The sequence below is a fragment of the Mytilus californianus genome, unplaced genomic scaffold (assembly GCF_021869535.1).
Source record: "Mytilus californianus isolate M0D057914Y unplaced genomic scaffold, xbMytCali1.0.p SCAF_10, whole genome shotgun sequence".
Taxonomy (NCBI): domain Eukaryota; kingdom Metazoa; phylum Mollusca; class Bivalvia; order Mytilida; family Mytilidae; genus Mytilus; species Mytilus californianus.
In genome coordinates, this window is record NW_026262582.1 from 60,512,581 (window position 1) to 60,584,669 (window position 72,089).

The 72,089-nt window shown below is 32.2% G+C and overlaps 2 protein-coding genes and 1 long non-coding RNA gene across 3 annotated transcripts in view; 2 read left to right on the forward strand and 1 right to left on the reverse strand.

Moving 5' to 3' along the window:
• Positions 1–4,063: 4,063 nt before the first annotated feature.
• LOC127719115 (uncharacterized) lies at positions 4,064–60,649 on the reverse strand. Its single transcript, XM_052225139.1, has 5 exons — positions 60,517–60,649; positions 38,765–38,817; positions 5,925–6,036; positions 5,102–5,145; positions 4,064–4,170 (listed from the first exon to the last, which is right to left on the reverse strand). Exons 1-5 carry the CDS (start codon positions 60,609–60,611, stop codon positions 4,064–4,066), a joined length of 411 nt encoding a protein of 136 aa, XP_052081099.1. The 5' UTR covers positions 60,612–60,649.
• On the forward strand, positions 33,248–37,052 carry LOC127718321 (uncharacterized). Its single transcript, XR_007989737.1, has 3 exons — positions 33,248–33,304; positions 35,608–35,689; positions 36,960–37,052. It is a non-coding gene; the product is annotated as an uncharacterized LOC127718321 (long non-coding RNA).
• A 7,965-nt stretch (positions 60,650–68,614) lies between the features above and the next one.
• The window catches only part of LOC127719117 (uncharacterized), a 6,938-nt gene continuing 3,463 nt past the window's right edge, over positions 68,615–72,089 (forward strand). Inside the window, exon 1 of the mRNA XM_052225140.1 lies at positions 68,615–68,633. Coding sequence (XP_052081100.1) covers positions 68,615–68,633 — 19 coding nt within the window. The remainder of the gene's footprint in view (positions 68,634–72,089) is intronic.

Here is a 72,089-nt window from a genome sequence, read left to right on the forward strand (position 1 = left end):
GGAATGCCCAAAGTCAAACAGTAAAACATATGATGTTTGGATGCACAAATACCAAGTCACGTCAAAAGCCATACGCCTTACAGAAATCTAGTAGCGCGAAGACAAATAACAGGGAAACTATAGTAAAATATTAAGATACAAAACTTCAGCAGCACCTATAATCTATCACTCAAGACTATCTTGTAATATTTGTGAAGTATACCCTGCATATTTATCTATTAGCTCTTGCTACTTTCCGATGAAATTTTTTAAAAAAGGAATGGTAGGTTCTTTGACAAAGCCCTGGCTCATTAATTATTAAGCTTCTCTAAACGTATGTTGCTGTTGCCTCTTGGCTGAGCATGATGTTTCCACAAAGAAAAAATATGGACTTGTTTAAACGCATATTTTGATGTCATTGTGACTTCATAGCATTATACATTTCTTGTCATTTATTAATATATCTTTCACTGCAAAATTAGAAATTCTAGTTCTCGAAAACTTATTTTCCTTTGCCAAAAAAAGAGCCATAATGTCCTTTCATCGTTTTTGATATTAGAAAAGAGGTATCGATGTAGAACAAAAAAATATTAGTCGATGAGAATCGAAAAGAAAAAAATGACTGAAAAGGAAATAGACAATATGTATTCACAGTCTTGCTACCCTATTGACATCTATCTTGGTGCTCATGATAATTATCATTTCGTTGATACGCTGCGTTCGGTAATGTTACAGTCAGGAAAAAGCTAAAATATATGGTCAATTGTGGCACAGATATCCCGTAGAAATTCACCAAATAATAATGGGGTCCATAAAACTTTAGAAAAGACGACTTCAACTGTACTACGAGAAACCTTGTGTTCATAGTTTTTTAAATCAATTAACCTCTATAACGTAAATCATGCAACGACACGCAAACTCTGGAATATCATATTCAGATTGGATATATGTGTTCTATGTGTAGGCAGTCCTAGAATGTTTTTACATAAACATATGAAAAAATATATATAGGAAAACTGAAATAATGTTTTTGTCGTAAAGTTTAAAACAACCTTTAATATTAATTTTAAAATGTAAGATGTCAAAAAATGAGAAAAAGAGGAGCGCATTTCACATTATAACTACTTTATGGTTTACTTGTAATTAGATAAGACATACAATATTTGTAAACAATTAGAAATCACAGAATACTTTATTTATAATTTATCTTTTTTTTCAAATACAAAAAGGTACCCTCTCCAGTCTTCACATACATTCAGACCTTCCAAACATTTGCCTTCGTGGATAATACAGACTATAAGCAAAACAAAGTTAACTGACATTTTTTGTTTCGATACTGGCAACGTTCATTATCACTCTTTAAAAAAGTAAAACAACAAAAATACAAACAAATCAAACGAATAAAAAACAACTGTCATATTCCTGACTTGAAATGAACGGAAATCAGGAAACATTTTGAAGTATATTGAAAACTGTCGGATGCCTAAGGATTGAATGAATAAAACCAACTTCCTACTTCGTGATGGACTCGTCCATAAATTGTAAAATGAAAAAAACCCGAAAAAGGGGAATGGTACAGCAAAAATAATAATTTCTATTCAGTTTCAATCTATCTACAGAAACAAGCTCAACTGAAACGATTTACAGAGTATATAGCTTAGATAGAATACTGTATATGGGTCACAATTTAGAATTATTGTATGAATATGTTTCATTAAAAAAATAAAGAAAATGTGGTTAAATTGCCAATGTAAACTCAAAATTATCATATATCTGTCGTAATTTCATACAACATTCAATCTTATTCACTCTTAGTATTCTCTTATTGAAAATCTGTTAATTTCATTCTTAGCGGAATATGATTCTTATCCAGTCTTTTCATCTAGATTGATTGTTTCTTTGTGTTTTATATTCGGTTTCTAGTATCTCAACCCAACGACGTATCACTGAGTTGTATGTCTGTGATGTATGTTTACACAGTTTTGGTTACTGGATTCAATTATTGTCACATTTACACATTTAAAAATATGGAGATGTGGTATGATTGCCAATGATACAACTATTTACCAACGTTCAAATGAAATGGATGTAAGCAATTATAGGCAATCCTACGGCCTTCAACAATGAGAAAAACCTATACCATATAACCAGCTATAAAAGACCCAGACATGAAAAATATAAAACAATTCAACTGAAAAAAAATAACGGGTTATGTCTGTGTCGGGTACTCACTTACTATAATGGCACTATAAACAAATGTCATACTAGTGGGTGGTAAAGCTATAAACCATGTTTAACCTACATTTTTTACTACTTTAGAAACATGACAGTTATTGTCTATTGGTTTCGTTGGAAAATAAAGTCTAACGTTTGATTTTGTCACTTTTTATGGACTTCGTCTTTGAATTTACTCTGTAGTTCGGTTTTTTGATAACACCTTTTTGGGAACTCATTTTTTTAATGCCCAGGAAAATATTCAAGATAAAATTTCAAAAATCACAACATCACTATGAACGCGCATCTGAACATTTTATACTTAGTCATGCATCTTTTTTTTAAATTTACGACATGGTTTTACTTTAACTGACCATTTAATTGTCATTCATAACCTTCAATAATTTAAAAAAAAAAAAATCATGAACGCGCATCTGAACATTTTATACTTAGTCATGAATCTTTTTTTTAAATTTACGACATGGTTTTACTTTAACTGACCATTTAATTGTCATTCATAACCTTCAATAATTTAAAAAAAAAAAATCATGCACATATTCTGAAATGCACTTATTATGCCAAAAAATATATTTTCAACAAACGGATAAAACATTGTACCATTGATCTGTTACTTTTTGTCCGAAAAGTTTATGTTTTACTAGGAACCTGATTAAACATTGATTTTTGTATCAAGATGGTGCACTTTCTCCCTTATATCTTTTGAAAATGAAAATAAAAGACAAAAATGAAAAAAATCTTCCTATGCTGTTTGACGAGTAATAAAATATTTGACTATCTTAAGAAATTCTCAATTGTAGTATTATTTAGTTTCTTTTATTCATTTCTAATATATTTGTACATGAATAAAGACAGGAAGGATAATGTATCCTGGTGTTGTTGTTTCTTCTATTCATAGTACATGTAGTAATGTGTATCGCTGGTTTTAGGAACCAAGCTAACGTACGGGTTGAGATGCCTGCAGCGATCTTCATTTCCATTGCTACCAATGATAGTGCCATACGATCCATTTATAACTTGTAAATATGAGCTACTAGCTACATGTGTGTCTTCGATCAGCTGGAATTCATCATGACCTGCATTTACCAAAACGTTTGGAAATCCGTCTTCCCCAATGATCATATTTGCATTTGTCTTGTTTCGTTTATTAAAACAGCAGGTTAAGCCCAAGCAGCCATTATACCCGCTATTGCTGCCCAGAAGATAAGCACATTCAATTCAAAGACTGAAAAAAAAACCAAAGATATCATACATGTATAATGATGAACTTGTTTGTTAATGTACATATATATATATATATATATATATATATATATATATATATATAAACAAGTCTAAATTGAAAACAACGTTCAAACCTATGATTGCATTGGATAAAAACCGCAATTTTTATACGTGTGCATGCAAAACAAATTTCTTGTTAGAGGGGTCTAAATACAGCACAAACAACATATGTATATATGATCAAAACCTACACATTTCAGAACTAAACCGATTTTAAGTTAGTACTGTTTGCTCATTTTTGCCAAACTTTTCAATCGATATTAATTAATAGGTGCCTCAAGTTTTCTATATGGAGTTACATCATTTCGATATACAACGAAGCTAAAAACGGGAATACAGTTTTAACAATTGAAACTGTCAAACTTGAATAAAATAGAACAAGTCATTTCCTGAAGGACAAAATAAAATAAGTGCGGACGGAAAGGTGTCTGAATTGATTGGTGACCTCGTTAGAATTTGGACCCGGAAAGCGCGATATATGTTTGACCTATGTGATTTTTTGCAAATAACTAATCTTAATAAAGATATATTGTACCAGAAAAAGGATAATTGGAACTTGTTTAAAATGTCATATCATGTTAGATGTACTTAAAAATGCCCAACCAACAAATAAGTAAGCGAAGTTGTTACCCGTCATTGTTTCCACCTCTGATCTCGTTGTATAATTGACATCTCCTTCAAAGATAATTCAACATTAGTAATATAATAACATAAACGGTACCAAGTTTACTGCTACAGATGCACATTTCCACATTGATTGCCTATTTGGTGATGCTCTTGTTTAAATATTTGAAAATACAAAGCATATTCAAAAATTGATGAAATATGATTAAATGAATAAAAACCAATTAGTTACTAATGAGAGTGATTAAATACCATTAATGAATATATAAAAAAAAATCCAAAAACTTTTAAACAAATGCTGAAATCAAAATAAACACAAAATACTTTCGTTGTGTTGATTGATCACGTTATGCATCTGATTACACGAGATTATCACGTTTGGTGGCGGATTGGAAAACTCCATACAAATGTAAGCTGTAACTACAAACTTCATTTTACAAATGTATGCATACAACATTGACATCGAAAAGGAAAAATATATGAACGACATAGATAGACGCCAGTTACAGTAATTACGACAATGTGCTGAAATATCCATTGTGCAGCCTGGTTTAGTAAAATACCCGCTTATAGTTCTAAACGCCAGAGGCTCGTTTCGTCTACATAAGACTCATCAGTACCACTCGAATAAAAAAGTTAGAAAGCCAAATAAAGTACGAAGTTTAAGTGCATAAATATAGCATGTTGATGAATCAAAATTACAGTTGTATATCTGATAAAATAAAAAAACAAATCACACAGCTTTTAAAGATCTTTTATAAAAATAAGTGATGACCAAGACAATTGAACTAAATTTTCTATTGCAAAAAAAAAGGCGAAACATAAAAATTCACCAGTCTAGATATATTGAAAATGTCCTGGCAAAAAAAACAAAAAACAAAAAACAAAAACGAAAGACGAAAAAGAGACAATCAGGACTGAGGAATACAAAGTATGAAACCTGGTACGTGCCATTTGTAAATGTTAGTCTGAAAATACCTACCGCTAACTTCAAACTTTGGAACGCACCCTTTCACATGATCACACCTGCGGAAAATAAAAAAAATTGAAATGTCAATATACACGGAGCATAATATGATAGCAAGTTCACATTCATTATATATATGAAAGCTTAGTATCAAATAAATATTGCAATTGCTATCTTACCTAAAGAGATAAACGAATTCAGGACCTTTTATAGCTGACTATGCGGTATGGGTTTTGTTCATTGTTGAAGGCTGTACGATGACCCATAGTTGAGTTTTCTCATTGGCAATTATACCACATCATCTTATTTTTAGATCAACAGGATGTGGATCAGAAACTGCTTACCCTTTCAAACCACCTGATTTCACCTCCGTTTTTTTTTGTTGCTTATTGCTTAGTTTTTTATGTAGTGCTTGTTAATTTACTCTATCGGATAGTTTTTATTGTTTTCTTCAACTTATACATTTTGAATGTTCCCTTGGTATGTTTCGCCTTTTTTTTTAACAAAGACTGATCTGAACTTTCAAAAACTTATTCGTAAATCAATTTAACACAGTAGTAAAATATTTAAATATTGTATATGCGCTATCGCCTTTGAACTAGAATCATATTTAATTCGACTGCTATGGTTTAAATTGGGTATTTTGATATGAAGATTTAAACACAATACTGAGTTTCTCCAAGTTCATTCACTAGTCACATGATAACGTTTTAAAGAAAACCATGGTTTGGGTCATCATCAAAACGTCGTCTTACAGAAAAATCATGAAATTACAAAAGATATCGGTTTATATATGAAAGAAAAAAATTCATTCATCAATTTTCTTTTTTCTTTTTACCGTTCTTCAATCTCAGTACAGTTGCAACGGGCCAAACACCTGTTTCCAAATCTGTTGTTCGGACAATGGAAACACGGTTTTCCACTAATTGATATAAAACCAATTTTGCACTCTGCAAAACACATAAACAAATATGGTTAAATGAAATTTTATTTTTTATCCCAGATTTAATGAAATTTTAAACCATTTCGAAAGGTATGTTGTAACGTTCAAGCATGGAATGTGGAAGATTGTACGTAAGTTCAAAGTTAGAATGCTCAGATCTAGTAAAATTGTGTGAGTTGAGAGTTCCATTGAATATTTCAGCAGGATAAGTTCTTTCTTAAAAATAAAATTGCTAAATTTGTGCTCTTAAGTTGAAAACAAATAGCTTTTATTCCTGATTGACCAATATATTTATTTACAGGACAACAATGAAAAGAACGAGTTGTATAAGGCAAAAAACCATCGTATATTACTTGGTTCGGAATAAATTGATTACTATGATAAAGGTCAGTCATTGAAATCGTTCATGTTTAGATATTCTCAATTGGAAGCTAAGAATCGAGTGTGAAACTTCACAGATATCTGAAATACTTCATAACTCGTAATACGATACTGCAAGGAGAAAGTACTGCCGTGTGTAATTGATGATATGCCTCTACGTTCAAAAGGTAGTTCGATGTACCCTGAAAATAGCTTTGCATATCCATCAATCCCTATGATTCTCATCAATAACTGTTCATTATTAATTACATTATTTCATTAGATAACAATGAATCTTATTAAAATAACTTAAATAAGTAGGAAACCTATTATATGTAAAGGATGTCCTCAATAATAGTTATAGTCTTTTCAATTAGTGTTGTTCGATTAAATACAATTATATGCCATGTATGCTATGAAATTTTATTTTTATAAGTTGTTGAAAACAAGAGAACCCTTAATAAGTATGAAAAAAAATCATAGTAATACATTGTAACATGGTATAATTCTAGCCTGCAATAGGTTTTGGTGATTGGCTACAATAATTGTCAAGAATTTGAGATAAGACAACGGGTAATTTATTGTTAACATACCTGTACATGTACCATTTATGTCTTCATAGTCCGAACAGCAATACTCTATGTTCCTATAGTAATAAAAATATATGCATAAACATAATTCAGTTTAAAAAAAAGGAGAGTATCGTGTTCGTTTTTATGCTGTACTTTTTGGTTAATCATGTTAAAACTCCTTTTACACTGTGAAGATACATTAGACCAACTTTACCATGTATGTATTATAACGGTCATAATGTTGATTTGTATCCAAATCTTGAATGATATATTGAATTCAATGAGCTGCTTAAAAATATTGTAGTATCTTTAAATTTACCCTATTCTGTCCATACATAATGTACTGGGAAGACCTTCTAAACTATTCCCTTTGTCACTAAAACAAAGTATGAGAATTATGTAAATAACTGACATTGTTTTACAGTCGACAGGTATAAAGTGATCCAAAAGCCGGATGTATTGCTATATTAATTCCTTAAATATATGTTATTATACATGATATAGTCAATGAAAAAAAGTACAGATCGGATGCGTCTAAGTTGAATGGAACCAACTTCCTTATACTGATTGAGTACTCATCAGCCTTAATTTGAAAAATAAGAGGCAGATTAAGGGGCAATGTTATAATTATTTTTCAAAACTTTATCGTCATTTCAATTTATCGTTGATTTGTTAAAAAAACGTACATTTTTATCTTTTCTTTCTTTCTTTTTCGTCTGAAAGTTGCAAACCTTACTATATACAAATTAGAAATTGTGTTTCTAACATTAACTACACCTATTGATATGTTCTATCCTAAGTAACCAGCTTGTTGACATGCTGGTATGTATTTCTGAACACATTCACGGACAGGGGATCAACAATTTTAGATATCAGAGGGGTTTTGAGGTGACGGTATATATTACGGAAGGAAAAACTCGTTCGGCCAGTAAAGTAATAGAATATTAACTAGTGAGAAAGTAATAAAGCATGAATGTCAAAATCCACAAAATATTTCAAAGGTGTCTTATCACACTGGGCAGTTGTTCCAGATATGTTTTTAATTTTGAACATAAGGTAAACTGCTGAATATTTTTTTCTTTACTACAGAGCTTTTACAAATTAAACAATATCAATACCGACTTGAGTCTGAGAGAGAAAAAAAATGAATGGAAATAGATGTGAGGTTTACCTAAATGACACATCAACACACCTACACAAACAAAGATAATGATACATAGACATGATAGAGGTCAACAATAAACAAGTGTCTTGTTACTAAATCAAGCTCTAAATTATCTTTTTACTATATAAAGCTCTCTATTGTCTTTTTACGATATCAAGCTCTAAAGAATCCCGAGTCTGGTAAAATTGTGATACTTATTGTTGTTCCGGTTTTTGTTCTCATAAAATGTTTTCACACTTCTTTTTATAATTATTTCCTTTTACCCACTTTTTCTATTATTTGTGTTGGCCTTTCCATCATAATCTTTTCCATTTTTTGTTAAATTAGGTAGCCTGCAAATGTTTCCAAATTGAATATCTACATTTTAAGTCCTTGTGATGATGCATTTGGTCATACTTTCTCACCTTATTTGACACATACAGACAGACATACATTTTGCTGAGATTCATTGATTTTATTTTTTGCTTTTTGATTTTTGCTCCATAGGAACGGAACCCCTCTCCTTTCGTAGGTTTGAGACGTGTTAAATCAGGAAGATCAATTCCAAGTGTTTCATAAATGTTGTTTTCATTCAATTGGGAGAAATTGTTTCTTATATTTCTTTCTCATGTGCCCTATTACCAACTTAACATGATGTGGTAAAAAGAGGTAACACATTACATAGTGGAGATTTCAAAAACAACGTTCGGTACGTTAATAGTATAATTCTAATCTGCAAAAACAAAGTTCGACGTCTTTGAAAGCGGATAATTTAAATCGACAACAAAGGCAGAAAAAATCCATTTGACACGGTAATATACGGTATAATCAGCTGCATTTAGCTAAACCTTTCGAAATGTTGGGTCTTCAATGCTCTTCAACTTCGTATTTATTTGGCCTTTATAACTTGTTTTATCCTGCAATCAGCTAACTATTGTACAAATAACTGGTACAAATAAAGTCTCCTGTTACCCCGCTTCCATGTTGAGCAAGCGGTAATGTGGATATTTCTTTTTGCGTACCAGTTCATTTTGGGGTCCTCTTCGCGGTCCGCGTTTAAATAATGTCGATTTCTTTGAATAATTAGAGACAATGATTTAGATTTTAACAACTAAAATTTCAAGTTTTGGGTGTAAATTTCGAAAAAAAAAACAATATATGTACATTGTCGGAAAATATAAAATGTATTTGTACTCGCTACGAAACAGGAGAAAAGCTCGCCGAGCCTCGCTTTTCGTCCTGTTCAAAGCTCATACAAATAAATTTTATATTTTCTGACAATTTACATATATTGTACATTTATTTGAGCGTCACTGATGAGTCTTTTATAGACGAAACGCGTGTTTGGCGAGTATACAATGTTAATCCTGGAAACTATGATGAGTTTATTTATAAAATGTGTGCGTACGAAAGGTTTTTTTTCTGGATGTAGCACAATAAGGAATCCTCAAACCTTTACAGTCCAAAGCCAGTGAAGAAGGAATACGTATAAACATTCGGGCTTTATTTCATAATGGACCTACATTTAGTCAAGTTCATCTAAGGTCAGCTTTATTTGCATGAGACAGAGGGTAAATCATTTAAATGGCGATGGACTGAATACTACCTAATGATTACTTCTGCACGTAACAGTTCACTAGCAGTATAGTACTAGCTGGTTGTATATGGAGAAAAAAAAACCAATTAGTTTATTTCGTACATCTGATCCGTTTTGCTGGATTAACCATTATCAAGAATGCTCAAAACTAAAAAGGTGAGAGCCAAGGATTTGAAAAATAAGTAGGACATTTTGGAGCTTTATGACCAAAAGGAACATAGAAAGAAAAGCTAACTTAAATTTCAGATCAACTTTGCTTGAGAGAATTGGAAAATTAGTGTTTGTTACAATTTCTACATTTATCAAAACATATTTTGAAGTTGTTGTTATATAAATAATGTATATGCCGATGGATGCACTGGCTGCTACCTGATGACACCCTGTGAGACAGTTCACAGCAGCGGTATCGACCTTGTATCAGCAAATGAAGATGAAAATAACACTATGTAAACTTAGTGCATCCGCAGCGCTTTTCAGGATAAACTTTCCTCAGGAATGTTAAAAAATTTGAACATTTTAAAAATTCATAGCAAAATAAATAGGTATATGACCAAACAGTATCTATAAAAATAGATAAATGTATCTAAGATCAATTTTGCCCGAAGAAGTTGGAGCATTAGTGTTTCCTTTAATTTCTAAATTGATCAAACACGTTTTTTAAATAATTGTTACAATTCCCGAGGCACTGACTTTTTACCGAATGGTACCCATTATAAGTTAATGAAAATAACACTGTCTAGATAGGTTGTGTTTGAACTTTAATCCACTTTGGAATTTTTATTTTATTATGAGCTGTCGTTACATATATGTAATATTTATGTAACGTATTTGATTCTAGCGTCACTGATTAGTCATCTGTTGTATGTGGGGTTTGGTGTGTGTGATTTTATATGAAACATACTTAAAAACAACAATTAAGTAACATTTGAATCGTACTATTTGACTGTGTACTTCTTAGAACAAAATGTAAAACGCAGTATGTATTCGTAATTTTCAATGTACATTGATCTATGTTCTCACTTACAAATGCTGTTTACTACGCAAAACAGCATCCCATAACAAATCCGAACACTTATCCCAATTTTTAAAAGTATGATACCTCGACAGGAACAAGGTTTTTTTTATTCATGTATTTCTCCTTAAACCGAAATAACCAAGCATTTCTGAATCAAACTAATAAAAGCTTATTTGCTGTACATACATTGGGCAATGAATAAAAAAAAAACAGTGACAAAAGATTTTTTTTTTTTATTTAGAGAGAAATTTGTTACAATCAGTACAACACATACAATATAGCATATATATATTTTAGCAACAAATTAATACTGAATGAAAAACCTATTAAATATATCAAAAAATAACTTGACAAATGAAGGGATCAAACAGACCAATAAAAGAAGTGTAAATGTAAATATATTATATGCAGCACAAAATGTCAGATTTTTACTATGTACAAGTCCAATTACAATACTTTTGATTCAATGTTTAATCCTTCTTAATATCAGTACTCTGCTGAATTTAGCGTTCCAATCCTATAACAAACAAGTGGACTGCATAGATTGTATTAAAACACATACATATATAATGTTATTCAAGATAGTGTGTAAAAAAGGCATTAAAGTGTATATTTCCCTGACATTTCTGATACTCTTTGTGTTTGTTTGATAATATTAATGCATTTCTTGAATCGTTATTGTTTTTATAAAAAAAAGTTTCACGTATTTTTTTTATGGTAACTGTAGTAAACATATCTGTGATAGTATTCTCTACTTATAATGATGCATCTCCAAAGTTGCAGGGACAGCTTTGGTATTGTTGATCATGTTGAGCGTAACTACCAGCAGCTTCCAATCCACACGTTTTGCTTTTCTGGCTGCTGGATTCAATCATTACCTCACAATACGCATAACAGTTTGTGTTTTGACCTGGTAATATGTTGTCATCAATGGTATGGTTTATATGCATACTTTTCTTTTGTTCAGATGCATTTTGATTTTCTTTGCCTGAAGCTCTTAGAATTTTGTTTTCATCATTGGTAATTGTTGTGTTTGGTGTCTGCCTTCTTCTCCTGAACTGTACACAAGCAAAACAGACCCAAACCAGCAGTATAACTCCTGCTATTCCTCCGCAGTAGACAATCCACTCCAACTTTAGCACTGTAAAAGAATAAATGCATATGTATTTATTTTCGATGTAGCGTTTGTTTGTGTGTGTAAGTGTGTAAAATAAAATATTATGCTCGGAAAGATATTCTATAAATGGAAACATAATGACACTCAATTGGGCGTTGTCTTATGTACCTTAAATCAATCACATTATTATCTTGGGAAAGATACCACACCAAATAGCTCTTTTACTACAAATACTTATTAGATTAACAATAATGTAATCAAACATGTAATTAATCCCTATTGAATATAGATTATAAAAAAAGATCAAACAACAGCAACATTTTTTATTGTAAGGAAAACGAATTCACAATAAAAGATTCACGTGGTGAATAGCATGCAATGATATTTTTAGCCATTTACTCTTTTTTAAAATCACATTTGGCTTGATTGTGTATTAGGATTAATAAGTCTTTCCACTTATTCGTAAAAAGACCTATTGATTTTGTTCTGATTATTACTTTTTTTTCTTCTTCCGCCAAACCTTTTCTTGCGGTATAAAGTTGTTTCGCAAGATGTCGTTTAGATATTTTTGATATTATATCGAACAGTTATTGCCCTTTTGAAACTCACCCTGTTAAGCCGAAGGTTGTTTTATTGTAAGAGTTATCTCCCCAAACACTGTATTTCTTGTAAGTGTATCTCCTCCGTAACAAAAAAAAGATAACTACAAATTCTTTTTCATATATATTTATTACATCCTCCGGAAAATTTGACTGATTTGGATCGAAGCAGTCCGGTGAAATCTTATAGGATTGATCTGCTTTTACCAAATACATGTTTCGATATGTTTGTGTTACTCATAAACCGTTAGTCGTATCAACCTTTGATTCTTTTTATTTGAGGTCCTTTGGTCCTAACTTAGAGGTCAATGTCATGTTTTCAGTTTTGACATTTGCTTGTTTTTGCATTTCTCAGACACTTTCAAAGATATATATACAAAGAACTAGTCTAAATCGTTTGCTTTATTGTGATGAAGATATAATACATTTGGGCTCCAACAATCCAATGACATCTTATAGGAGATATTACCCCTGAAATGATTTCATTTAAGGTTAGTTGATTATTACTTCAACCTGGTTCAGGATAAAGCCTTAAGGTCTTTTACAAAATGTAGGGTGATAAATGACCGTCCAAATATCAACCAGAAGTGACCCGGAGTAAACCAGAAGTAGCCAATTCGAACTTATTTCATGGAAAAGTACCTAAAACCATATATATTTTGAATACGCATACATAAACCTATCATTTGTGTTCGGAAGTGACATTCAATAAACCAGAAGTAGCTAATTTCCTACCTTATTAAAAGCAAAATTATATAGAAACAATATATATTTTTGGAATCAGTGTAAATACAGCTATCATATGAGACCGGAAAGGACATTTTATTAACCGGAAGTTTCAAATTAACTCCAATTTAAGGGCAAAAGTATATAAAACCCACATATTTTTGGAATCTGTGCAAATAAAGCTTTCATATGAGACCGGTAGTGACAATTTCTAATCCGGAAGTATCGAATCTGCTCCCTTATTTCGGACAAAAGTTTATAAAAACCATATATGTATTTATTCAGTATTAAGAAACCTATCATGGGACGCCAATAAAAACTGGAAGTATCTTATTATCAATTACTTAGGAAATTGATGTGGAAATACGTTCAATTGTTCAGAGGAACAATTGGTTTTTAATTTGAACCAATTTTTCTGAACACATCGCCGATGATTTTTTTTTAAATTAGATAAATATGCAGCAACAAATGCCGGTTTTTCTAAAACAATGAATATCTAATAGAAATGAATAATTTTCAGACTTTTTACATAAATGAAGAGTATGCTTATGTGAAGACGATGTTTTACAAAAATCGTGTGTGTATATCTTTTGAAACAACAAAGAAATGGCAAAAAAAACGAAACTTTGAGTAAATGTCTAAAATTTCGACCCCATTTATCTATAACAGTATCGCATGAAGGTATGTTTTTATATAGCATATTTGAATTCACTAGGGGAAAAACAGCTTTTGATGTAAAAAAAAATCACCATGGAATCGAAACTGTATCGTATGATATCTGATAATGGGATCCACTGAGTGATACTCGAGTATTTGACTTCTAGCTGACATCACTAAAACTTACATGTATAACATTAACGGATTTTTTTTCTACACCAGATGCGCAGTTGGCCAATTAATGTCTCTCCGGTGTTGATAAATGCAAATATATTTGCAAATGCAAAACTTATTAAACAAAAAAGGCAAAAAGAATAGCCAAAGTTATAGTTATTTTCTTCAATTAATAGAAATCTTACATTTCATTAAAATGTATCAAATATTTCTCGATTGAGCACACATAAGTGAAGTGTTCCAGTCTGTGTTCAGCAAAACTCTCCCCTGTAGTTCTAGTGGAATACGCGGGTTTTTTTTTACAAAGGATATATAACTTATGTAAGATACTGATGTTATGTGATCGAACAAAAGAAATCAGCCAAACAAAATGAAGTCCTCAAAGACATTTATAAAGATAAACAAATAACTGACCACATGTACAACTATCTACGATCAGATGAAACTTGAACAATCGGTAGATTTTATTTACTTCCAAAACTCCATAAAGAATATTTCCTTGAAAAACCAATAGTATCTTATTAAGATGTATGAAATATATCTTGACTATCAACATGATCAAAACTTAAGCAAAAGTGTTACCCGTCTGTATATCGGGAAAGCCCTTCTCCTGCGTTCTTGTTGAATCATCTGTGTTTTCTACTAAGAACATTTTACATAAATTCTGTAATAAACTTATGTTGTATTGAGCAATAGCGTGAATATTTTTTTGATCTAAGTCAGTTTAATGGAAGTAATTTTCTAACAAGTAAAGAGTAGAGTAAAAGAAGTTGCTGGCGAGGTTTACATCTATTGCTAAAACTTAGATTCTGAATAGGAATTTTTTAATTTCCAATAAATAATGCAAGTCAACTATAAACCAGTCGAAATTTAATTTCAAAAGTGGTGCTTGGAGAATCCGACATGACCCTAAAAGGCATTTTATATGATAATATTCGTAAGCGTTTTGAATTGATACAAAATTAAAGGGAAAAGCCAAAAGTTGTACTAAGAGAAAAACATCACTGTTCTGCTGGCCTGACATGCATGTACATGTATTTGTACTTTGTTAGATTAACTGTCACCTTTTATTCGTATTGTATTCTATGATACAATATATATTGAATTTATAAAGCCCTATTTTATTGAGTATACTATCTATAAAAACCAAAAGGGAGTTGTCGGTTTATTTATACTTATGAGTTTGAATGTCCCTGTGGTATGTTCCACCTTTCTTCGGACAAAATAGAAATAACATTCATCTTTCATCTCATAATACCTTTATAATATAAAAAAATGTATTGTTTTGAGAAAACAAATAAATCATTTTTGAATCAAAAATTGCTTGCCTGATAAAGTGTAAGCAAAGTCATTATTCCTGGCTATCACAGAAAGGCTTTCATCCTTTGTTTTGGTGGTTGCAGCAACACTTTCTACAAGCGTAATATAAACAATTGAAGACTAAGATGCAGATCATTTGGAAATTGTGCGTGTGACAAAGTGAGAGAGAGAGAGAAGCCTCATATGTTGTGGTTGCATTACATATCTAGCATTACTTTTAAAAGATGTTGAATGGTTAACTCAAGGAAATACAGAGTAAGGCATAAACGAAAAGATAAAATATTTCACGGAGCAGGTAAAAATCTCAGTTTTTGTTATAACAGAAGAATAAATTTATTAAAATAAATCCATCATAACAATCGAACAGTTCTTATTGTACATGCATTTAATGATACTGCACAATATTAAAAATATGTCAGACTCTATATTGATACATTGCATTCAATGTCGAAGAACAAAACAGCAACGTGAAGGTCACTTGCCCTGAACCTCATGTGGAATTATCTCTATATAGTAACATTCATTAAACGTGTTGAGCATGTTGATAACAATCAGTTAATAGGTAGGTGAACAGTAGATTCCTTTAATGTGTGAACAGAACCTTTTATCCATTGTGTGTTCAAGTTGAAACATGCACATTGTAGCTGTGCCTGATTGTGAATAAAGGAGATATAATCTGATAATTTATTTTCATCTGATTGTTTCTTGTTATGAAAAAGAAGAAACTAAAACATTTACCCGTCAATGCTTCAGAAAGGCTGTTCTCATTAATTTGAGTAGACAAAGCAGCGTCTTCTACAACGATATCAGATAATTATGTGTTATTGAAGATAGTCCTACTGAAAGGAAAAGTATAAAGAAAAAAAGTATGTCTGGACAATAATAAAAGGTAGGAAAAGTATAAAGAAAAATGGTATGTCTGGACAAAAATAAAAGGTCGAAATAAGAGAATCGAAATTCTGACTTTGGACGCTAATAAACAAAAATTCAGATTATTCGTATAATATAATAACGCTGTAGGCAGTATTTGACAAATCGTAGGTCTTAAAATACTTTTTATGTAGTTATTGGATGGCTTATTACTAGCTACAAACCGCAATTACAAAACAAAAGAAGGCCCTGTCTATTCAGTACGATAATATGATATAAACAGTTTAACTCCTCCTTTAATTTGTATTTATGTTTGATTTCTTTAGTCACTTGTCTTGTACAAGTGAGAGGTTTAGCTAGCTATAACCAGTTTAATCCCATCATTTTTTTTTTCGGAAAATGCCTGTACCAAGTCAGGATTATGGCAGTTGTTTTTCACTTGTTCCGTTGATTGAGAGCTTTTGATGTTATCAGTTTAAATTGATTCCCCCTTGTTGAATTTGCCTTTGTGTTCAGTAATTTTGTTTTACCTTTTTCGTGGGGAGCTATACTCGAATGTAAAGTTACGTTCAAGGTACAAATGTACAGTTGATACGAGGACACATCGCTTGCACGAACATTATATATATCTTCAATTTCAACTATATTTGTTAGGAGGACGATATTTGACGTGTCTTTTGAGGTCAGCTCACTTCAATGCTACAGTTAAGTAATCAGTATATTTTTCAGAATTCCATATACAATTTACAATGCATGTATTCTAATTTTCATCATGACGAGGACATTCAAAACCAAGCATGATCAGATTCATTTAAGTTTTAATAAGCGTTTCGCTGAAAATACTTATCCATGACTTGCATAAAAAAAGACAAACAAGTTCACAAAACAATACATTTAAAACTAAGGACTAATCAAAATAAAGTCGAAAGAACTGGTAAGTAAATGCTGCTATAGTCTGAAAATACGTACCGCCAATTTCAAACTTTGAAACGCACACATTCACATGATCACACCTGCGTAAATAAAAAACAAAAACAAAAACAAAACTGACATTTCAGGGGGAATACTATATTAGCATATTCACGTTCATTTTGTTTGAAACTTAATTATCTGATAAACATTGCAATGGCTATCTTACCTTGAGGATCTTGCCTTGATGGATAAAGGAAATTAACACGACTGGTGCTATATAAAAGGACAGGAAATGCTCACTCTTTCGTTGAACATCAATACAGCTTTGTTTTTTTTTGTGGGGCTCTTATTGCTGAATCATTTTTTTTTTATGTAGTGTTTTGCGGACTTGTTCGTCTTTTTGTTGTTGTTATTTTTGTAGTTTGCGATGACATTGTCATTATTATGTTGTCTTAAAATCATTGCGTTTTTTTATATTTTAAGTTTCAATTGATTCGCTTGTTGAGAGTTTGAAATACTAGTTTTTTTTTTCTTATTTGTAAAGAATAAGTTTAAAATATGCATAGAGCTATTAGTTGATCCATTTGGCATACATTAATTATGTCACCTCCTTTATCACATTACTCTGATGATACTATGTGGTCCCTTTAGTAGCGTATTAAATGTGCGATATAGCCTTGAAAAAAAGCAAACATCTAAGTCCCTATTAAATGAGGTCTCAAATTGCCGTTTTAATAAAGATTTAAAAACAAAACGCATCTCCTTATATCTTTGTTTAGCTCATATTAATTAAAATAACATTGTGCCGAATTGAAATGAAAGTGTTCATAATCGAAAATTATCAAGGCGGGTTTTAACAATGAAAGAAAATAGTCACAAATCTAGAGGCCAGTAAAAGCTCACAAACTTTTTCAATTTATCGTAGTTATAATACAATATTAATGAAATTATTACTTTGTTTTAAAATCATAGTATTGTCAATATAATGGAATTTGATGCGACTGTCATACAAGTGAGAGGTTTAGCCAGCTATAAAACCAGGTTCAATCCACCATTTTCTACATAAGAAAATGACTGTAGCAAGTCAGGAATATGACAGTTGTTATCCATTCGTTTGATGAGTTTGAGCTTTTGATTTTTCCATTTGATTAGGGACTTTCCTTTTTGAATTTTCCTCGGAGTTTTTTTGTGATTTTACTTTTTGTTATGCTGTGGGTAGTAATTAATTTGCCTGTTGACTGTTTATCACGCGACTATTTATTATAATGCCCTTCTCTGTATTCAACTTGTTCACAATTTGCACACAGTTATTATTTGACCCACTAATCACTTAAGAATGATGTAAACTCCTTTACATTAATGAATATGATGATAGTGTGTGGTTCTTTAGTTGTAATTTCATGTGTGCCTTCGAACTAGGATCATATTTAACTCGATTGCTATAGTTTAAAATGGGTATTTTCACATGCAGATTGTGTCTTTCTATGTTGTGATTTTACACTATTGTTTCAGGTAAGGGTAAAGGTTGGTACCTATTAAAACGTTTAAACCCGCTGCATTTGTTTGCACCTGTCCTAAGTCAGGAATCTGATGTTCAGTAGTTGTCGTTTGTTGATATGGTTCATAAGTGTTTCTCGTTTCTCGTTTTTTATATAGATAAGACCGTTGGTTTTCCCGTTTAAATGGTTTTACACTAGTCATTGTTGGGGCCCTTTATAGCTTGCTGTTCGGTGTGAGCCAAGGCTCCGTGTTGAAGACCGTACTTTGACCTATAATGGTTTACTTTTACAAATTGTGACATGGATGGAGAGTTGTCTCTTTGGCACTCATACCACATCTTCTTATATCTATTAAACACAATACCGAATTTCTACAGGGTGCATATTTTTTTTCCTTTACTAGCCACATGATTACATTTTAAAGAAAACCATGATTTGGGTCACCAACAAAATGTCGTCACAGAAAAATCGTGAAATTACTATATGTTTAAATATGAAAGAAAAATCAATTATTCATTTTATTCATATTTTTCTTCTACCGTTCTTCAATCTCACTACATTTGCAACGGTCCAAACATCTTTCTCCAAATCTGTTTTTCGGACAATGGTAACATGGTTTTCCCATTGTTGATATAAAACCAATTTTGCACTCTGAAAAGCACATGAACAAATATGATTAAATGAAACTTTATGTTATGAACCAGATTTCAAGAAATAAACCAGTTCGAAAGGTATGTTGTACGTTCAAGCATGGAATGTGGAATATTGTACATTAGTTCAAAGCTAGAATGCTCAGATTAAAAAAAAAATATGTTGAGAGGTCCACTGACTATTTCAACCGGATAAGTTTATTCTTAAAAACAAATTACGAACTTCGTGCTCTAAAGTTGAAATTAAATAGCTTTTATTCCTGATTGGCCAATATATTTATTGACAGGACCAAAATGAAATGAACGAGTCATACAAGGGAAAATATCCATTGTATATCACTTGGTACGGCATACATCGATTACTAGGCTAAAGGCTAGTCTGACATTGAAATTGTACATAATTAGATATTCTCAATTGAAGGCGTAGTAACGAGTTTGAAATTTCATAGATATCTGAAATACAAATGTCACAAATCATTATACGGTATTGCATTGGGAAAATACTGCCGTGTGTGATTGATGGTATGCTTCTACGTTCAAAAAGTAGTTCGATGTACCCTGAAAAAAGCTTTGCATATCCATCATTCCCTATGATAAATGTTATTTTATAAGTTGCTGAAAACAATAGAATCCTTAATAAGTATGAACAGAATTCATATTTATACATTGTAACATGGTATACATGGTATAGTTCTAGCGTGCAATAGGTTCTGGTGATTGGCTACAATAATTGTCAATAAAACAGACTCATTCATGGAAATTTTCTTGTAATGCATTTTACGCAGAAATGAGATTCAGCGTTGTTTTCCAGCTCTATGTTTTGCAGACCAGACCCAAATCTTTCCGGTTTTATGTTGGGATCTTTTAATGTCAATGCCTCTCATTTGATTTGCAGAGAACTTATTTGTGTTTTTTTCAAATAAGCGATATATACAAGAAAAAAAGACAAATAACACATTCTTAATCTATGGTCAACTGGGAGCAAAATAAAAAAGGAAAAAACCAATTTTCCTCTTTTTTCCCTCTAATTTCTGACAAGTGCAATTAGGGGCTAAATTTGGACCAGAACGTAATAAATTTATTCTATAACCCATGTACTTGAGTAAAAAAGATGAAAAACGAAGACAATTCTGTTATATTAGTATTTATTTGTTACATTTCAAAATAAATTTATACTGAATTCTACACTTAGCTGTACATCTTCAGTCAACTCTCTGTAAAGGATGCAACATAGAATAAATTTATTCTAAATGCATGGTGCTTTTCTGTATTTATGATAATTTATAAAGTAAATTTATTTTATAGAGCCTTAATATTTATTATTAGTTCTAGAAAAAACAGAATAAGTTTATTCTACATTCAATGTGATGCATGACTATGAAAATTGAAAATGGAAATGGGGAATATGTCAAAGAGACAACAACCCGACCAAAGAGCAGACAACAGCCGAAGGCCACCAATGGGTCTGTATTGCAGCGAGAAAATCCCGCACCCGGAGGTGGTCCTCAGCTGGCCCTTTAATAAAATTGTGTGCTAGTTCAGTGAAAATGGACGTCATACTAAACTCCAAAAAATATAAATGAACTAAAATTAAAAAATCATACTGACTATCAAAGGCCAGAGGCTCCTGACTTGGGACAGGCGCAAAAATGCGGCGGGGTTAAACATGTTTTGTGAGATCTCAACCCTCCCCCTATACCTCTAGCCAATGTAGAATAAAGAAACATATACATAAATAAGGAGATGTAGTATGGTTGCCAACTAGACAACTATCCACAAGAGGCAAAAGAGTCCTAATGACGTATATTTAAGTAACAATAGACCACGTACATGTACGGCCAGAAAGGAGAAAAATCCATACCGTATAGTAAGCTATGAAAGGACCCGAGAAACTTTCAAACGAAAACAAACATGGCATTATTTATAACCCAAAAATAAATGGTTGAACTCTTAATTATCCGCAAATTGTGTCACCTTTTCATCATTTGAACTCTTCCAGATTTAAGAAACGATTTTTTTTCGTCTGAATGTTTACCTTCTCTAAAATAAACTGCGGGAGAGGACGTCACTAATGTTGTTAAAACTTGTGTCCAATCTTTTTTGCTACTTTTGCAAATAAAATATATTTGAACTAAACTAAAACCCCTCGAAAAAACAAGTATGAACATGATGAATTGGTACGTTCTAAGGGAGCTACCATTTGATTTTTAGGGGGGGGGGGGGGGGGGGGGAGGGGCTAGGATGGAAAATTTTGTCCTGCATTTTTTTTTAGTTGTAATCTCTGTCCTGCCTTTTTTTCTTAGTTCATCCTAGCCCCCATCCCCCATAAAAATCTAATGGTAGCTCCCTAAATTCCTACGACATTCATTCAGGATACTTTGTAACGAAATTTTCTTTATGCAAAAGCTGTTCTTCAGGTTTTGTGCAAAATTTATTATCCATACAATATTGCGATAATAGTTATTTGCCTCATATTAATATATATATATAATACATTATATTGTATGTTTCTGATATGAACTACTGTTATTCACTGTATCTAAACTACCCCGGCGAAAAATGTTTGGACTCAATAGTATCTAATGTCCGGTACGGTGACGGACAATCAACAGACAGAGAAATGTAGAAATTCTGTTTATTTATATGTTGTTTTAATAATATTGAAGAATATACATACACATATAACTATTTTCGATAGTGTGATGTAATATTTTCTACCACCGTTCTAGATTTATGGAGAAATAAGTAAAAAGGCACATCAAAATGGTGAATTGAGTGAACCCTGCCTCGAATTTGTTTAATTTCTCTTTAAATTGAGCACATTGTATGGAAAGAAAGGTACGGAAAGAAAGATATTAACACGGAGATGTCAAGACTTTTCACTATGATCGCCTGAATATTTACATGTCTGTGCATGGAATGAAAGAAGTGGGTCATGTCAAAATTGAAGCACCCGGTTTTGTCAATGTGTACGACCCGGTTTTGTCCATAAATTTCACAAAGCAGACCCGGTTTTGTCATAGAAAATAATGCATAATCGCATGACGAAAATTAAAATATGGCGTTCAACAGCAGTTTGAGGGATCGTTGAAAAACATTTTCTTTCAGAGGATAACTTATAACCTTTTTGAATCCGTAAACACTTGAATTCCTGCTATATTAGAACAAAGCAAATTTCAATTTTGTTTTGTATAAAAAAAAAAGGAAAAATTAAAAAGAAATGAAGGTTTTGAAACGGAATTAGATTTTTTTATATCATCTATGCAAATTTAAGTGTTCAAACTTAATTAGCGTACGGCTTTGGAAATTTAAGGACGCACATTTGATATGGGATTTTCTGGGACAACAAGATGGTTATCTTAGTGTCCGCTCTACTTAAAGGGAAGACAGTATAGTCGTTTGAAAATAAATATTCTGAAACTAAACGTTCATTATAATGCAAGAGAATAAGACAAATGTATGTGCATGCAGAATCGCCCAAAAAAAGGAATTTCCATGCGGCGCAAAGGATCACAATAATAGTGCGTTAAAAATCTGTTTACCCCTCCTTGTTACAATAATACTAAGTATAATTTAGTATAAAAGTCTTAGGCCATCCGGAAATCGCAATAATGATTATTTGATTAGTAATTTTTATAAATAAACGATGTTTTATCTCTCTTTTTTTCTTTTTTTTTTAACATTAACAAATTCTTTAATGCACTAGTATCAAGTTGTTAACAACTGCCCTATATAGTACAACTATTATATATAGGTTTATCTCTTCATTGTATAATGTTCATCGTACATTGACAAATGTTCTGCAATTTAAGCAATTTGGTCAAGTTTAAAATTGTCAATATGCAAGGGCGGACCGAGGCCATGATTTTTTAAAGGGGCGTATTCATAAACGGATTTTATACCGCCGAGCGTAGCAAGGGGAACTTTTTTTAACGATTTTATGCTAAATAAAAAATCATATATAAATCGTAAAAAACATGATAAAACAATTATTTCTAGCCACCAAAAAAAGGGGGGGGGGTTCTGCGTTTTCCCTCTACTCCCCTGGATCCGCCACTGATATAATGTAACTATATCGTATACCATCATAAAATTTAATAAAAGACGAAAAAACAGAGACAGCCGCCAATCGCATATTTACTACAGGGGCTCTGTAATCAAATGAGTTATTCCTTTTTCAACTCACTGAATTTTATAGTTTGTTCATATGTTGTGCTGTTATACCAGTTTTTTTTTTTTTTTTTTTTTTTTTTTGGAGGGGGAGCAGGGGGGCTTTCACGTTCACCCCGTCATTCTGTATGTGCCAGTACCGAATCTAGGAGCCTGTAAATCGGTTGTTGTCTTTTGTTGCTGTATTTCATACTTGTATTTGTTATTCGTTTTTTATTTTGTACATAAATCTAGGTCGTTAGTTTTCACATTAGTTTTTTTTTTTACAGTTTTCATTTCGGGGCCTTTTTTTAGCTTGCTATGCCGTATGGTCGTTTCTCATTGTTGGATGCCATACATTTACGGTGTTCTATATTTGTTAACTTTTACGTCATTTGGTCTCTGATGGAAAGCTGTCTCATTGTCATTTTTCACGGGCTAAATTGTCAATTAGGTTGTTCTACGAAGACGAAGACGAAGATATTAGACGTTATAATGTTGCAAACCAACTTTTATTTATAAAAAGAAATAATTCTTGCATGTCATGCTCAATGCTCATTTTAACATAGGAAGGCATTATATTTGTTAAAATTTTTAAACCAAGCGTTAGCCAGGTATAAAATATTGACAAATATAATACCTACCTATGTTAAAATGAGCGTAGAGCATGGCATGATAGAATTATTTTGTTTCTAATGGGGAAGTTTAGAAATTGTGTATTTCGAAGCGGACATAAAATACACGTTCGAAAGGCAACCATTTTGATTTGAGATATCCAAAACGTTCTAATAGATATAAGAAGATGTGGTATGAGTGCCAATGAGACAACTCTCCATCCAAGTCACAATTTGTAAAAGTAAACCATTATAGGTCAAAGTACGGCCTTCAAAACGGAGCTTTTTCTCTCACTGTCCGTCAATGGATGAACGAACGAGTAAATATATTGTAAACATAGCGTATAGTGTAGTAAAGCAAACTATCCTTACTCTTTTGATAAATTGATATGGTAACACACTCATTTCACATCTTCTTATTTTTACATCATTACAGTAGTATAGAAAACAAACAAACATTTTTGAGATTTATTTCTATTTGTATCCATCTGATGACTTAAGCCTTTTTCAAGTGATTTTTATAGTTCGTTCTTATGTTGTACTGTTACACCAATTTCCCAGGTTAGGGGGAGGGTTGGGATCCCGCTAAGATGTTTAACCCCGTCACATTCTGTATATATTTACCCGTCCCAAGCCAGGAGCCTGTATTTCAGTGGTTGTCGTTTGTTGCTGTGTTACATATTTGTTTTTCGTTCATTTTTTTTGTACATAAACTAGGCCGTTAGTTTCCTCGTTTGAATTGTTTTACACTTGTCATTTCGGGGCCTTTTATAGCTGTAAGTTGTATGAACTTTGTTCATTGTTGAAGGCCGTACGGCGACCTACAGTTGTTAATTTCTGTGTCATTTGATCTCTTGTGACGAGCTGTCTCATTGGCAATCACACCACATCTTCTTTTTTCTATCATAAGGAATTAATGTAAGTACATGATATAAAGTATTCATTTCCATTTAAACTTAGTTCAAAGATAAGATCAATAAGGTATACGTATAGCATTCAAAAATGTCTACTCCCTATTTCGAAAAGTTCCAGTTTGAAATATATTTTAACACATGTTTGTATTGCAATAACATCTGTATAACATCTTTTTGACTCAAATATTTTAATTTCTTCCGATGGGCAATGTCCAGATCCGTGCTAACGTAGCTTTTCATAAATTTGTGGTTTCAAAACAAAACAAAACCGGATCCTATACTGAGACAAAACAGGGTCCTTGTGTAATAAACAACATTGACGAAACAGGGTCCTTCCATTTTGACATGACCCATTTCTTCCGTTCCATGCACAGAAATGCAAATATTGAGGTGCTCATAGGGACTAGTCATGCAATCTCTGTGTTAAAATATCTTTCTTTCCGTACTTTTCTTTCCGTACAATGTGCACAATTTAAAAAGAAATTAAACAATTTCGTAGCATGGTTCACTCAATTCACCATTTTCATGTGCCTTTTTTACTTATTTCTCTATTAATCTAGAACGGTTGTAGAAAATATCACATCACACAATCGAAAATAGTTATATGTGTATGTTTATTCTTCAATGTCATTAAAAAACAAATAAATACATAGAAATTCTACCTTTTCTCTGTCTGTTGATTGTCCGTCACCGTACCGGACATTATAGATACTATCGAGTCCAAACATTTTTTGCCGGGGTAGTTTAGACACAGTGTTATTGTTACATCGTATCGACAAGATCAAGAACGCATTGGATAGGTAAAAATAAGTTTAAATATAAAGAAGTATTTACTAAATTAAATAAATACACAAACAAATATAAATAGAGAAAAATGAGGTCCATACCTCCTATCGCCTGTGGTCGGGTTTTCATTTTGTGTACCCTAACCAGGCGAAAGTTCTTGAGACCAATTCTATTCTTTCCGAATCGTTGTGATATAATGTTTTTGCATAATATAACATTTTATATTATATTTGTGAAAAATGCACTGTTAACATGGTTTAGTGTGAACATTTCCCCCGAGATAACATGCATACGATTTACCATTTAAAATTTCCTGCCGTTGGAATTAATACATTTTTTTTTTAGAATTATTCGAAAATGCCTGTCCATAAAAATTATCAATTTGATGTACATTAAGGCATACATTTGAGAAGAAAGATTCGAGGTGTGTCTTCTCAGGGAGGTTTTTTAAGTTCGAAAAGAACATCTGTGGTCTACTAAAACAGTGAATACAATTATATGAAAATTTGTCAACAGCAGACATGAAAGGCTTATATGATATCTATGTAAATATATAAATACATAAAATAGATACTTACAGACTTCTGTTATCTCTCCTGATCTGTTCATGTTCCTGGTGCCGTTACAACCACGACAAGAACAATAAACAAATGGAGTATTGAATCGTCGCTCCTAATCTTTGAATAACATTTGAAACGGACCTTTCCTCCATGTACTGAAAAATTTATTAAGATAGGGTCAAATGCACACGCTGTGGATCTATTATGTAACTTCCGTCGTTTGTTCGTCATTATCTATCGTGCGAAATTTTACAGTCGGATGTTTATTAGGTTTATATGATGGCCACGGTATGTGGTAATCAAAATATGATATGAGTAATTAGCATAGGATAACTAATCATTTTTGTAGAATATAAAAAGAATCATAAGATTTCATATTACACTTCTCTTTTTCGTTTAGTTCCTACAATTAAAAATCAAGTTTTGAGGTATCCATCTTCTTTCTCAAACATGTAGTTTTATACTACGTCAATCATCAGAATTTCATGAGGCAGCAAAAGTTTTGCGTCCTATTAGGAATGAATAAATATTACACTTTCAGTGTACCCTAAAATAGAGGACCACCATGTCTTAGTTTATGTTCTACTAGTAGTATCGAAGTTTTAAACATACCAATTCTTATATTATTTTTTTTAAAGCAACATCTCTTTTTTCATAGAAAAACAAAGGATATGGGGTATCAATCCATGACACAAAATCAGTATAAGAACAGCAATAAAAAACACACAAAAAGCAACGGAACAGCGCTTTAATTGCTGTATTTAATCTCAAAGTCACATTGAGACCATCAACACGGAGCAAAAAGGCTCTCACCTCACTGCAAGTGTAAGACGACCCCTAGCACCAGCAAGAGCGAAATATTTTGCAAAAAGAATTTGGATAGAATTCGTAAGATGTTACACCACCAAATTGGGCACAGTCAAAAAGGAAAGTAGCTAGTACATATTTAAAACAAAGTAGTTCTTACGTATAGGTGTAAACATCAAACTATGCAAAACAATTTTTGGTAAGTCATATAGATATCAAATGAAAGGTGAAGGACTGGTGATCCTTGTAGAATACATTTGACTGATGATTACAAATGATACAAATAGTTTTCTATAAAATTGAGGGCGTACATTGCCTATTACTCATATATAAAGTACCTGGTTTGGTTTATCCAAAGTTTCGGTATAACCAGTAAATAACGGTATACTGATCCCCATAAATATTTGCATGTTGATTTTTTTTATTGTCCGGAATACCGGAATACTAGTAGAATAAGCTTATTGTTCCCGCTTTCCGTAAAAAAGGCAATGTCTGTTCCACGATATTATGTCATTGTTCCGTCCAAACAAATAATGAAGGTTAAGAAAACATATTGGTTTATTGGTAATGAAAGCATTTGAAGACTGGTACGATTGAAGTTAGAAAAATGTGTCTAAGCAGAGTAACATGTCTTCCTGAAGAGTTTTTTTATCTTCTGAATAAACACGTCCACAGCCTGGCTCAGCTTGTCTAGTACAAAACGTGTTAATATCATAATAGATATAAGAAGATGTGGTATAAGTGCCAAAATGCAACTCTCCATCCAAGTCACAATATATAAAAGTAAACCATTATAGGTTGTCGTTCTGGATATGTATGTAATAGTTACCACTGGACATTAGACATCGTTCTCATCGTCATCCTAATCAATCTTCATATAAACAATTACGCGAGCACCTTACGGTAAAAAGGTACATAAAAAAGTGGTTTATTCCATCATGGTTATCAATCTAAATAAATATAATTTGCTAATTTCGTTATCCTGTTATAAAATACAAGCACTATCATGGGTCGGAAATTATTTATCCGGGTTATTGTTTTATATGTAATTTATAAACTAATAAATGGCGAATTAACGAAAAAATGATAAGTCAGTACCGAAGCGCTTACTAAAAAGTTGATTATACATGTCCCTGCGGGGACTTCAAAAGAGCTTTTTACACAAGACAATGAGGACATTTCACTACGAACCTATCTACTGGATGTATTGATAATTTTTTTCTATAGTCCTGGATATGCACGTAATTTTAGCCGCTACACGTTCAGCAAACTAAAAAATCGTCTTTCTTGTCTTAAAATGCTGAAAACTTTTTTAGTCGCGGTTTCGCTATTGAATTACCCCCCGTAGTATCCTTAGTCCTCTCTGATGCCGTGTCCTCTTTTGCCTCACTTAGAATACTATGTAAGAGTCAAGTTACGCCGGTCTGGAGATAAAGCATGTACAGATTTATCATTTACTTTGAAGAGAATGGGATACCAAAAAAACATATCCACAATTTTGTTTCGCCTATATGTTTTCTAGCCTCAAAATTCTTTTTAATTTTTTTTAAATTGTTAAAATTTCTATTACAATTAATGCACTTTTGATTAATTTGAAAAAATATAATTTTTATATATCTATATATAATATTTACTTAAAAATAGTATTTATAATGATTATATATACATAGTGAAAACTATTCTTTATTACGTTAAAGATTTTATTTACAGTGTACATTTTAAACATATGGACGCGATTTTTGGTTTCTTCATCTTTTCGTTTTTAGGGGCCTGAAGTTGTGAATTCAAACCCCGCACATGGCAGGTGCGTTCAACTACAATCTTAATTGACTATGATTATCAGTTGTCACACCAAAATTCGTAGATTCTCTCTTGGCACTCCGGGTTCCTCCACCATTACAGACTGATCGCCACGAAATAATCAATAGGGCTGAAAGTTGCGTTGAACACCAATCAATCAATATTTTCGTTTTAGCACCCAGACTCAAGGGTTTGGAGATCGATTGAAAACAAAACCAACCATTTCTAATCATAATGTTTCATAAGCAAAATAAAGCCTTAATTTGAATAAATGGAGGGCAAGGCCCCAACCTACGTTCTCACAAGTACGAGGGTCTGGATGGTTCCTTCATTTCTGTATTCTTCAATTTTTAGACAATTTTTCTCTATTCTTCATATTTTTTGTCCATTATTCTCTATTCTGTAAACCACTATCCTCACCCTCAGGTATAGACAGGATTTTTTCACGCATCTTTTGTTCTAACCATGGAAGTATTATATTGACAGGAACTCCAACGAAAAATTAGCACATACCCATCCCACTGATTTCTTTAAGAAAATAAAAGGTTCCGACTCAGTTTGTCAAGTACGTGATAACTCCTTTGTGGGGTATCTGTGATGCCGCCTTCGCCTGTTCTTTTAGCTGGTCTTATCACGTGATTTGGTATCGATTGTCTTTATCTACCTACCAATCTAAATAAACACGGAAACTCCCGCTGTTATTTGTGAATCGCCACATGAATAACAACACCTGTTTCCGTTCAATAAATGAAGAACAAAGCTGAAAAGATCGAAAAAATCGGTCCATAGTTAACAGAATGACATAACAAAATTAACTGCATTCGGAAAGAGGGCAAGCTTATTTTTAGTTTTGTTGAGTATGTTTTAATCATTGGAACTTGGAAATCGGGAAATATCCGATTGGGAAAATTACATGATTCTGAAGTAGAGTGTTTGCAAAAAATAATGTGATGCGCGTGTAGTGTGCCGGATGGTGCCGGATAACTCAAATTTTAAATTAAAGATTGTAAACTTTTATCGAGTGTAACACAAATATTTATGGTTTTCTCTATCGTAAAATATCGTAAAATGTTATTAACTTATTTATCAAATATGTTTTAAAGACTAAAAGAGGTTAATAATTACACGCATGTGATGACCTCTACATAGCAATATCAGGTTACGAGACATGCAGATGAATTGTTACACCTTTTATAATAATTCCAAAGTTGTAAACAACCTTAAACATTCAACCTAGTCCGAGATTACTCTGACGTCTGACAGATTTATTTTTACGGATGGATTTAAATATTTCTGGATGCATTTAAAGAACGATCACCATGATGGGTCCTAAGCAGTTTATTGTTTTGTTATCATGGAAACCAAATTAGAATTTATTTATGTGTTTAAAAGCTTAACAGTTCTGAAACATCTTACACCGTGTGCTAAGCAATTTATGATTTTGTTTCTTGTTTAATTGCATGAAATATTTGCCATTGGACTTTCAGTAAACAATAAATCAAAATATTTGATATTTTTTCGGATCAAAGCTCTTTAACCCCGTCCCTCCCCCCCCCCCCCCCCCCCCCCGGCAAACTTTTGGATTAAATTTTTGTTGGAAATTCTTTCATTAAACACTTCAGTAAAATATTTGTCAAAGTTAGCAGTAAAACGCGATAATAATTACTGATAAAAACTTTTCCGTTTACTTTACATGAGAATTTTATGATTTTCAAGCCTAACTTGTATATAACAGTTACGCGTGTTTAGCCAACGGCACTCTCATGAATAAATCTTACTATTTTAAAATTAATTGTAACTTAAACTGAAATGTTTATGGCTTGTGAGTATTTTTACTCTTCAGTTTTTTTGTTTTTTTTTGTCTTTTTAATCGGTGAAAACAGTCGCGGGGATTTCGTTTCGTTTCTTTTCTTTTTATTTGTTTTTAAGCAGCAAAACCCGTAAAAACTGACATTATATTTGTCATTCACATGGTCGGTAAATGTCATTTCCTTGACAATTAAGTACACATCCGGTTATTTTGGTATGTTCCGAAATTACGATCATTCACGAGGTTCCAAAAATTTTATCGGAACCCATGCATCCATAAGACAGTCGAGTTAATTAACAGATACTTAACGATTTTGCGGCATCGCACTATAAACGTTTGAAGTCCGCTTGTTGGAGTTCCTGTCAATATAATACTTCCATGTTCTAACTTACTTTATTCATGATAATTATAATTTTGCCATTTTATATATTTGTTTAAGGATTTTTATAGTAAGGACTTGATTTGTTCTATCAGAAATATATATGAATCGGCAAGCCGAAAAAAAAGGTTAATATTTCTATTTGTTCGACAATCCGTTTGCGCATGCACAAATAATCAATATCATCGTAAAGCATTCCGGATGAGGTTTCGGATTGCAAATGCGCGTATTGTTGGACGTTTTGAGAATTTGAGCTTGTGTTTTTATATCTAATAAAAGACGACTTAAGAGAAAAAGAGAGAATGGTATTGCATGCTTTGTAAACAAATGTCTATACTCATTAGGACGGACTTCATAACTTGGCAATAGCGTGGCATGTAAACTGAGAGGAATAAAGTGTAAAAGCACACCAGAATTGGTGTTTACCCCCCTTACCTTTACCTGTATCATTGGAGGCAAAATGCGTAAAAATAAGTCTTGGAAAACGGACAAAGCGAATTTTCGTTGCTGCATGATTTGAAAGTTCTACTACAACTACGATCTGTGAACATGCACTGATGACTGCACTGGAAATCTCGAGCTGGAAATAGTATACCAAGCTTAGAGTATAAACCCCCTTTTTAGTTTATTCTGTTTAATTATTTTTTTCCCAATTAGAAAAAAAAATATGACATGTTTGCTATTATAAACACAATCTTACTTTAGGGTCAGCTTACCTGTACTTTCCCCTTTTCTCTTCTTTTCTATGTGTTTCAAATCATTTGACATTCAGTTAAATTAAAAATCAGAATCATTTGACAATTTCATTGAAACCAAAGAAATGATAAATTCATAATCTTCTTAAGGAATCAAATGTGTACATTGAATCCATAAATCATTTGCCCGACTTTTAACTATCCAGGAAATTCATAGGTAAAAAATAAAAACTAGAGACATGTTTGCCCGGGCACTAAAGCACTATCCTGTCCCAGATGCAGGCTTTCCAGTTTTCCAACAAGCATCTTCCCTATAATATCGTATCATTTCAATACTTTTTACAAGTAATTTGTGACGAGACCTTTGTACTTGTAACACCGGTTTGTGTTCTGTTAAAATGTTTTACTTTCCGTTCCTTTCTTGGACAATTCTTTGATGCTGTATTATTCTTTTTTATTTTAAATGCATTTTTTGTATCATGCATGCATATATATCCTGCATGTAAAAGAAACAGATATGCCGTAACATGGAATAGCTATACTAGGAATAACTAGTAAGAGCTTTGAACATAGACCCTCTTTTTTTCTTTCTTGTATGAACATTTATTTTAACATTTCAATATTTTTTTATCTATTTAATCCGGACTAAAGACAGCACGTATAAACTAGTGTTTAAATTGTAAAATTGTAGTTAAATTACGAAAGCAAACACAAATGAAGATAAGTTAAACAAAAATCATGAATTTATTACAAATCTTTTAAAACAAATAGAAGAAAGGGTGAGAAAAAAGGGTACCCATGCCCAATCGCCTATTTATCGTGAATAATACTTGAGGGTCTGGGTGGAGTTTACAGAATATAGAATTATGGGGGAAACGCAGAATAACGAACAAAACATATAACATAAAGAGAAAAAAAGACCAAAAATATAAAGAATAGAAAATAAAAGGGTGATCAAATAGAGAATAATGAGAAAAATTATAAAGAATAGAAAAAAAATGTTTCAAAAAAATTAAAGAATACAAAATCGATTGAGTCATGACCATCTATCCAGACCCTTATACTTTTGTAGTTGTCCAAGTTTATAAGCATATTATGTTATTTGAAGGATATAAAATGAAAACACATTAATAACCTCTATGAATTGACACAGATTCAAATAATTTACAACATTCGATTTTTTAATTTATGTTATCAAACTAGTGTCACATATCTATCAGAAGTTGTTAAAATATTACTAATTACACCAAACAAATCGCGGCTTAAAAGCCTTTTATCAATTTTATGTAATGCACGCGTACGTTGATTGTAGGCCCCCTAGTGTTACCACATGTCGAGAAGACTTCAAATGGAAACACAAGATAATTAATTACAAGACGACACGGATCAAAACTTTTGTATATGTATGATTACTTGGTATTATTCTCTATGTACGTGCAACGAAGATGACAGACAAGTGGATATTAGAAGGAGGGAAGTTGAAAATAGACTTGAACTGTCTTCCAGTTTCGTATATATGCAACATTCATCACAGTTCAAGAAATTGGAGGTTAGTTTTCTCAGTAAATTAGAGGTGGGATTAGGGGTGGGGGTCAAGGATACTGGGATCCCCTCATGGAGCGACATTTATGCTTAATACATACTAAACGTTTTACAAGTCTCACCTCTAGTGTTGCCCTGCTCGTGCCGCTTTTGAAATCCTCGATCGATCCGCATCTGCGAATATCAATTTGCATAAGTTTTTACGATTGCACTACATAGATTAATATCGATCACTGTATAATAAACGAGAACAACTTTGAATATAACATTTAGATACATGATAGAGCAGTGACACCCACCTCTTGATTGGAGAATATATTATATTTCAATTTAAATATAGAAACTCTCTACTCGCCATTATAGACTCAGTTTTATCGATTACCCCCCCCCCCTCTTTCAATATCCCTGGATCCGACCCTGAAGACTGTACCTTAGAAAATTGTAGCCAACACGTCGTACAAAGTCCACAGTAGTACATTCACCATTTAAAAGTTTTGTGGGTTTTTTTCAACAAGGAAGTCCATCTTCTCCTTTTCATATTTTCGAACGGATGCTTTAATAGATTAAGTTCTCATTTTTACGATGATGTTGTTTGCAGTTTTGATAGCACATCGACAAAGACTAAAAGGTTAGGATGTCTAGCGTAAAACTGCTCGTTTAAGTGGAAATTAAAATACTCGGAACCATTGGTTGGTGGAAATCTCGAGTTGCCATCTATATAAAATTCCAATATGTAATCTGCAAACTTCATGCATTTATCGTCAGATGGAGCGTCTGTTATTAATTCTACAAATCATTCTTCAATATTATTGTTTGGCAAGTAAGCCAAACCAAAGAAATGTGTCGGCCATTTTTTCCAAAATCCGAATTTTTTTCCTTGTAGTCGTAGTCAACTGGTAATATCTTATATATTGTAGATTTAATATCAGAAACGTTTTTGTATAAAAGTGTACAATAAATAATTAACTTACATATATTCAAATATTTATGATTTAATTCCAGGTAAAATTCCGGAAAAGTAATAAATACAAATTCTGGAAACGTATACTTTAAGTTTTCGGAAACTTAGTATTGGAACTTTGAAACGCAATACGCCCACTCATGTTTTGACAAAAGGTCGGCCTTAATTGTAATTAGTGTATTAGAAGTCATTATGTTAAAAATGCGTGCAATGTATCGGTTAGTCTATGAAAAGGAATATACTATGAATATTAGAGCGAGGGGCTTGATATGTGGTGTGCAGTTGTACAATCATTTGCATATCTAATTTCTACGGCGATTAGATCCGGCTGCTCCTTCATCGTCTATTCTCTCTGAAACATTTGCTTACTTTACATGTTAAAGTTTTTGATAAGGTTAGTTTAAGATGAACCATTATTGGTAATACAATGATATTTGGTATCTATAGCTTTATTAGAATTTGCACTTCTCATTTCTCTGGAGATTATATGGGTCCACCTCAACCATGATTCATTAAGTATAAAGCTATTACATGTGTAGCATGTTAAAGTTTGAGTTTGGATCAGTTTAAGGAGAACCACAGACTAATATGACATTTATGTAAAATGCTGATATCAGAAAGAAGTTGAATTAGTTTGAAAATCATTGCTTATTAACTTTTATACCCATCTGCCCATCGTCACTACTTATAATATTCAACTTCTTAAATAATTCAAAAGTTATCTGACGCTATTGAAACAGTCATATTTGACGCAATTTTAATATGCTTAGGGCAAATTTTTCTACACACCCATTTAATTTGCTTATGATGAAATGCCACTTAATACTAGTATCCCATTTTGTTCTTGCAACAATTTCTATATGCACAAAAAGGGTGCATTGTGCAATCTGAGTCAACTTTTTATGATCGGGAGTTAAGCCACTTTAAAATGTAAATTTTAGGGAAAGTTGTATGACATTTATGAAAAGATTTAAAAGAACAAAAACAAATATAAGACTTCTAAATCTGCTCCTACACTCCTAGCACAGCAATCACCTCGTCTGTATTGTTGTCTGTTCTTCCATCCATCTCTTCTTTCAACAACCATTTTCATTACATTTTTCTCAGAAACTACTTGGCAAAATGACGTCATAATTGGTCAAGATTTTGACGGGGATGAATTGGAAAGTGTGATTACTTTTATGGACATCTACTTCCTATTTTCTCACACTTTTCGTTACAAGTGGGTATGCTTAGCATGAGCATTCCACATCTTTGCAGGACTATTTGCCCTTGGGCACCTTGAATGTGATATAGTTTTCAGAAAATTAAAGTTATGCTTATTGATTTATACATTTAATTATTTATAGAAAACAAAGACTAGTACAGAACATAATGAAGAGCAAGAATCATTCAAGGAAAACTATCAGAATGAGGATAATAAAGAGATATGTTGTATTATCTCCATCAACCTTCTAACTCTGATATTGTCTTTTTAAACCAGGATCTGTCAATATGGTCATGTTTGATGACTAGCACATCAATATTACAAATTAACTCATAATGTTTAATAAAAGAATTTGTTCGTATCCTAAGATTATTGCAAAGAGTAGTTTGGCAATTTTATTTCATGTTTTTGAGAATGACAAGGGGTTAATTTAATTGTATCAAAAGGCAATACTTATGATCTTGAAAAAATGCATCATTGGAAAATTGTCATATGCAGTATGATAGCTACAAGTAAGGTGATTGGAATCGTTTATTGATTAATAGATTGTTGTTTGGTGAATATACAAGATTCCTTTTAGAAAGATGACAGAGTTGAAATATAAATTTATCAGCATAAAACAGCTTTTTCAGTTAAGGCAACGTAAAAAAAGGGACAGATGTACAGTTTGTAACGTGATATCGAGTTCATGTTTTCTTTGAAAAGTGGATTATATCACTTTTATACTCGGAAAATTATTACTGATATTGATTCAAATATGTGGGGGCATCAAGTTTAACCCATGTCTGTATGTCCCGTCCGTCCATCCCGAACGTTCCCAAACTTGGTTGTTCTCCAACTTTAGTTTATCTAAACCAAATGATATAAAACTTATACACAATGCTTATTACCACATAATACATATCAAGCTCGAAATTGGGAGGCGTTACTTTTACCATTCTTGAGTTATGCCCCTTTATAAACATAAAAATTACTGGATTTTTCGCTTCTGTTCTCTTATTTTAGTTTGCCTCAAGCAAAAATATTAACTCGTTTACACAATGCATACGTATTACCATAAAACACAGATCAAGATAGAAATTGGGTAGCGTCACTTCTATCGTTCTTGAGTTAAGCCCCTTTATAAACATAAAACATTGCTGAATTTTTCGTTTCCGTTCTCTAACTTTAGTTTGCCTCAACCAAATGTTAAAAAACTCATACACAATGCTTATTACCACAAAAACAAGGCAGGCTCGACATTTACTCGCATCACTTTTATTTTTATTGAGTTATGCCCCTTCATAAACATAAAAATCTCCGAATTATTCATTTCAGTTCTCTAACTTTAGTTTGCCTCAACCGAATGTTATAATCACAAAACAGTCTTAACTACGTGAATCCTTTATCTTATTGGGGAAGTTGACTCGCGGGGGCATTTGTGGCCCATAGACACATTTTCCATTTATTTTTTATATGAACTGTTTTTTTTTTATTATTTAATCTTTCAGATAGCTTTGGTTGAACGAAATAATGGAAACATGTATTTGGGAATATTAGAAGATACAAAGCTGACATTTACAAAGACAATTGTTGGAAAAGTTAAGACGTTTTAAGATTAAAAATTCCAGCTATATCATTAAAAGATCAGATGTCCAAACGATTGATACCAAATACATTATAACGCAGACAGACTTGTGTGAAAAAAACCCCAGAATTATTATAACAGATGACCATTGACAAAACATTAAACAAAATGTTCAGGATTATATAAGCAAACAAAAATGACTTTCAAATTGATGTATTTTTTAAAATGTTTGTATGCCATCACATGATAAATCGAAACAATAAGGAAATTGATTTTTGGCCATGTAGCATTACTTTTGTTTTACATGCTTTCTGAACTGTTCCACTAGAATATTTGTGATAAGATAAATTGGACATAATCATAATTGCAATAATTTTGGAATATGTAATAGTATTAAAACTGACAGAGGAAAAAGGTATAATTCATGAACAAAACATTCTTTATCAGTTTGACTGTCATGACTGTAATGAATAAGACCGTTGGAATTTTCTTTAAAATTTCTTAAAGTTTAATCATGTCGAGTACTTTTATAAATGACTTTATCATCCTGTTTTTTTTTTATCGTGGTTGAAACATTGATGGAGTAATTATTTTCTGTTTCCTAAATGTACTTATTTAATTATTTTGTGAATATATTTAATATTATAAAAATTCACAATTATTAAAACATCCTATGTGGCAAAAAACATTTCAAAGGATTTTCAAAATAAAGTTTATTTCTTTTATGTCATAATAATCATAAAGCAATTTCAATGTAGAATGAATTTATTCTGTGTCTTAACCTTAACATAATTACTGTACTTTCATAATAAATTTATTTTATATATTATTATATAAAACAAAAATCGCATTGAATGTAGAATAAATTTATTCTGTGTATCAGCCTCACCATACAGATAACTTTACTTTCAAAATAAATTTATTCTACATATTATTATAATCATAAATTTTAAGTCACTTAGAGTGTAGAATAAATTTGTTCTGTGTCTCAGCCTCACCATATAGATTACTGGACTTTCAAAATAAATTTATTTTGTATATTATTATAATCATACATCACATTGAATGTAGAATAAATTTATTCTATGTTTTTCTCGAACTTATAATAGATGTTAAGGCTCTATAAAATAAATTTATTTCATATATTATTATAATCATAAATAACATTGAATGTAGAATAAATTTATTCTGTATTTTAGCCTCACCATACAGATAACTTTACTTTCAAAATAAATTTATTTTATATAGTCATGCATCACATTAAATGTAGAATAAACTTATTCTGTTTTTCTCGAACTAATAATAGATATAAGGGCTCTATAAAATAAATTTATTTTATAAATTATCATATACAGAAAGCACCATGCATTTAGAATAAATTTATTCTATGTTGCATCCTTTACAGAGAGTTGACTAAAAATTTCCAGCTAAGTGTAGAATTCAGTATAAATTTATTTTGAAATGTAACAAATAAATACTAATATAACAGAATTGTCTTCGTTTTTCACCTTTTTTACTCAAATACATGGGTTATAGAATAAATTTATTACATTTTGGTCCAAATTTAGCCCCTAATTGCACTTGTCAGAAATTAGAGGGAAAAAAGAGGAAAATTAGTTTTTTCCTTTTTTATTTTGCTCCCAGTTGGTCGTTATCTCCATTTCCTCAGAGATAACAAAAACGGGTAATTTATTGTTAAGTTTTCATTTAAACTTAACAAAAATTCACTTACTTGTACATGTACCATTTATGTCTTCATAGTCCGAACAACAATACTCTATGTTCCTATAGTAATAAAAATATATGCATAAACATAATTCAATTACAAATAAGACAAGAATGATGTTCGTTTCTATGCAGTACTTTTCTGTTTATTACGTTAAAACTCATTTTGTACTGTGCAGATACATCAGACCAACTTTATGTATTTATGTATCTTTCAGAAACGTTATCATGTCGCCACAAATTTCATTTAGCTCTATGACTAATGATAACCCTTAATTACCTCCTTAACTAATTATATATAACCTGACATACATGTATAACACAATGAAGATGGTATCAAAGAGTATTAAAATGCCATTCGTATTAGTATGTGCAGTTAGTGGCATGCTGCTTTATATCTTGGTACTCAGAAAAGGTTCTTTCTTGTTAAAAACACTGTGTTGTGTCTTTGGTTTATTCAAGTTTAATTGTGTTTATTTGTGATCTGTCTGGTAAGGAAAATAAATAAACTACAAAAAAGAAAAAAAAGTCATAGTGTTAAAACAGCTTAACCATTGATTGTATTATAACGGTCATACTGTTGCTTTGTATCCAAATCTTGAATGATATATTGAATTCAATGAGATGGTTAAAAATATTGTAGTATCTTTAAACTATATTGTTAGAACTATACCTTTCTCCGTCCTCACATATTGTACTGGTATGGCCTTTTAAACTATTCCCTTTATCACTATAGGTTGCAATTCTGTAAATATAGACAATGCAATTTCCCATAGGAACTCCCTTTGCGGCTAAAACTGTGACACTTTTACTATGAAGTTTCGTGAAAAATAATATCCTAGAACGGAAAGTTTATATGCACTACTATTTTATTCAAAGGTCAAAATATAGGGCTGTGCGGCATATTTTCAACATTTATATGCCCTGAACTTCTAAGAGTTTAAACTTATACTAAAATTCTATACTACCCTTACCTCCATTTTTGGACCTCCTAAGAATTAAAATTTAGGCGCTACCATGTTTTTCTATACTGGTTACATTCCCAAGTGATGTCTCTATGAAATGAAACACAGAGATCATAAATGGGAACCAGTACGTTAACAAATTAACATATCTATGAATATTATATATCTCCCCAAAAGAGGCGTGGTTTGAAAAACAGCTGTATTTACAAAGTGCAACCTATACAAACATTTATTCAAATAGAAAACACTCTAAAAACACTTTTTCTCGCAACAATACTTATTTATCAGAATTATAGTCTTAAAGAAATCACTGCATATACTCTAAGTTTCCCTTTACAGTACATTGTATACCCCTACCCCTGTTTCAATTTTTTAAAGAATTTGAAAACAAGACTTTAATTATTGCCAGCTTACCCTATGTGCATGTTTTCTGACATAAACTGTCTAAAACCTGTTTGAAAATATTCTGATAACAAATTGAAAGCATTTCAAAATACTATAAATGTAATGTTTAGTAGTTAATCATTCCAACATTCAAGATTATACAAAGTATCCAATCCTGCCTGTGTCTCCAGTCCACATCTTACTGTATGCCTATTTGTCAATGAAAGTTCACAATTTCTGCCTCAAATGGTCAGTTTAGAATTCATGTTACAACAGTATCATCCCTAACCATATATCTAACATAAGTTAGTTAATATATGAACTAGAAGTGTTTAAACAAAGCCATATTTGCAAAAGGTGTATTTATGAAGATATCAGTCTGGTGCATAAATTCACTAAAAGTTTGATAGAAATGACTGCTTACATCTGATTTTTGCATAACTTCCTAGCACAGTTATTGTTTTCTTTACAAAAGACCTTTAAAATAATAAAATCATAGCATTTAGAAGTTAAATTATCTGTTTTATGACCCAGGGGGAGGCATTTTTCTCTGTTTTTTGCCCCTGGGGCCTCACATTTGCTAAATTTTTTCCCTGTTTCTAGCAATGTGGAATATTTGGTACATATTTAGGATAGAACACACTATTTAAGTTTTATTGAGGTCTTTTTGTAATTCTAGCTTGTACTTTTTATGCCGCAGTCACAAAAAAGTACATTTAGGTGTTACGGCTTACTTTTGGTTTATCGACAGGACAAAAGTACCCCACCAAAAATATTTAAGAAGGATCAATGAGTTGCAATGACTGCGAAGAGTAAATATAAGCACTTCTAAACAATTTAAATTACAAATAGGCATATATTATGAATTTATTTTTAATTCAGGGCTTTAAGTAAACAATGCATACTGTAAACTGTGAATTTATGCTGACTCATCATAGTTTAGACCCAGGATTTTCTCAATCTTCATGAAATATTTATAAAACTTCATATTTGAGTTAAATTCTTCAAAATCTCTGAGATAAACAAGATTTTGTGAAATTCTGTATGTTCTAATTTTTAACCCTATATAGGTTGCAATTCTGTAAATATAGACAATGCAATTTCCCATAGGAACTCCCTTTGCGGCTAAAACTGTGACACTTTTACTATGAAGTTTCGTGAAAAATAATATCCTAGAACGGAAAGTTTATATGCACTACTATTTTATTCAAAGGTCAAAATATAGGGCTGTGCGGCATATTTTCAACATTTATATGCCCTGAACTTCTAAGAGTTTAAACTTATACTAAAATTCTATACTACCCTTACCTCCATTTTTGGACCTCCTAAGAATTAAAATTTAGGCGCTACCATGTTTTTCTATACTGGTTACATTCCCAAGTGATGTCTCTATGAAATGAAACACAGAGATCATAAATGGGAACCAGTACGTTAACAAATTAACATATCTATGAATATTATATATCTCCCCAAAAGAGGCGTGGTTTGAAAAACAGCTGTATTTACAAAGTGCAACCTAAAACAAAGTATTAAAATTAAGTAAATAACTGACATTGTTTTGTAGTCGACAATGACATCATACACAAACTGTATCAAATGACCCAAAAGTCGGAAGTATTGTTATATTAATTCCTACAAATATATGTCATTATACATGATATAGCCAATGAAAAAGGTACAGATCGGATGCGTCTGAGTTAAATGGGTTGAATACTTCCTTATGATGATTAAGTACTCGTGCATTAACTTTAAATTGAAAAAAAAAAACTTATACAGGCAGATTTAAAGGCAATGTTATAATTATTTTCAAAATTTTGTCGTCATTTAGATTCATCTATGATTTGTTGAAAAACGCACATATTTTTCTTTTCTTTTTTTCTATAGCTCAAATCTGCACGAATGGATATGTTCTATCCTAAGTAACCCGGGTGTTGACATGCTGCTGTGTATTTCTGACAAGGGATCAACAATTTCAGATATCCGAAAAGTTTTGAGATGACAGTATATAAGAAGGAAGGGAAAGCATGTTCGGCCAGTAAAGTAATAAGATATTAACTAGTGAGAAAGTAATAAAGCATGAATGCCAAAATCCACAAAATATTTCTAAGGTTTAATGGCACATTTGACAGTTATTCAAGATATGTTTTTAATTTGAACATAGGGTAAACTGCTGCATACTGATTTTTTATACAGAACTTTTAAAAATTAAACAATATAAATTACGACTTCAGTCTGAGAAAAACAAATAATTGGATGTAGATGTGTTGTATACCGTAATGACACACCAGCACAACTACACAGAAAACCTAATGATACATAGACATAATAGAGGTCTACAATAGACAAGTGTCTTTTCCCAAAATCAAGCTCTTAATCATCTAATATTTACTATATTAAGCTCTTTATAGTCTTTTTTCGATATCAAGCTCTAAACTAATCCGAGTCTGGTAAAATGGTGATACTTATTGTTGTTCCGGTTTTTCTTCTCATAAAATGTTTTCCCACATCGTTTTATAATTATTGCCTTTTTCTTACTTTTTCCATTTATTTGTGTTGGCCTTTCCGTCATAATCTTTATCATTTGTTTTTGTTTTTGTTTTGTTGAATTAGGTTGCTTGCTAATGTTTAACAACTGAATATCTACATTTTTAATCCTTGTGATGTTGCATTTTGATCATACTTGCTCGCCCTATTTCACACATACAAACACACATGCATTGTTTATGGTGATGAGATACTGTTTTTGTTTTTTGGTTGTCTTACTTTTTGCTCCATTTGTTTGGAACATAACCCCTCTCTGAGGGTTTGAGACGTGCAAAATCGGGAAAACTAATTCCAAATGATTCATGAAGGGTAAAATGTTTTCATTCAATTGAGAGAAATTGTTTTTATGGGGTTTATTTTGTCATATGCCTTATTACCTAATTAACGTGGTGTGGTTTAATGAGGTAACATAGTACATACAATTATTGTGTTATCATTATCACAAATCGTCTTTTATGCCCAGCAAGCCTTGCATATAATCGGGGGTTGTGGGTGCAGTTGTATACAGAATAACTTATATTTTAGATTGATTTATCGTGTTTATAGGTTTCATTAAGTAAAAATTGGAGACCGCTTGTTATCAATTCGAGTTTTTTTAAATTTCAATTAAAAAATAAACGAGCCTTAGGCTTGTTTGTTATTACTATCTAAATTAAATAGCCAGAGATATTCATTTCTTTCGAATTGCTAAACCTATTCATATCATGGTTAATACTCTCTTTGTGTTAGATAGAGCAAATCCGCAACTGATCTACTTTCCACATACCAGTATGATCTCATAGTTCTTATTCCGGCGTCGAATCATAGCATTAGATATCCAAACATGTTGTGTACGCTTCAGAATGCTATGAAACTTGAACAAAACAAGATTTTCAGGTTAAAAGTCCGAGTGTATTTTATACCGAATTAGACTATTTACCGGATTTGTAATAACATAAGCAACACGACGGGTGCCACATGTGAGGCAGGATCTGCTTACCCTTCCAGAGCACCTGAGATCACCCCAAATTTTTGGTGGGGTTCGTGTTGCTTAGTCTTTAGTTTTCTATGTTGTGTCATCTGTACTAGTATTTGTTTGTTTGTCTTTTTATTTTTGGTCATGGCGTTGTCAGCTTGTTCCTGATCTAGGAGTTTGACTGTCCCTCTGGTATCTTTCGTCCCTCTTTTATACAATTTTAGGAAACCCGTTGTCACGAGGGAGATGTATATTGTTTTAACCTTTTAAAGTCATCAATGACATAACGAATAGCCAATGGTTATGTCGCAATATCGGTTCATGATGCTGTATAGGCCAATCCAATAAACGCATTGTAGGATCACACTCCGTGCAGTGTGATACAAAACATTTACCGTCATGTGTGAAATAGACGACATGCAACAACCGTAAGAGAAAATGCTGCATTTAATTTAAAACCTTCTCAAATTCAAATTCAAATAAATGTTAATTATAAAACTATTTTAGATTTTACAGCTTCACAATAGTCGTTGAACTCGTGATCGTTCATATTTTATATACATAATGACCCATATAGTACTGCAACCAGAGTTCATTTTTTAAAACTTTAATGTTCCGGAAGAACACACACCTAAATTATATATCGATGGAAAGAGGAAAACGTGTACAGTAAGAAAAGTTTGGTCGTAAAAATCCAGAGTGGTCACATTTTTATGAAATTGAGATCAAAGGTCAGACCTAAAAATATCAAAATTTCAACCAGAAGGCCAAAAAGGAGAAATTTTCTGACATTTATCAATAGAATGATACAAAAACGGTTCAATCATAAGCATATACTATCGACGATGTTAAAACGACAAATTTTACAACTTGAATGAAGAGCTGCCATTACAAAATGGTGTTGATCTGGAACCTTCTGATTTGTTTCCATTTATGACGTAGCAAAAGAAGAGGTGGCCTTGACCTTTTCACATCCATAAAATTTCATATTGCTTATATTTTTTCACTACAGTATATATTACAGAATTATTTTCTAAACTATAAAATACCAGTTTATCAAATTATTTCAATATTTTTTCTATCTTTGAAAAAAACAAAATTCAAGCACTGAAACAATGTTTTTAATTTTGCATCAAAAAGATTGTGTATTTTGTGAAAATTAGTATCTACTTATAGATAAATACATATTGTGTATTTGTAATGTCTAGACAGATCAGTTATAACACAAAAAATACCATAGTCAACCGAGGCGAATGCGAGGTTAAAAAAATATCATGTGTGACTTGCATTGATTCAGCGTTTGGTTGAGTGTAAAACAAAGTCAGTTTGGTGCATAAACATCGTCTTAGTGGGATTATCCTGGTAAAAAAGTGTAGACTCGTCAATATTTTTAGGGAAGTGATGGAAAATAATACAATGTAATGCCAATTTGCTAATGTTGTAATTTAAAATGTGTCATGACCCTTGTATAACTTGTCTCTTAAAAGCGACATACAATAGCTCTAGTCTTCATTAAATATGTATATGGATCAATCTCTTCGACATCATATGCGGATTCAGTACGCTTATAAACATTACAACACACTTCCCTTTTTTGACACGAACAAGTTCGGCGCAGGACAGAGTTTGTTCAAAGCAAACACAGCTTTTGAGCACAAAGATTTACCTTCCCAGGTACTAAGTTAATCTTGTAAGTAATCTGATGACAGTTGTCCCATGAAAAATGTTGGGGTTTATTCATTTTTGTCTTCCCAGTCGAATTTTTGAAAGAATTCGGAACACGACCAGGACCTCTCTTACTTTTGGTATAATGAAACAGCCGCCAACGATGATGCTCTGTCAGTCAATTGAAAAGTGTTATCTTGACCTCTCTTCACTTTCATCTGACGCATTCTGGAATCAATTGTGAATTGATAATAAAATTGAGAATGGAAATGGGGAATATGTCAAAGAGACAACAACCCGACCATAGAGCAGACAACAGCCGAAGTCTGCTCGTGCCATGGAATGAAACGTTCCTTACTATCAATTGTCTCTGTTTTGGTGACTATATTATCGGCACCTTAGGCTTTTTGTATCAAACATCCCCCTTGGTTTTTTGAAACAATGCCATCTGGAGCTTAATTACCGTCTTGATTCGGTCAATCTCGTGCATGGCAATGCCTGTCATGTATAGTCTTACCTCTGCTTTGGAAACACAAAAGCCATGTGAGTACAAAGTTTATATCAATGTTCGTGACCCCTATTCCCATATTCATGATATAACTGCACGGCCAATCCCAAATGTAATGGGGCGAATGTTGCTACAGAAACGATTTATTTTGTAATAGCCATACATTTACGATTTTTTGTTATCTTTAGGGACAATATACGGTTCAGAAGCGCCTTTGTGGGATTTTTCATCAATTAACTAACAAAAGAACTTCAGAAGCGATGCGGGCATCTTTTTCATAGAAACACACAACGAAGACATAGCTCATAAGAGCGCTGGTGGCAGAGTGAAGTAATTGTTGTTCTTTTAATGTATCCTTGATATCTTCAGACACATCTTGGTGTAATTCTGAAAGACTTAACATAGACTTCAATTTTCCTGCAGCAGATATGGCATCCCCTACATTGAGTTCAGAGCCAAACTCTATATTTGATATCCCTTGGCCCCGCTGTGTCTGAATTGTAAGGTGTCATAATATCTAGTTAGTTTGTTCTGGAGTTTGGCAGTTTGGTAAGCATCAGAGACAATCTTGGGCAAAAGTGATCGGTATATGTCGAGGATGTGCTACATGACAAAGGCCTTTTTTTTATATAAAAGAACAGATCATCACTAACAATCGTTATCAATGAATTGACAGCAAGTTCAAATTCTAATTTTTCAGTAACTGTTTTACCTGATTGCACAGGTGTTGACTTCAATAAGTACTTGGCAATGCATGCTGAAAGGTAGACTGTATTTGAAAATAAATCTGTACTCGAGATTACTAGTATCTTTACCATGCCATGCATGGATAAATGATAACTAACATTAGAACACCCCAAAAGACTGTCAACACGTTCAGACGACTCAGTTTTGTGAAGTTTTCTGTCGTTTTTAAAGGTCGTGCTTTTACACAAAAAAACCTGTTTTCATATCCAAACTACAAGTAGTAAACTGAGCGCGAGATCGAATAAAAGTGTCAGGTTGTGAGGATACATGTGGATCAGTTTGATCACATATATGGCTTTCCGTTGTTTCTAATTTAAAGACGCAAAAATTTTGCCTTCTGGTGTAAGTCTTATAACATCACTGATGATTCACAAAAGAGGGACGAAAGATATCAGAGGGACAGTCAAACTCATAAATCGAAAGTAAACTGACAACGCCATGACTAAAAAATGAAAAAGACAAACAGACAAACAATAGAACACATGACACAACATAGAAAACTAAAGAATAAGCAACACGAACCATACCAAAAACTAGGGGTGATCTCAGGTGCTCCGGAAGGGTAAGCAGATCCTGCTCCACATGTGGCACCCGTCGTGTTGCTCGTGTTATAACAAATCCGGTAAATAGTCTAATTCGGTAGGCCACATTCATGAAAGGGAAGGGGATTGTAGTCACGACGTAAGGAACATATCCGATATCATCTGTGAAACGGTTATTCCATAACGGTCAACCAACTTGTGATGGCGTCCGTAAAATTTACGAAGGGATGATTTCAACTTCACCATTTGGAACTCTTGTCTTAATAGCTTCCTTGTGAGCAGCAACCCTCTATCAAGAAAATCATGATAGGAAATACAAGCACGGGAATATCGTATCAATTGGGAAATATATACCCCGTATGCAGGTGCTGCTGGAATGTTGCACAACTCTTTCGCCCAAGGAAAGCAGAATATCAAGAGAAGTTGGTTGTAGCATCACCTTGTCATACACCAAATCTCTGCTAAACTTCAAAAGTACTTTTTCGCCGACCGCTTGCGTGCATTTTAATTGCTCTGAGGTTGAACATTGACATACAATGTTTTTTTTTCACACAATTTCAACTAGTTATTGTCCGGAAAAACAACTTATCCGAAGGATTTGGTTAACTTTTATAAAAAGTCAAAATGTTATTAACTAGAATATAACTTATTTACAGAAAATACACGAAAGAACTACTATATATATTCAAATCTCTCAAAAATAAATTAACTTATCCTAGAAAATGTACATAATCACATCGAAACTATCAAATTCATTGTTAAGGAAAAGATAAATGGTGGAGCTGTTTGACGGATAGGAAATTTCCGTAATTAAAAAAGGTACAAATGATGTTTTTATTTTTGAGTTTTTGACAAAATTGTTTGGAATTTGCCCAACAAAATTTGCATGCAGTATCGCAATAATATATTTTGTACTCTCAAATGTCAAATACTGTTTTTGAATCATATGTTTTCTCGTTTTCAAAGAAAATTGTGTTAAATTTCCATCTGAAAAACAGCCAACTTTAAAATTGAAATTTTTACTCGATAATGGTATTATATTTATGTCTTCATCTTTCCAATGATCCTTGATGATATGTGCATCGAAAATATTTACTTAAATAGCGGGAAATTTCACAAAAACATTTAGTTTTTGGATTTTAAAGTGACTACCAAAAACCGTAAATTGAGGGGTACCCCATTAAAAGGCTAAATGACAAAAATGAGACCATGGAAACTTTTTACGACCAGACGGAAATTAAAATATAGATATTATTCTATCATTTAAAACAATTTGTAGCCGTGTGTTATTCCGGAACATTAAACTCGTTAACTAAGCGTTTTTTTCGAGGTCAGTTGCAGTACTAATAAGCGTTGTGTTTATATTAAGACATAAATGTAAGGAAAGTAACACTAGACCTAACTTCTGTGTCGACATGACTTATCATTGATATGATCAACATTATAAATCAACTGTTTACAAAACTTTAAAATTTTCGTGATTCTTAGAATGGTTTACCCCAGGACAAGATTACCTTAGTTGCATTTAGATAAACCTTTCGGAATTTTGGGCCTTTATAACTTTGTTTTTCGAGCGTCACTGATGAATCTTTTGTAGACGAAACACGCGTTTGGCGTATACATTTTTAATCCTGGTAACTATGATGAGTTTATTTATAAAGTGTGTGCGTAGGAAAGTTTTTTTCTGGATGTAGTACAACAAGGAATGCTCAAACCTTTACAGTTCGAAGCCAGTGAAGTAGGAATACGTATAAACATTCGGGCTATATTTCATAATGGATCTACATTTAGTCAAGTTCATCTAAGGTTAGCTTTATTTGAATAAGACAGAGGGGACCTTAGCTTTTAATTAATTTCTCAATTCAGCAATTGCGATTTTGAAAATAGTTATTATAAATCATTTAAAAGGCGTTGCACTGACTACTTCCCCCGGTAAGTAACAGTTCGCTAGCAGTAGTATTAGGTGGTAGTATATGGAAAAAAAACAATTTAATATCTTCGTGCATCTGAACCGGTTTGCTGTATTAACCTTGATATGGAGATATCATGACTAAAAAGCTGACAGCCAAGGATTTGAAAAAAAGGAGAACATTTAGGAGCTTAATGACCAAAAGGAACATAGACGGAAAAGGTAACTTAAATCTCAAATCAACTTTACTTGAGGGAATTGGAACATTAGTGTTTCTTACAATTTCTACATTTATCAACACATATTTTGAAGTTGTTGTTATATAAATCATGTATATGCCGATGGATGCACTGACTGCTACCTGATGACACCCTGTGAGACAGTTCACAGCAGCGGTATCGACCTTGTATCAGCAAATGAAAATGAAAATAACACTATGTAAATTGAGTGCATCCGTAGCGCGTTTATGGATTAACTTTCCTCAGGAATGTTAAAAATTTGATGATTTTGAAAATTCGTAGCAAATTGAAGAGGTATATGACCAAACGGTATCTACAAAAATAGATAAATCTATCTAAGATCAATTTTGCCCGAAGAAGTTGGAGCATTAGTGTTTCCTTTAATTTCTGAATTTATCAAACACGTTTTTGAAATAATTATTACAATTCCTAAGGCACTGACATTTTACCGGATGATACCCGTTATAAGTTAATGAAAATGACACTTTCTAGATACGTTGTGTTTGAACTTTAATCAACTTTGACATTTCTATTTTATTTTGAGCAGTCGTTACATATATGTAACATTTATGTAACGTATTTGAGTCGAGCGTCACTGATGAGTCATCTGTTGTGTGTGGGGTTTGATGTGTGTGATTTTATATGAAACATACTTAAAAACACCAATTAAATAACATTTGAATCGAACTATTTCACTGTTTACCTCATAGAACAAAATGTAAAACGCAGTATGTATTCGAAATTTCCAATGTCATTGCACATTAATCTATGTTCTCACTCATAAATAATGTTTACTACGCAAAACAGCATCACCTAACGAATCCGAACACTTATCTTGATTTATAAAAGTATGATACCTCGACAGGCACAAAGTTTTTTTTTATTCGACATGTATTTCTCCTTAAACCAAAATAACCAAGCATTTCCTAATTTAAACTAATAAAAAGCTTTATTGCTGTACATCAATTGGTCAATGAATTAAAAAAGAAGAGTGACAACAGATTTTTTTTTTATTAAGAGAGAAATTTGTTACAAGCATAACAACACATACAATCTAACATATATACATTTTAGCAACAAATTAATACTGAATGAAAAACCTATTCAATATATCAAAAAATAACTTGACAAATGAAGGGATCAAACAGGCCAATAAAAGATGTGTAAATGTAAATATACTATAAGCAGCACAAAATGTAAGATTTTCATTATCTACAATTCCAAATACAATGCTTTTAATTCAATGTTTAATCCTACTTAATATCAGTTCTCTACTGAATTTAACGTTCCTATCCTTTAGCAGATAAGTGGACTGCATAAATTGTATTAAAACACTTACATATATAATGTAATTCAAGATAGTGTGTAAAAAAGGCATCAAAGTGTATTTTTTCCTGACATTTCTGATACTTTTTGTGTTTGTTTGATAATATTATCCATGAACCCATAGCATTTCTTGAATCGTTATTGTTTTTATAAAAAAACGTTTCACGTATTTTTTTAAAGGTAACTGTATTAAACATATCTGTGATATTGTTCTCTACTTATAATGATGCATCTCCAAAGTTGCAGGGACTAAGCTTTGGTATTGTTGAGCATGTTGAGCGTAACTACAAGCAGCTTCAGCTCCACACTTTTTGCTTTTCTGGCTGCTGGATTCAATCATTACCTCACAATACGCATAACAGTTTGTGTTTCGACCTGGTAATATGTTGTCATCAATGGTATGGTTTATATGCATTCTTTTCTTTTGTTCAGATGCGTTTTGATTTCCTTTGTCTGAAGCTCTTAGAATTCTGTTTTCATCATTGGTAATTGTTGTGTTTGGTGTATGCCTTCTTCTCCTGAACTGCACACAAGCAAAACAGACCCAAACCAGCAGTATAACTCCTGCTATTCCTCCGCAGTAGACAATCCACTCCAACTTTAGCACTGTAAAAGAATAAATGCATATGTATTTATTTTTGATGTAGCGTTTGTTTTTGTGTGTAAGTGTGTAAAATACAATATTATGCTCGGAAAGATATTCTTAAAATAGAAACATAATGACACTCAATGGGTCGTTGTCTAATGTAAATTAAACCAATCACATTATTATCTTGGGAAGATACCACACTAAATCGCTCTTTTACTACAAGTACTTACCAGATTAACAATAATGTAATCAAACATGTAATTAATCCCTATTGAATATAGATTATAAAAAAAAATCAAACAACAGCAACATTTGTTATTGTAAAGAACACGAATTCACAATAAAAGATTCACGTGGTGAATAGCATGCAATGATACTTTTAGCCATTTACTCTTTTTCAAAATGTCATTTGGCTTGATTATGTATCAATATTATTAAGTCTTTCCATTTTTCCGTGGAAAGACCTTTTGGTTTTGTTCTGATTATTTTTTTTGTTCTTCCGCCATACCCTTTTCTTGCAGTATAAAGTTGTTTCGCAAGATGTCGTTTAGATATTTTTGATATATAAATCGAACACATGGAACAGTTATTGCGCTTTTGAAACTAACCCTGTTAAGCTGAAGATTGTTTTATTGTAAGAGTTATCTCCCCAAACACTGTATGTCTTGTAAGTGTATATCCTCCGTAACCAAAAAGATAACTACAAAATTCTTTTTCATATATGTTTGTTACATCCTCAGGAATATTTGACTGATTTGGATCAAAGCGGTCAGGTAAAATCGTATAGAATTGATCTGCTTTTACCAAATACATGTTTCGATATGTTTTTGTTACTCATAAACCGTTAGCCGTATAAACCTTTGATTCTTTTTCTTTCACAAAATGTTGGCTGACATATGACCTTGCAAAATGTCAACCGGAAGTGACCCGGAGTAAACCAGAAGTAGCCAATTTGAACTTATTTCATGGAAAAGTACCTAAAAACAATATCTATTTTTAAAAAGCATACATAAACCTATCATTTGTGTTCGAAAGTGACCTTCAATAAACCAGGATAAGCTAATTTTCTACCTTATTTAAAGCAAAACTATATAGAAACCATATACATCTTTGGAATCAGTGTAAATGAAGCTATAATATGAGACCGGACATGACATTTTATTAACGGGAGTTGCAAATTATTTCCAATTTAAGGGTAAAGTATATAAAAACCATTAATTTTTGGAATCTGTCCAAATAAAGCTATCATATGAGTCCGGAAGTGTCATTTTCTAAACCGGAAGTATCAAATCTTCTCCCTTATTTCAGACAAAATTTTACAAAAACCATATATTTTTTTAATAAATATGAAGAAACCTATTATGGGACGCCAATAAAAACTGGAAGTGTCTTCTTATCAATTACTTAGGAAATTGATATGGAAATACCTTCAATTGTTCAGAGGAACAATTGGTTTTTAATTTATACTAGTTTTTATGAACAAATCACCGACGATTTTTTTTTAAATTAGATAAACATGCAGCAAAAAATGCCGTTATTACTAAAACCATGATTATTAATAAAAATGAATTATTTTCAGACTTTTTACACAAATGAAGAGTATGCATTTGAAGACGATGTTCCAAATGTTTTTTTTACAAAAATCCGTATGTGTATATCTTTTGAAACAACAAAGAAATGTAAAAAAAAACGAAACTTTCAGTAAATGTCTAAAATTTCGACCCCTTTTATTTATAAAAGTATTGCATGAAGGTATGTTTTTTTATAGAAGCATATTTGAATTCACTAGGGGAAAAACAGTTTTTTTCGGAAAAAAATCAGCATGCAATCGAAACTGTATCGTATGATATTTGATAATGGGTTCCACTGAGTGATACTCGAGTATTTGACTACTAGCTGACATCCCTAAAACATACTTACATTTATAACATTAACGGACATTTTTTCTACACAAGATGCACAGTTGGCCAATTAATGTCTCTGTGGTGTTGATAAATGCAAATATATTTGCAAATGCAAACCTTATTAACCAAAAATGGCAAACAGAATAGCCAAAGTTATAGTTATTTCCTTCAATTGATAGAAACGTTAAATTTCTTTAAGATGTATCAAATATTTCTCGATTGATCACACATAAGTGAAGTGTTACCCGTCTGTGTTTCATCAAAACTCTCCCCTGTAGCTCTAGTGGAATACGCGTTTTTTTTTTTTATACAAAGGATATATAACTAATGTAAGATACTGATTTTATGTTCAACAATAACTGAGTTTTCGTTTAGATATCAGTTCAACGGAAACATGTTTAGAGATGAAATTAGAGTATACAAATGTGTACAAGTTTGCATCTATTTTTTTGATATACATTTTTTTTTTAAATTATAGTAAACAAAAAACATTATACCGATAAGTGAAGTATCCTCTTGGTATTCGTAACTTAGCTCTAACCAGCGATACTCCGAGTATTCGTGTACTTGTTGACATCCCTTAAAACTATTAAACATAATTATGTCGTTCAATGGTAGAACCAATAATTCTTATTTAGATGTATATAATATATTTTGACTATTAACATGATCAAAACTTAAGCAAAATTGTTACCCGTTTGTGTATCGGGAAGGCCCTTCTCCTGCGTTCTTATGGAATCATCTGTGTTTTCTACTAAGAATATATTACATAACGTCTGTAATAAACCTATGTTGTATTGAGCAATAGCGTGAATATTGTTTTGATCTAAGTCAGTTAAATGGGAATAATTTTCTAACAAGTAGAGATTACAGTAAAAGAAGTTGCTGGCGAGGTTTACATATATCGCTTAAACTTAGATTCTGAATAGGAATTTTTTAATTTCGAATAAATAATGCAAGTCAAGCGCCTTAATACATTACATACTAATGTGCATATTTACTTACAAAAGTTCTTAAGCAGACTATCAGAGCCAAAAACCCAAAAACATTGATATATTCCCATATAGGAATAGAGTATTTATCTAAAAGAAATTAAAACATCGATATCGAGAATCCATGAAAGTCAAAAGTACACATATATATCCAGTTGATTGACGAATGACCTAAGAAAATACAGATGATATAGCCATGTTCACATCTAATATAAGTATTTGGTTACTTACACGGCAAATTCAACCTGAAACTTACAATGCGTTACACTTGGACTTGAAGCTTAAGGTTTATTGACACTCACCCTACCGGAAAACAACTCGAAAATAAGATTACTGAGTCTTTAGTAATCGATGTAGTGTTTTGTGGACTTGTTCGTCTTTTAGTTTTTTGCAATGACGTTGTTACTTTTTACCGACTTTTGAGTTAAGAATATCTCAGTGGTATGGTCCCTCTTGTTTCAAGTAAATTCGTTGTTTAATTAACTAAATTCCAAATAAACACCTCTCTACTAATGGATTAATTGAAGAGATAGAGAAAAAGAGAAATTATTTCATTGTCTAATCTGTGTGTGATTATAAACTAGTCAAACTTTAATTTCAAAAGTAATTACTGGTGCTTGGAGAATCCGGCATGACCCTAAAAGGCATTTTATATGATAACATTCTTTAGCATTTTGAATTGATACAAAATTTAAGTGAAAAGCCAAAAGTTGTACTAAGAGAAACACATCACTGTTCTTCTGGCCTGACTTTGATGCATGTACATGTATTTGTACTTTTTTAGATTAATTGTCAACTTTTATTCATAGTGTATTATATGATACAATATATATTGAGTTTATAAAACCCTATTTTATTGAGTATACTATCTATAAAAACCAAAAGTTGTCGGTTTATTTATACTTATGAGTTTGAATGGTCACGTGGTATGTTCCACCTTTCTTCGGACAATATATAAATAACATATAGCTGAGAGGGTGATAAAGCAGATTGTTACTCCGGGAAACATTGTCAACTGAGAGGTTATTTAATTTATTATACTGAATGTTCTGTTATTACTGTCTATTAAATTTCAAATTCAAATTCAAATACAAAAAAAAATAAAATAATCGTCTTGTACAAAACAATCATCTGTATTTATAAAAGCGCACACTTGAGCAAGCGTCTCCGTGAAGGGTAATAGAGTATTTGGCATAGGATAGAGTACATTTTCTCCCTCGTATTCACCAATTAGAATCTGGCACTTTGACATGAAGTATAATAAAATAGAAATAACATTAATCTTTCATCTTTCATCTCATTATACCTTTCTAATATAAAAAAAATATATTGTTTTGAGAAAACAAATAAATCACTTTTGAATCAAAAATTGCTTGCCTGACAAAGTGTAAGCAAAGTGATAATTCCTGGCTGTCACAGAAAGGCTTTCATCCTTTGTTTTGGTGGTTGCAGCAACACTTTCTACAAGCGTAATATAAACAATTGAAAATTAAGATGCAAATCAGTTGGAAATTGTGCGTGTGACAAAGTGAGAGAGAGAGAAGCAGGTAAAAGGCTTACTTTTTGTTATAACAGAAGAATACCGTAATTTTTTAACAATAAATCCATCATAAAAAGCGAACAGTTCTTATTGTACATGCTTTTAATGATATTGCACAATATTAAAAATATGTCACACTCTATAATGATATATTGTATTGAACGTCGAAGACCAAAACGGTAACGTAAAGGTCACTTGCCCTGAACCTCATGTGGAATTATCTCCATATAATAACATTCATTGAACGTGTTGAGCATGTTGATAACAATCATTCAATAGGTAGGTGAGAAGTAGATTTATTTAATGTGTCAGCAGAACCTTTTATCCAAGGTATTATTGTGTGTTCAAGTTGAAACATGCACATTGTAGATGTGCATGATTGTGAATAAAGGAGATATAATCTGATAATTTCTTTTCATCTGATTGCTTCTTGTTATGACAAAAGAAGAAACTGAAACATTTACCCGTCAATGCTTCAGGAAGGCTGTTCTCATTAATTTGAGTAGAAAAAGCAGCGTCTTCTACAATGATATTACATAATTATGTGTTATTAAAGATAGTCCTACTGATAGGAAAAGTATAAAGAAAAATGTCTGCACAAAAATAAAAGGTCGAAATAAAATAATCAAAATTCTGACTTTGAACGCTAATAAAAAAAAAGAATTTAGATTATTCGTTTGATGTAATAACGCTGTAGGCAATATTTAATAAATCGTAGGTCTTAAAATACCTTTTATGTAGTTATTGAATGGCTTATGATTAGCTAGAAACAGCAATTACAAAACAAAAGAAGCCCCTGTCTATTCAGTACGATAATATGATATAAACAGTTTAACTTCTCCTTTAATGTTTATGTATGTTTGTCTTGTACAAGTGAGAGGTTTAGCTAGCTATAACACCAGTTTAAACCCAACTTTTTTTTCGGAAAATGCCTGTACCAAGTCAGGATTATGGCAGTTGTTTTTCATTTGTTCCGTTGATTGAGAGCTTTTGATGTTATCAGTTTAAATTGATTCCCTCTTGTTGAATTTGCCTTTGTGTTCAGTAATTTTGTTTTACCTTTTTCGTGGGGAGCTATACTCGAATGTAAAGTTACGTTCCAGGTACAAATGTACAGTTGATACGAGGACACATCGCTTGCACGAACATTATATATATCTTCAAGTTCACCTACAATTGTTAGGTGGACGATATTTGACCTGTCTTTTGAGGTCAGCTCACTTCAATGCTACAGTTAGGTAATCAGTATTTTTTCAGAACTCCATATACATTTGCAATGAATTTATTCTATTTTTCATCATAACCATGATAACGATAGCAAAACCAATCATGATCAGATCAAAATAAAGTCGTAAGAACTGGTAAGTAAATGCTGCTATAGTCTGAAAATACCTACCGCCAATTTCAAACTTTGAAACGCACCCATTCACATGACCACACCTGCGTAAATAAAAAAAAAAAACATAAAAAAATGGCATTTCAGGAGGAATAATATATTAGCATATTCACGTTCATTATATTTGAAACCTAATTATCTGATAAACATTGCAATGGCTATCTTACCTTGAGGATCTTGCCTTGATGGATAAAGGAAATTCACACGACTGGTGCTATATATGGAACAAGAAATGCTCACCCTTTCGTGGCACATCAATACAGCTTTGTTTGTTGTGGGGCTCTAACTGCTCAATCATTTCTTTTTATGTAGTGTTTTGCGGACTTGTTTGTCTTTTTGTTGATGTTATTTTTGTAGTTTGCGATGGCATTGTCATTATTATGTTGTTTTAAAATCATTGCGGTTTTTTATATGGTAAGTTTCAATTGATTCGCTTGTTGAGAGTTTGAAATACTAGTTTTTGTTTTCTTCTTTGTAAAGAATAAGTTCAAAATATGCATAGAGCTATTAGTTGATCCATTTGACATATATCAATTATGTCACCTCCTTTATCACATTACTCTGATGATACTATGTGGTCCCTTTAGTAGCTTATAGTAGCGACCCTTGAAGAAAAGTCCCTATTAAATGAGGTCTTAAATGGCCGTTTTAATAAAGATTTAAAAACAAAACGCATCTCCTTATATCTATGTTTAGCTCATATTAATTGAAATAACATTGTGCCGACTTGAAATGAAAGTGTTCATAATCGAAAATTACCAATGCGGGTTTTAACAATGAAAGAATATAGTCTCAAATTTACAGGCCAGTAAAGGCTCACAAACATTTTCAAATTTTCAATTTATCGTAGTTACTAATACAATATTAATGAAATTATTACTTTGTTTTAAAATCATAGCAATTTGTTATGCTGTGGGTAGTTATTGATTTGCCTATTGACTGTTTAACACACGACTATTTATTATAACATGTATAATGTCCTTCTCTTTATTAAACTTGTTCACAATTTGCACTCAGTTATTATTTGACCCACTTATTACTTAAGAATGATGTAAACTCCTTGATATTAATGAATATAATGATAGTGTGTGGTTATCTAGTGGTTACTTTTATGTGTGCCTTTGAACTAGGATCATATTTAATTCGATTGCTATAGTCTAAAATGGGTATTTTCAGATGCAGATTGTGTCTTTCTATGTTGTGATGTTACACTATTGTTTCAGATAATAGTGAAGGGAGGTACCTATTAAAACGTTTAAACCCGCTGCATTTCTTTGCACCTGTCCTAAGTCAGGAATCTGATGTTCAGTAGTTGTCGTTTCTCGTTTTTTATAAAGATAAGACCGTTGGTTTTTCCGTTTAAATGGTTTTACACTAGTCATTTTTGGGGCCCTTTATAGCTTGCTGTTCGGTGTGAGTCAAGGCTCCGTGTTGAAGACCGTACTTTGCCCTATAATGGTTTTCTTTTACAAATTGTGACTTGGATGGAGAGTTGTCTCTTTGGCACTTATACCACATCTTCTTATATCTATTAAACACAACACCGAATTTCTACAGGGTGCATATTTTTTTCTTTTTCATTTACTAGCCACATGATTACATTTTAAAGAAAACGATGATTTGGGTCACCATCAGAACGTCGTCTTACAGACAAATCGTGAAATTACATAACATATATGTTTAAATATGAAAGAAAAATTTAATTATTCATTTTATTCATATTTTTCTTCTACCGTTCTTTAATCTCACTACAGTTGCAACGGTCCAAACATCTTTCTCCAAATCTGTTTTTCGGACAATGGTAACATGGTTTTCCCATTGTTGACATAAAACCAATTGCGCACACTGATAAACACATGAACAAATATGATTAAATGAAACTTTATGTTATGAACCAGATTTCAAGAAATAAACCATTTCGAAAGGTATGTTGTTCGTTCAAGCATGAAATGTGGAATATTGTACATTAGTTCAAAGCTAGAATGCTCAGATTGAAAAAAAAATATGTTGAGAGGTCCACTGACTATTTCAGCCGGATAAGTTTATTCTTGAAAACAAATTACGAACTTCGTGCTCTAAAGTTGAAATTAAATAGCTTTCATTCCTGATTGGCCAATATATATATTGACAGGACCAAAATGAAACGAATGAGTCGTACAAGGGAAAATACCCATTGTAAAGCACTTGGTACGGCAATAATCGATTACTAGGCTAAAGGCCAGTCTGACATTGAAATTGTACATATTTAGATATTCTCAATTGAAAGCGTAGAAACGAGTTTGAAATTTCACAGATATCTGAAATACAAATGTCACAAATCATAATACGGTATTGCATTGGGAAAGTACTGCCGTGTGTGATTGATGTATGCTTCTACGTTCAAAAAGTAGTTCGATGTACCCTGAAAAAAAGCTTTGCATATCCATCATTCCCCATGACAAATGTTATTTCATAAGTTGCTGAAAACAATAGAATCCTCAAGTATGAACAGAATTCATAGTTATACATTGTAACATGGTATACATGGTATAGTTCTAGCGTGCAATATGTTTTGGAGATTGACTACAATAATTGTCAATAAAACAGACTAATTCATGGAAAATATCTTGTAATGCATTTTATGCAGAAATAAGACTCAGCGTTGTTTTTCCAGCTCTATCATGTCTATGTTTTGCAGACCAGACCCAAATCCTTCCGGTTTGATGTTGTCATCTTTAAATGTCAATGCCTCTCATTTGATTTGCACAGAACTTATTTGTATTTTTTCAAATAAGCAAGATATACAAGAAAATAGACAAAATAACACATTCTTAATATATGTTAGTTATCCCCATTTCCTCGGAGATAACAAAAACGAGAAATTATTGTTAATTTTTCATTTAAACTTAACAAAAATTCACTTACCTGTACATGTACCATCTATGTCTTCATAGTCCGAACAACAATACTCTATGTTTCTATAGTAATAAAAATATATGCATAAACATAATTCAATTTCAATTAAGACAAGAATGGTGTTCGTTTCTATGCAGTATTTTCTGTTAATTACGTTAAAACTCTTTGTACTGTGCAGATACATCAGACCAACTGTATGTATTTATGTATCTTTCAGACACGTTATCATGTCGCCACGAATTTCTATTCGTTCTATGACTAACCCTTAATTACCTCATTAACTAATTATGTATAACCTTATATACATGTATAACACAATGATATTGGTATCAAAGAGTATTAAAAGGACATTCGTATTAGTATGTGCAGTTATTTTCATGCTGTTTTATATCTTGGTACACGGAAAAGGCTCTTTCTTGTTGAAGACATTGTGTTGTTTCTTTGGTTCATTCAAGTTTATATGTGTTCATTTGTGATCTGTCTGGTGGAGAAAACAAATAAACTACAGAAAAAAGGCATAGTGTTCTAACAGCTAAAACATTGATTGTATTATAACGGTCATATTGTTGCTTTGTATCCAAATGTTTAAAAATATATAGAATTCAATGAGATTGTAAAAAATATTGTAGTATCTTTAAACTATATTGTTAAAACTATACCTTTCTCCGTACTCACATATTGTACTGTTATTGCCTTTTAAACTATTCCCTGTATCACTAAAACAAAGTATTAATATTAAGCAAATAACTGACATTGTTTTAAAGTCGACAATGACATCATACGCAAACTGTATCAAATGACCCAAAAGTCGGAAGTATTGTTATATTAATTCGTAAAAATATATGTCATTATACATGATATAGCCAATGAAAAAGGTACAGATCGGATGCGTCTGAGTTAAATGGGTTGAATACTTCCTTATGATGATCAAGTACTCGTTCATTAACTTGAACTTAAAAAAAAACTAATGGAGGCAGATTATAAGGCAATGTTATAATGATTTTCAAAATTTTGTCGTCATTTAGATTCATCTATGATTTGTTGAAAAACGCACATATTTGTCTTTTCTTTTTCTTATAGCTCAAAGCTGCACGAATGGATATGTTCTATCCTAAATATTCCGCTTGTTGACATGCTGCTATGTATTTCTAACGAGGGATCAACAATTTCAGATATCCGAAGAGTTTTGAGATGACAGTATATATTAGGGAAGGGAAAGCATGTTCGGCCAGTAAAGTAATAAGAAATTAACTAGTGAGAAAGTAATAAAGCATGAATGCCAAAATCCACAAAATATTTCTAAGGTGTCATGGCACATTTGACAGTTATTCAAGATATGTTTTTAATTTGAACATAGGGTAAACTGCTGCATATTTTTTTTTTAATACAGAGCTTTTACAAATTAAACAATATCAATACCGACTTTAGTCTGAGAGGGAAAAACATGAATGGAAATAGATGTGAGGTTTACCTAAATGACACATCAACACCCCTATACAAAAAAGATAATAATACATCGACATGATAGAGGTCAACAAAAGTTTTCAACAATAAACAAGTGTCTTGTTACAAAATCAATCTCTAAAGTATCTATTTACTAAATCAGGCTCTTTATTGTCTTTTTACGATATCAAGCACTCTATTGTCTTTTTACGATATCAGGCTTTCTATTGTCTTTTTACGATATCAGACTCTCTATAGTCTTTTTACGATATAAGGCTCTTTATTGTCTTTTTACGATATCAAGCTCTCTATTGTTTTTTTACGATACCAGGCTTTCTTTTGTCTTTTTACGATATCAGGCTCTCTATTGTCTTTTACGATATCAGGCTCTTTATTGTGTTTTTACGATATCAAGGTCTCTTATGTCTTTTTACGATATCAGGCTCTCTGTTGTCTTTTTACGATATCAGGCTCTTTATTGTCTTTTTAAGATATCAAGCTCTCTATTGTCTTTTTACGATATCAAGCTCTCTATTGTCTATTTACGATATCAAGCTCTCTATTGTCTTTTTACGATATCAGGCTTTTTATTATCTTTTTACGATATCAAGCTCTCTATTGTTTTTTACGATATCAGGCTCTTTATTGTCTTTTTACGATATCAAGCTCTAAAATATCCCGAGTCTGGTAAAATGGTGATACTTATTGTTGTTCTGGTTTTTGTTCTCGTAAAATGTCATCACACTTCTTTTTATAATTATTTCCTTTTACCCACTTTTTCTATTATTTGTGTTGGCCTTTCTATCATAATCTTTTCCATTTTGTGTTAAACTAGGTAGCTTGTAAATGTTTCAAAATTGAATATCTACATTTTTAGTCCTTGTGATGATGCATTTGGTCATACTTTCTCACCCTATTTCACACATACAGACACACATACATTTTGTATGATGCTGAGATTCATTTATTTTGTTTTTTGCTTTCTGATTTTTGCTCCATACGAACGGAACCCTTTTCCTTTTGTAGGTTTGAGACGTGTTAAATCAGGAAAATCAATTTCAAGTGTTTCATAAAGGGTCAAATGTTTTCATTCAATTGGGAGAAATTGCTTTTTTATGTTTTTTTTTCAAGTTGTCATGTGCCCTATCACCAACTTAACGTATGTGGTAAAGAGATGTAACACATAACATAGTGGAGATTTCAAAAAAAAAATTCGGTACGTTAATAGCATAATTCTAATCTGCAAAAAACAAAGTTCGACGTCTTTGAAAGCAGATAATTTAAATCGACAACAAAGGCAGAAAAAAATCCATTTGACACGGTAATATTCTTAATCATCTTTTTATCTTATGATTTAAAGACTAACATGTGTAAAGACTACTCACAATTGTTGAGCAAGGTACATGATGGATACCGCTTGTTATCAAAGAGAGGCAACAGACACCAAACGCATAAGTCGAAAATAAAACTGACAACGCGATAGCTAAAAAAAAAAGACCAACAGACAAACAATACTACACAAAACACAACATAGAAAACTAAAGACTGAGCAACACAAACCCCACCAAAAAACTGTGGCACCCGTCGAGTTTATTAATTTCAATACAATAAATTATAAATTAACTGTGTACAAAACTTTAAATTTTTTCGTGAATTTTAGGATTGTCTACCCCAGGAACAGATTAGATCAGCTGCATTTAGCTAAACCTTTCGGCATTCTGGGTTTTCAATGCTCTTCAACTTCGTATTTATTTGGCCTTTATTATAACTTGTTTTATTCGAGCGTCACTGATGAATGACCGCAAGGGAATCTATTTGATTAGTTAAAAAAAATTAAAATGGAATGAATAAGATAGAAACCCGTTTTTAATTTTTGTTAATCTGATTCAATATTCCAGTAATCATTTTTAAAGATGGCTAATACCTATTTGGCCGTTTAAGCTAAACTCAGGTTACTAGTGAACACAATAAGGAATACTCAAACCTTTACATTTCAAAGCCAGTGAAGTAGGACTACATATAAACATTCGGGCTATATTTAATAATGGACCTACATGTAGTCAAATTCATCTAGCGTTAGCTTTTTTTGAATGAGGCAGAGAAGACCTTAGCTTTTTATCAATTTCTTAATTCAGCAATGGAGATTTTGAAAATAGTTATTATAAATCATTTAAATGGCGATGCACTGACTATTACCTAATGATTTTTTCGGCACGTAACAGTTCACTAGCAGTATAGTACTAGCTGGTTGTATATGGAGAAAAAAAAACATTTATTTATTTCGTGCATCTGATCTGTTTTGCTGGATTAACCATTATCAGGAATGCTCAAGACTAAAAAGATGAGAGCCAAGGATTTGAAAAATAAGTAGGACATTTTGGAGCTTTATGACCAAAAGGAACATAGAAAGAAAAGCTAACTTAAATTTCAGATTAACTTTGCTTGAGGGAATTGAAACATTAGTGTTTCTTACAATTTTTACATTTATCAACACATATTTTGAAGTTGTTGTTATATAAATCATGTATATGCTGATGGATGCACTGACTGCTACCTGATGACATCCTTGGAGACAGTTCACAGCAGCGGTATCGACCTTGTATCAGTAAATAAAAATGAAAATAACACTGTGTAAATTTAGTGCGTCCGTAGCGCTTTTATGGATTAACTTTTCTCAGGAATGTTCAAAAAGTTTAAGATTTTAAAAATTCGTGGAAAATTGAAGAAATATATGACCAAACGGTATCTTCAAAAATAGATAAATCTATCTAAGATCAATTTTGCCCGAAAAAGTTGGAGCATTAGCATGATTAGTGTTACCTTTAATTCCTAAATTTATCAAAACAGTCATTGAAATAGTTGTTATAATTCCCGAGGCACTAACTTTTTACCGGATGATACCCATTATAAGTTAATAAAAAAGACACTTTCTAAATACGTAGAGCTTGAACTTTAATCAACTTTCAAATTTCTATTCTATCCAGAGCTGTCGTTACATTTATGTAACATTTATGAAATTATTTGATCCGAGCGTCACTGATGAGTCATCTGTAGACGACACGCGCGTCTGGCGTTCAAAATTATAAGCCAAGTTTCTATGACGAATTAAATCATTATTTCAGCTAGAGAAATTAAAATTAGAGTAGGGGGGGGTTGGGGGTTGGGGGGGTACTTTTTCTAGAAAAAACTGCAAAGTGGAGGAAAATCGTCTAATATTTATTTTAATAATAATATTGACTACAGTACTAAGCTAATACGTTATAAAAAAACAGTCTGAAAAATTGTGTTAAATTAGAGGTTTTGTGGAACATATTTTGTTTAACATAAATTAGTATCACTCTATTACTACTAATATCCTTCATACCAAGAGACCTCACTGTACTGTTATGTGTTAAAAAATGTGACCTTAAAAAAAAAAACAGTTTTTATTTGGACACGATTTCTATGTGATATTTTTTTGAAAGATTTCCCTTTTAGATGACATCTTTAATTTGTTGGAATAGACCGCATGTGTTTCTAACTACAATTTTGTAGCGTAATCAACCTCTCTCAAATAATCTTTATTTTCGCACCGCGGTGATTATGTGTATATAATTCATTTAACATGGTCTCAACAACAAAAATCTGGTGTATCACCTATACCAGAACAACTATATTTTACTTGACAATTTATATGTTTTATTGGATCTGAATGTGATTTTATTAAAACATATTTAAAAACAACAATTAAGTAACATTTGAATCGTACTATTTGACTTTCAAACTTGTTTTCCTCATAGAACAAAATGTAGAACGCAGTATGCATTCGTAATTTCCAATGTTATTGCACATTAATCTATGTTCTCACTCACAAATGCTGTTTACTACGCAAAAAGGCATTACATAACGAATCCGAAAACTTATCTAAATTCATAAAAGTATGATACCTCGACAGAAACAAGGTTCTTTTGGTTTATGTATTTCTCTTTAATCCGAAATAACCAAGCATTTCCTGAATTAAACTAATAAAAAGCTTTATTGCTGTACATCGATTGGGCAATGAACAAATAAAAAAAGAGTAACAAAAGATGTTTTTTTATTAAGAGAGAAAATTTGTTAAAAGCATAACAACACATACAATATAATACATATATACATTTCAACAATAAATCATTACTGAATAAAAAAAACAGGCCAATAAAAGATGTGTTAATGTAAATATATTATATGCAGCACAAAATGTCAGATTTTTACTATGTACAAGTCCAAATACAATACTTTTGATTGAATTTGTAATCCTACTTGAATATCAGAACTCTACGGAATTGAACGTTCCTATCCTTTTACGGACAAATGGACTGCATAGATTGTATTAAAACACTTACATATATAATGTAATTCAAGATAGTGTGTAAAAAGGGCATTAAAGTGTATTTTTCCCTGACATTTCTGATACTCCTTGTGTTTGTTTGATAATATTATTCATGAACCCTAATGCATTTCTTTAATCGTTATTGTTTTTTTAAAAAACGTTTCACGTATGTTTTTAATGGTAACTGTATTAGACATATCTATGATATTGTTCTCTACTCATAATGATGCATCTCCATGGTCGCAGGGACTAGGCTTTGGTATTGTTGAGCATGTTGAGCGTTACTACGTGCAGTTTCAGTTCCACTTTTTTGGCCTTTCTTGATGCTGGATTCAATCATTACCTCTGAATACGCATAACAGTTTGTGTTTGGACCTGCTAATATGTTGTCATCAGTGGTATGGTATATATGCATACTTTTCTTTTGTTCTGATGCATTTTGATTTCCTTTGCCTGAAACTCTTCGAATTCTGTTTTCATCATTGGTAATTGCCGTGTTTGGTTTTTGCCTTCTTCTCCTGAACTTCACAAAATCAAAACAGCCCCCAACCAGCAGTATAGCTCCTGTTATCCCTCTGCAGTAGACATACCATTTCAACTTTAGCACTATAAAAACAAGAAATACATACATGTTGATTTCGCTGTAGAGTGTGTGTGTGTGTGCGTGTGAACATTAGGGAAAGTCACTACACGTATTAGAATACACACCAACAAAGTGACTACCTTTTGGAAAGTCACTACATACACTCTGGTAGTGACTTTGTAAAATTTATTAAATTGCTCATTTTGGTGAGTATAACATGTTCACAAATTTCTACTCGTTGTTTCATTTCACGGTGTGTGTGGGTTTTCCCTTACAATATTTCAACGTCGATTTAATGACTTCACACATTTTACGTCAAAATATTTCGCGCATGCTCGACCGGAACAACATGGCGGCCTCTGGAGGACCAAGGTACGGTACTTTAATAGTTGTTCAACATTTTATCACGTTTTCCCTTTCATATCATTCATGTTTTTCATTAAGGAAGGGCAATGCCCCTAAAATTTAGCATGGGTTGTCGATCGACCATAATTACAGTCCTGGGTAGGGGCTGATGATGTATTCAACTTTTTTCAAAGGGGCGTAAATTCCATGGAATGGCTATAGCCTATACATTCGGGCATTGGAAGATTTTCGCACCGAGTGGATTGACGCAAAAACAATTTGGACGATTTTATGACATTTTATGCAAAAAATGATACTGTTTAGGGAGCTGCCATTTGATTTTTATGGGAGGGCTAAGATGAAAAATTTTGTCCTGCATGTTTTTTTAGTTGTAATCCACAGGCACTTGTCTCAGAAAACATTTTCCTTAATCCAACTCTTGCAAACTAAAACCAAAGAGCCAAATTTTGAAAAAAATTCCCATGATCCTTTAAACAAGGCATTATGGGAATTATGGTTTACGCCATACCAACAGTTTTACGCCCGTAAGAAAATTTATGCCTTGCTTATTTCAATTTACGCCAGGTTTACCACTTTTTTCTACGCCTATAAGGACTACAAATTTACGGTTCCTGCTCCCTTACGCCTGGATCTAGACACGTAACTACCACTTACGCCTGGTTTACGCCTTATTTCCAGGCGTAATACGCCTTATAATTTCCTCGCTTTTTTGAAAAAAGTCAGCCGGTCGCTAAATTCCGTTATATGCCGATTTGTCGGTTGTCAACTCCACTAAAACTTATGTCGTAAATCTAAATTGATTTTTCTACACAATGGTGTATATATAACACGCCTACTTTTGTTTGTCTCAGAATTTTTTTTTTCCTATATACCTTAATGTTATATTGAGGTATATAGGACATTTTTTTTCTGAGACAGGTGCCTGTGGGCGTATGTGTGAGCCAAAGTTTTTTCCTGTGAAAAAAGTTCCAGTGGAACTGTGACGGGATTGCTTCCCTCAGAACATGTGGTAGATACTTTAATATAGTCAGCCGTAAGTGATTGAGCTAAGGAAGTACTTCTATAGCCCAGTCGGTTAACACGCTTTTTTTTTAACACAGAGGTCCCAGGTTCGAGTCCCGGTGGAGACAGAGATGATTTTGTAAGAAGAATCATGCTCTCCGGTTACATAACTATAATATCACAGAAAGTATGATCTGGGAGAACTTTTTTCACAGATAATTTCTATATAACATGTTCCATCTCTATAAAATAAGTTCCACACTTTACCTGGTGAAATAAGTTCTGGTTTGGTGAAATTTGTTCCTTACCTATTGAAATAAGTTCCGGGTTTGTGAGATTTGTTCCTTACCTGGTGAAATAAATTCTGGGTTTGTGAGATTAGTTGCTCACCTGGTGAAATAAGTTCCTAGTCTGTAAAATATGTTCCACTGGTTAATCAAGTTATCTTATATACTAAGCATTTGTCATCAGTGAGTTTAAAGTTATTATTCAAGTACATTTAAATAAAAACATGTATTATCGCTATTTTATGAAATTTTCCTTTGATCTTAGTGAGCTACCATTTGATTTTTATGGGGGGGCTACGATGAAAAATGTTGTCCTGCCTTTTTTTAAGTTTAATCTCTGTCCTGCCTTTTTATTTTTCACTCTATTCGGTCCTGCTTTTTTTTTTTAGTTTATCCTGACTTTTTTTTTTACTTAAATTGTCATCCTGCCTTTTTTTTTTTTTGCAAAGTGTCTCATCCTGCCTTTTTTTTTACTCAAAACTCCTGTCCTGCCTATTTTTTTCAAATTTCATCCTAGCCCCCCATAAAAATCAAATGGTAGCTCCCTTACCAACTGATAATTTCCTTTCTCAGCACAGTACCGTGATATGAAAACTTATCGCTAGAAACTAAGAGCAAATGGCCATTGTCAATGAAATTAACAACGTCGTCATAGGTAAAATAGCGATAAACAGATTATCATTCACTGGGGTAAAGCTGATGACCGTAATTCGATTCATCCCAAGATGGTGGATGCAGAATTAGGTCAGAGTCTATATTGTCTATTTAAGTGTTTCTATGATCATGACTGATGATATATTCTATAATATAAAACATACATTGGTATGATATAAATTTATAAAAGATTCACACGGAAATCATAAATTACTACCGACACATGACCGAGAAATGTATATGAGACAGAAAATTCAATTTGAAAAAATCGCTAAGATGACCTTAATTCATCATTATTATTTTTTTTTAAGATGACCGTAACATATAACAAGTGTGACCGTGATTCCATAATCCAAGCAACAGATAATATTGAGTTTGTCTCCATAGGGGCTTGGTTAATGGATATAAATATGTTTCAAACGAGAAAACTAACGGCTAAATTAATGTATAAAAAAAAGAACAAAAAACAAATATGTAACACATCAACAAATGACAACCACTGAATATTACAGGCTCCCAACTTGGGACAGGCACATACATACAGAATGTGACTAGATTAAACATCTTAGCGGGATCCCAACCCTCCCCTAACTTGGGACAATGGTTCACCGGTGTAACAGTACAACATAAGAACAAACTATAAAAATCAGTTGAAAAAGGCTTAGCTCATCAGATGGGTACAAATAGAAATACATCGTACATCTATTAACAAAAACACATAGAGGATGTTGCTGGGTACTTGTACATCCTAACAACAAAAAGACACTAAGTTATTTAAGTGAGACTCACGCATTTGCATGCTTATTTGGCTGCATTTTCCTTTGATCTATTGTTTTTTTCTCTTTGATCTTTACAATTTTGGCCAAATCTCACGCATTTGCTTCATGAAAAGTTGGCAGAACTGTAAGTACAGATCTGAGAGTACTCGCAGTTACTGACAGCTACATGTAGTTTAAAAGCAAATGACAACTAATAAAAAAAATCATGCATCTAAGACTAAAAATCATGCATCTTACATGTCTTAGACAAAAGAACATTCATTTAAAGGAAAATTTCAAATAAGATCAGTAGTTTTCTTTTTTTTTTCCTTTACAATCATCTGTGGAACATATTTCCTATGAAATTTGTTCCGGCGGATCATTCAACAAATGTCACCGGAGCATATGTTTTGTTACATATGCTCTCTACCAGAGTTGTTAAATTTACCAGTCTGCCCGAGGAGAGGCGCTGGTGGGCTTGCTATTTTATTCCCAAATTTGTACAGCTATATCATGTCACATGTGTATATAGCAGAATTTTTTTTTAATCTATGTTCAGGATTGGCTTGAAATATGAATGAATTTACAACATGGTGTCATCGGGGTTAGATTCAGAGCTTGCTTCATGGGTGGGTTTCCACTATGTTGAAGACCTTGAGGTGACCTCTGGATGCTGTCTTCCACTGAACTTTTTGAAGTAAGGCCAAAGGGGCCTGTACTTTCAAAATTTCACAAACCCACTTGTAAATCTACAAGCCGAAAATTCTCAAGTCATTTTTGAGGCATTTTAAAATGAAAAACCCATACTTCAAATCCAGCAAAGCCAAAGAAATTAAGGTTTACGACCCCTTCTGTAGCCATGTGAATTACGAAATTTTCAAACTGCAATAGTATCAAAACAGAAAAGATACATTTGTAATGAATAATAGAGATGGTCCATTTTGTACATATACGATGTATACCAAGGGGAAACTTTGTGCAAAGCATTATTATTATACGACCGCAAAAAAAAATTTGCGTCTTACAATGCTTTGATGTCGGCGTCGTCCAAAGACACATTTGGTTTCCGGACAATAACTTTAGTTTAAGTGAATGGATCTCTATGAAATTTTAACAAAAGGTTCAATACCACAAAAGGAAGACCCTGTTGGGATTGATATTTTGGGTTATGGTACCAACAGTTAGGAATTAGGGGCCAAAAACAAGCATTTTTGTAGTTTCCGGACAATAACTTGTGTGTAAGTGTACGTCAAGATTCAATATCACAAAGGAAAGGCTGGGATTGAGTTTTGGGGTAATTGCCCCAAATGTTCAGGTATTAGGGGTAAAAAAGGGGCCAAAAAAACAAGCATTTTTCTAGTTTCCAGACAATAACTTGTGTTTTAGTGTATGGATCTCTCTAAAATTGTACTACAAAGTTCCATACCACAAAGGGAAGGCTGGGATTGAGTGGGGGGGTCCCATTTTTTTTGGGGGGCACATTTTTTTCACAATCAAAATTCAGACAGTCATGACAGTATCAAGTTTGAATATTGTGTCCAAATTTGCCCCAACTGTTCAGGGCTTGATTTCTGCGGTCATGTCAGGCTGCGCTCAGCGAAGCAATTTATTTATTGTTGTTATTGGTTTTGGTAGGCGGCTTACTTATAAATGTAGTAATTGCACCTTTAATTCATATTACATAAATATTATGTATATATGCTCATTCCTTAATTTATTTTTAGTATACATTTTTGCGAGTAATTATATGAAACTGTGACGAACAGGGTTGACTGTGTTACAATAAAGTTTTCTGTATACAATAATATATGAAAAAAAAAAACACAGAAAAAAAAAGTAATAGGAAAATGAAAAAAAAGCAAAAAAATATAATAATAGTTCTTGATGAAATGTAATAGGTATCATAAAATTGATTTGAAATTTCATCTTATTGTTAAACTTTGTGTCGTCTGTGATATAATTCATGTTTTTTGTACTTACAAAAATAAAGTATATATATCAAGAAACATAGAACAAGACATGTGCTAGTTAAATGCTACCAATGTAAGGACGTCTCCCACGATTGATGTAGCAGATAAAGAACCCTTTTGTAAGGATTGATATTTTTTTATTATTATTTATTGTTTCATTGAATTTAATAGAAAAAGTGGATTTTGTGGCAAATAAACCTAGATTTTTGTAGAAAATCCACAGACTTTAATACAGAGATTTTTGTTATTAAATTTTAAACATAGATTACTCACTTATTTTTCTATGATGTGCTAGCGTTCATTATTTACAAAAAGTCCTAAACAACCTTTAAATTCCAAAAAACCTCCTGCTGAGTAATGAAAGTCAAGCGCACCCTAGAAGGTGAACTTGAATTGGTCCATATTTATCATGTTTATATTTATTTTAACCAATATCTAAATTTATAAACTTGTTTTAAGGAAATCATTTCTAGCACTGCATGCAATAGTACTAGTCCTCTATCTATCAAACAACGAATTGCCAAATATGAGAGTACAAGAGGAAAGGCTGTGAAATTTCTATTAAATTTCCATATCTAGATATAAGAAGATGTGGTATGAGTGCCAATGAGACAACTCTCCATCCAAGCAAAATTTATAAAAGTAAACCATTATAGGTCACAGTACGGTCTTCAATAAGGAGCCTTGGCTCATACCAAACAGTAAGCTATACAGGGCCCCAAAAATTACTAGTGTAAAACCATTCAAACGGGAAAACCAACGGTCTAATCTATATAAAAAACAAGAAACGAGAAACACTTATGAACCACAGCAACAAA

Bases quoted from the DNA above. Each gene is read 5' to 3' on its own strand.
- LOC127719115 (XM_052225139.1), bottom strand. From the start codon at position 60,611: ATGTCAGTTATTTGCTTAATATTAATACTTTGTTTTAGTGATACAGGG. The intron at 6,037-38,764 runs GTAAGTGAATTT...TGTGTTTTGCAG, and splicing joins CATAAATGGTACATGTACAA to AGTGCAAAATTGGTTTTATA. The intron at 4,171-5,101 runs GTAGGTATTTTC...TTATCTTTGAAG, and splicing joins TCCAAAGTTTGAAGTTAGCG to GAGATGTCAATTATACAACG.